We start from the raw sequence: 61,999 nt of genomic DNA, 5'->3' as shown, positions 1-61,999 counted from the left end.
AAACAGGGTAAACAAGCCTTGGATGGGATATACATATTTGTCAGGCAATTTCGTTTTTAGTAGAAAGACAAATTAAAATTACTATATATTTAACATTACCCATTGGAAGCGAGCAAATAAACTTGGGCAAACATTCGAGCCAGAACGCATATCCTTCGTCAAAAAAATTGGACATTTGTTCGAGCACAAAGATAAACACAACGAACGAGAGGATTAGGACCACCGATTGCGACTGCTGAGCACTTGTTATTCCATTTTAATTAAGTTAATTGCTCGGATTTCATATCATTTTAAGGGTGGATCTGCCTAACGATTTTTCAGCCCAAAAATCGGACAGCGAAATCGATGATGATGGCACCTCCTCTTCAATGCCAAACTGTTTTCATACATTTGTTTTTGTTCAACCCCCCCAGAACAATGGCCACGAAATGTGCACAGACTTGCGTGCGAATTTTTGGCAAATGTTCTGAAAAACAAAAAATTGCAGCTTCGGCCTGAGAAATACTTTTTCGCACATTTGTTTTGTAATTTCCGCATTTCAGCAGCGACTCGACGACCACTCTCCTTCTGGTTTCAGCATTCATTTGTCTTTTTGCAAATATTTGCCATTTGAATGGGAAATCTGTTCGGATTGCGGATTGAGGATTGTGGTTCTGTGATCGAATCGGAATCCCTTAAGTGGGCGCGACAGTTGTTCAATGGGCAGCGGCAGCTGCAACCGAGTGCATCCACTAATTGCACTATGCAAATGCCGGATTTTTCACTGTTTTTCACCAAGAAACAGATGGGTCTATTAGCAATTTTGATTTTTGAGGGGTATTAACAGCATTTAGCTTGAAAAGGCGATTAATTTTAGTCATTTTAGGAATCTTAAGTTATGATAATAAATAGATAATATACCAAAGAGTTCTATAAGGCTGACTATTTTAGGAATTTTTAATTCAAGTTTCTTATAGTTAATATAAATTTAACATCTTCTAATGAAGACATAGTATTGATACTATATAACCCTCTTTTCAGCTATATATTCCCAGAGATTCATTGCCCAATTAGGACCAAAAAATCTCAGGAAACAGCTCCCCTTAGTGCAAGTCCATTTTGGACTAAGTGCAAACTGAGATCCTGGGGAATCAGATTTTATAACTCAATCAAGGCAGCCGTTGCTAATGGCACATGTGGGCCTTAGTTCCATTTTTCCTGTGTGTCAGCAGACCGCCCCTTGTGGCTGCAACTTGCGGCACAAACATTTGACCAACAAAAGCACAAATGTTGCAATCACTTCGCCCTTCTTATGGGGGTGGCTTTATTTTCATCTTTTATTTTTTGGGGCGGCGTCGAAAGTCAGACATAAATGCGTTACGGACTATCAATCTTGATTAGTCGTGATTCCAAGCACGAGGACAAAGCATTAAAACTTAACAGCCTTTGAAGAGGGAGAGTATATCATTTCATTCTTTGGATGAGCCACGTGGCAGCTAGACATAGAAGGGAAATTTGCCTGAAACAGATTTTAATGACGTCTACTGTTACATGACTTTACATTTTGTGGAGCGGAAAAGCTCAGCAACGAGCGAACAAACAACTTTGGGGAAAATGAAAACATAAAAATGTCCGGCTGCGGCGATTTTCTCATTATTTTGCACCGTTTTGTGGCAATTTCAATAAACAATAAATCCCTACCGTGTGCGGCCGACCAAAAAAATATGAAAAAAAAAATAACAAGAAACCCGCAAACATTGTTTGACTATATATTTCTTCCATGTACAAAAGGCCGAGATCTGGCCACAATTTATAGTAATTTTCACATGAATTGAATGTACCGCGCCAGGCGCAGGCTCAGGCCCAGGCGCCTGCCAACAAGAGCGACAACAAGCCAGCTGTAGCTCTGGGATCGGATCGGATCGGATCGGATCGGTTAGGAATGGAATGGAGCGGATAGGAGGCTAATCTGGGGTTGGGTCGAAACACTGGAAAAATTAAAATATAAATTATAAACATTTTTGAGGGAAAAAGAAAGATTAAATTGAAGAAGTTTACTTTAAAATGTATTTTTATTATTAAAAAAATATGATTTCCCCGTTTTACAAGCAAAAATCTTAAAGAGAAACCTCCATTTAATTAATCTTATTTTAAAAAGAATTTGTATCAAATTTATTGCTTAAATATAAATATGTTTTTTGTGGATTTAGATATTACTTTTTTCCCCACACAATATACAAGGTTTTAAGGCTGTAATTTCAATGATTTGTTGTAATATTTTATCATATTTTAAATCATAAGAAATCGAGTGATTCTATAACCTAAGAAATAAGTCATTCTCTTGAGAATAACTTTTTATTAATTTCAAAAATATTTCACTACAACTTTTACTTGGAAAACATTACTTTGCTACTCTACTTTTTGTATAGTAAATGCCTTTTAAAATATTATTTAAATATTTCCATAACTTGCTCAAATTTCCAATATAAAAAAAATACAAAATACATATTATTTTCCGGGTGCAAACCCTCTCATCGAGCGAGAGAAGGGGCCACAAAGTCTGCCCGGCTTGGTGGCTGTCGTCGGGGCGTATGAGTGACGCGACTGCGCTGAATGGAGTTGGCCTCAACACCGGATGGCTGGCTAGTTGGCTTGATAGCTGACTGGATGGCTGACTGGATTGCCTGGCCATTGCCTGTTGGCCAGCGAACATAATCGTAAACAAATAAAATTATTGCTGCCGATCATGCACACAAATTTATGCACACCGCCACACACCACACACCAAACCACACCACATACTAGTCGGTGGAGCCATCATCTCCCTCGGCCGTCGCCTATTTTGCACTAATTTTCCAAGCGAAAAAGAAGGAAAAACTCTTTTGGCACGAGGTGTTGCCGCAAGCTGTGTGTGTGAAATATGCAACAAACAGCGTGAAAAAACATGAAGGCAGCTCGGGCCCAAGTCCAAGTTGCAGTCGAGGCTTTTCAGCTCGCACACACAGCGGGAAATGCATTTTCGCGTGCTGCGGCGCTTGGACAAAAAAAAAATATAAACAAAAATTAGAAAAAAACCTACAAAATGCCGCTGTCCAGCACATCTGGCTGAAAGCTGTGAGCTGAAAACTGAAAACTGGCAGCCAAATGTTGCGAGACCACATAATACAGGTAGTCAGTCAGTCAGCGCCAGACCAGCGATGAGGTGTTAGTTAATGCACCGTGGTCTTTGGGCCAATGGAAAGTGGGTGTAGTCTTTTTCTATTAGGTGGTTAATAGGATATTTTTGGGTAAATATAATTGGTAGTATAAGTCTTAAGACATTGTAGAGCTAAAAATAAAGCTTTGATCATGAAATAACTAAGTCTGTTAGGAGGATTTTTTTAATAAAATTATTTAATAACGTAAGAATGACCTGAGGAAAAGGTAACAATATGTAGTTTATAATACAATACTTTAAACCATTCCTATTTATATTACAATTAAATGTCTTAACAGCCAACACTCTTTTTCCCACTGCCTGATACCCTCCTAAAGGTAGTAAGTTCTATAAATTCCCTTGGAGTCTTCCACTTTCCTGGCCCAGACAAGTTAGCATTTTCCTTGGGTAATTTTCGCCTTGATTTGGCTGCATGCATGATGATCATTAATGCGATCTTGCCAAGGTGGCCCAGTCATGAGGCTCCACGTTTTGGGTGTTTATCTGCGTTCATTCAGGCGGCTCCAGCTCCATGCCGCGGCTAATGAAGACTTGAGCATGACGTGCTGATAGAGATCGCACATGAGGTTTGGTCTAGCTAAAGAGGATCTTCCTTCTTTTCCACTGTCATCACCAAGGCTTCATTATGGCTATTTAGGGTGGAGAGAGAGCTGCTTGCGTGAGTTTTTTGAGGGTCCAAATAGACTGATAAAAGCCAGGACCAACCCATAATTAGACCACAGTAGGACTTGGGTAAACATCTGTCACAAAAAAATATAAATAGTAAAGAAAAAGGTGCTTAAATATTTAATTTTAATTTCTTTTTTCAACAAATAATAACATGATTAAAATATATACTTTTCACTATTTTTTATTAATATTAAGATACAAGTCTTTTAAGATTAAAAATTAGAAATGTGAAGAGAATTTACTGTTTTAAATTTAATACAATAATTATTGTGTTTACTGTTTTTCAAAAAACTAAAGTAAACTCATACTGGGCCTTCGTGTGCTCTATTTCTATTCTCAAGGGTTGGCATTTTGCACCCTCTTCAGGATCATAATCAACGACCATATCGATGGCCTATTCAGACATTTGTTTGGCTTGTTTTTGTGTGTGGCTCTGTGCCTGGCTTTTGTTGTTGCTGCCAGCTTTTAGCATAATTAAACGACACATGCCACAAAATGCACTTCTATGGCACTCATACTACTCGTACTTCCAGCAACAACAACAGGAATATCGGCGTCATCATCATTCGACACGGCATCCATATGTTCTATTAGAGAGCTACCCATCCTGTCCTGTCCCATTTCCCAGTTTGCACCCCCAAGACCGGCCTTCGTCACTACTCACAAATTACCCCGTATGTCTGAAAATTTGTAACGCGAACATAAGGTTTCATTTTGGGCTCCCAAACACACTCTCCTTCAGTCATTCATTCATTCTTTCATTCATTTATTCATTTTTCCACTGGAGTTTTCCTTTTAATTTAATGCAAATGAGAGTCCAGCTGATGGATTAGTTTTCTTCACGCTTCAAATTGCGGCTTTACCTACATTTTCCTATATATTTTCCTCTATTTCCCAGTTGATGGATCGCAAGGGAAACCTAAGTTGCAGGTGCATTAGGGTAGTTAGATGGCGATAATGGTTACTGTGGCCGTAATTGATGATACCCCCTGCATGAATATAATTAAAACTAATATTAATATTATTTCAATAGCACCTGACACAGGCATCAAGATAAAGAAGCCAGATCGGTCGCCTCGTTGCCTAGAAAGATTAATTGCCCAAACAACCCCGACAATATTACTCAGACTCGGACTCTCTGTACTAGTATATTCGTACTAACTATAATTGTGGATGAGAAATTTAAATGTCGATGTGCTGGCCGAAAGCCAGAAAACTATCCGCCAAAACATTCCTAGCCGGTTTGTTGTTAATTATTTTATTACAAGTGCCAAAGACACAACGCTGTTTAATGAAGTGTATAGGAATTATTTTTGGGAATAAGTTGAGGCTTAAATAAATTCATTGATAATTTTTCCCTGATTATTAATTACCTTTATTAATTATAATTACTTCCCCGTTTAGCTAGAAATCATGTGTGGTCCTTGGTTATTTCGCAACACACATTTTACACATAATTATGTTTGCATGCGTGCAAAAATGTGCTGTGCATCCTTAACACCTCAACGGCTGCCGCAAAAAAATTAAAAAATTTCGCGCAATTTTTCGGTCATAGGCGTTAGTCGTAAAAAAACGCAAATTGTAGATGGCACTAAAATAAAAATTTACAAAAAATATATGTGCAGGAGAAAGAAAAACAATTAAAATATTTGCAAGGCGTGTTACAACGCCGTTGGTTTTTAATGATGTTTTATTGTCTGTTTCGACGGCGAGACGAAACGCTGTGAAGTGATCATGATCGCCATGATGATGATGAGTATTTTTTCAACTAAATAATTGAATGCAGCTGGTTGGCGGTTGTCGCATTAAATTTAGGTGTCTTGTCGCCTGGCGTCTGCATTGCATCGCATCGCATCGCAATTGGAGGCTGAGCCAACGACCGCGACAAGTGACAGACCGACAGACTGTCGAATAAACTCACTCAATGACTGAGTGAATGAATGACTGACTGGCGGAGTGACTGACTCACTGGCCGACTGTCTGCGGAGCCAAGACGCCGCGACGATAATAAATGAAGCGATTGCAAGTGTAACAGAACAATGACAGCAACAATTGCGGTGTTTGGCATTTGCCAACAGCAGCAGCAGCAGCAGCAGCGGCAGCACAAGCGCCAGACAAAGGTCTATTAATAATCAGTTTTTGGTACAATCCAGAGCACAGTGGTTAAGATTGATAGGAATTTAGTTTGACATTTCCAGTATAGTCAATACAATTACAGGGATTTTTAAAAGATTTTCTTTGGGTTAAATTAAGAGCTTATACTATTTCAAGAAGCTTTGGAAAAATGTATATTAAATTTTTTTGAATACTTTAAGCCTTTATACATATTTAAACAAGAAAGAAAGCTAACTTTGGCCAGCCAAAGTTTGTATACCCTTGCAGGTAACAATTAAAATATATAATAACTAAGCCAAAAATGCATTAATTTCGATTCGGAAAGCAGTTTTGTGTTAGTTTTTATTAGTTTAAAAAAACTGCATACCAAATTTAAAATTTTAAGAAATCAAAATTTTTTGCCATTTTTGCTAATTTTAATGATGTAACACCCCTTATAAAATTTTGCAAAAATGGCAAAAAAATCGATTTCTTCCGGACATGTCTAGAAAGATTCCCCTGTCGATGCTGATCAAGAATATATATGGTTTATGGGGTCGGAAATGATTCCTTGACTTAGAAAAATATTATTTTGTATTATAAAATCGGATTTTTTATATTAAAAAACTTCTTGATTTTTTTTAAATTAAAAATATCATAACTCGGCCAAAAGAGCATTAATTTTAAATCGGAAAAGTGTTCGGTGCAAGATTTTCTACAGTTAATAAATCTGCATACTTCATTTAAAAATTTTGAAAATTAAATTTTTTATCAAAATCAAAAATTTTAATGATGTAACCCCTTATAAAATTTTGCAAAAATGGCCAAAAAATCGATTTCTTCCTGACATATCTAGAAAGATTCCCCTGTTGATGCTGATCAAGAATATATATACTTTATGGGGTCGGAAACGTCTCCTTCACTGCGTTGCAAACTTCTGACTGAAATTCTAATACCCTGCAAGGGTATAAAAATGTTATATATAAATATCTAATCTAGGTTAAATTTCGTTTTGTTAATTATTATATTTCACTTTAAATATTTCTAGGTATTTTACATAATTTTAAATTGTTTAAACAGTGATTAAAAAAATACAATACAAATTAAACAATAAGGTATTTATTTTTTATGTATTTAGTTTTTAGTTTAAGGTATTTATTTTTAATTTATTTGTTAAATTTCTTTTAACTGTTTGTATAATTTTTCTCAAAATTCTGGTAAATTTAAATTTAAATTAAATTAAATTTTTATAAATTCCTATAAAGTCTGAATTTGTTTAGTAACTAAATAGTTTAAATCAATTAATACGCTTTTTAATACTTGTAAATTTATCAAAAACCCAGATCTTTTACCTAAAAACAAGAAAGGAAGCTAACTTCGGCACGCCGAAGTTTGTATACCCTTGCAGATTGGTTTTGATGTTTATATTATAGATTTAAATGCTGAAAACACACACAAAACAGAGTTTCATTACATTTTACCTATACTTATTATGTTTACAGTTTGACAGTTACAGTTTTACAATCCCAGCTTTACATTTTCTCTACATTTACCGATCGTTTATATGGCAGCTATATGATATAGTTGTCCGATTTTCATAAAATTTTTACCAAAATTCTGAAAAAATAAAAAAAGCTTATATTTAAAAGTAGATAAGAATATGTTGGAAAACAACGAAGTTATAATTTTTTTCCTATTCATTTGCCGATCGTTCCTATGGCAGCTATAAGATATAGTCGTCCGATTTTCATAAAATTTTTACCAAAATTCTGAAATAATATAAAATGGCTATATCTCAAAAATGATGCAAAAATATTGAAAAACAGCAAAGTTATAATTTTTTTTCTAAAAATTTATCGAACATTTGTATGGGAGCTATATAATATAGTCGTCCGATCCGGCCCGTTCCGACATATATAGCAGTGAGAGTATATAGAAGACTATATGCAAAGTTTCATTCAGATAGCTTTAAAACTGAGGGACTAGTTTGCGTAGAAACGGACAGACGGACGGACAGACGGACGGACAGACGGACAGACGGACAGACGGACATGGCTAGATCGACTCGGCTGTTGATGCTGATCAAGAATATATATACTTTATAGGGTCGGAAACGTCTCCTTCACTGCGTTGCAAACTTCTGACTGAAATTATAATACCCTGCAAAGGTATAAAAATCATGTTAAATACATTTAAAAACCCATAAAATGCAAATAAATTCCCTCAAAGACCGTCTTCACATGCCAACTAATTGAAATGTCAAAATTATATCGATTTCATCGCCTATTTTGGCCCACTGTGACCTGCTGCCAAACGGCAGACAACAACAGCGACGATGACGACGACGACAACGACAACAACTGGCAACTAACGATCGACAACTGCAGCAACGACGACGACGACGACTCTCCAACTTTGACTCCAAACTCCACCGAGAGGAGGAAAAATCAGAGGCTGGGGCAGACAGACGGGCCGGCAAATGCGTCGCGTTGGCTTTTCCAAAAATAAAAGCCAAACTAATGAGCCGGCAACATGCAATGCAATGCAGCAGCAGCAGCAACAACTGCAACGCACGTGCAGCAAATAGCAGATATTGGAATGAAGCTGAGAAAAAAGTTCAAAATCATATATAATTGATGGCTGCTCGCAATTGTTGCTATTTTTTTGTTGTTGTTGTAGTTGTTGTAGTCTTTCTTTTAGTGGTTTTTCTGGCTGCTGCTGATTGACAGCCAAATGGCGACAAAAATCAGCATCTGATTGACAACTCAATGCGTGTGCCGAAAACGAATCTTAATTGATTTTCCCGGAGCATTTCCCGATGCATTTTTTTCTCTGATGATTTATGGCCACAAATGTGGAGGAGGAAAACTTTCCGGTCCGAAATAGACTTAATTTTCTATTGGTATGTGCCGCTCACGTGGCTCTCGGCTTAAAAACGCTCATTTGTCATCGGAGCGATACCAAAAATATATGCCTATATAGCTCTATAGCTATAGATCGATTGAATATATATATATATATCTACAGTTGCAGGCGCGTGTCTATTTTGACTGTCAAAACTGTTTTGCGGCTGTTGTTCCCGCTGACATTTTATTATGTTTGACTTTCTGTCCCGATCCATTTTGGCTGCTCCGAAAAGAATTTTCCAAGGGGATTCTGGGGATCTTTGTTTTAATGTGTTCGTAAGGATTTTGATTTTATACTTGAGACTTAACACAGCAGAGACAAATCGCTTGATTTTGAAACGTTTGACCTCTGGAGGGGTAGGAGAATTTCGAGGGGCTGAAACTGAATATAAGAAAATATTTGTTTGGGGGAAATTTGAAGATTTAGGAAAGAATTTTATAGAATTTTAATATAATTAAGTTAAGATAATTTTAAGAAAATTTAAGAGATCTCCTCTTAAATTTAGGGACTAGGAATTATAAGTTATTTAGTTTTTACATGAAAAATTTAAAGACGAGAATAGTTTATATTGTTTTTACTGCTTTTTAGCTTTTAATAGGTATTTTTTATCACCCTTTTTATCTGCAACTTTGTTTCAAAACCCAAAACAACAACCTTATCTTACTCTAAAGACTTTTTGTCAACATCTCCCCCAAAGTACACATTTTTTCTCTAATCTCTGCTTGCCGTTAAGATCAGTTCTAGGCCTTGTTTACTCAACTCACTTTGTTTGTTTGACTTTCCCATTTTGTAGTCATTCCATGTACTACATTTTCCAGTACACTCACACTTAGAACTAAAGACCAAGAAAAGTCTGGAAGGAAAACAGCAATGGAAACAGCTTGCAACATCTTGCCAATAAATAAGCATAATTTCTGACAAAACACTCCCGGGGTAACAAGATCCGAGAAAACATGGATGGGATGGGGAAAAATGTTGCAAGACTTTCCACACAGAAGAAGAAGACAAGTCTTTTCCCCACTAAATGAAATATAAGTGCATTGGCAAACAATAATAGCAAGCAACAACAATCGCTTTACATACACCTGCAAAATGTTGCCGACATTTCCAATACTCCACCTGCTCCTCCTCCTGCTCCTCCTCAGTGAGCCCAGGTGGGGAGGCTAGAGCCGAGATCGGAGCAGGTGTTGCCTCCACTTGCCGACTGGCTGGCTGCATAATGAATTCATGGGTCTCCCAACGCCATCGCCATAGCGATCACCCTCCCCCTTTGGAAACCCATCCGATACCATTATGCACCCCACATCCCATAAAAGTTTCATTCATCTAGTGCGGAGTTACGGGGCTTACATATCTAAAACACTGCGGGGAAATCTGAATTAAGAAGTATTTTATATTTTTAAATATTTAAAAGATTTTACTAATTAAGGATCTCTCAGTGAAACAGCTTTAAAGGTTTTCTGTTAAATAAATATTTAATCATTAAATAAGTAACTCTATACTAAATTCTCTCAGTGCCTCCCCGCATCATTTCTGCTCCTTCTCGATTCGCAGTGGCATATTCAATCAGCGCGCCTGGCCAACATGTAAACAGGTGCAATTCTCTTCGGCGTTTTCTAATTATTTTTAGTCGGGGGGCTTTTTATATGCCTTTTCACTGTGGCACTAAGGCGAGCCATATATGCCATTCCGTTTACCGACGCTACCTCCGTTTGGCTCATAAATTTCATTACGCTTTTTTTATTGCACAATTTTGCATGTTGTTTATAAACAAATGCATTAATTGCATTTGCCGCTAATGTGATTGAGCGGGTTCTCCAGGCAGTCAGAGGCAACAACAATGGTTGGAAAAACAAATGAAATTAGCTGCAAATGCCATAAAATTCGCCATAGTGCACCTGCAATGCATCAAAATGCAATAATAATTATAATAACAAACGTATTTACTTATATCTGTCTGACTGAGTGTGCATTGAATGATATACTTAATGAAATGTTATTAAATTGGTCGCCATCTGGTGAACTTAAGTACAAGAAATATATATATTTTTAATGCTTTTTAGAAGCAATTAATTATTACAAATCTTGTTTAGGTTTTTAATGGAAAACCTTTATTAGAGTTTTTTTATGGATTTTTTAGAGATTTTTTAGATTACTGTCACTGTAAGTGATTTTTAAATGCAAATTTTAATAGCATTGAGTTAGGTTTATATCCTTTTTTTACAAAGCTTATTAATACTTGAATTTATGCTATCAATTAGCATTAATAATGCTAAGTAAACATAAATGTAAGAAACGTTTACAAAGGTAACAATAGTGTTTATTCCTAAGAGTTCAAGAAAATTTTATTAAATCTAAGATAAACAAAAGAGGAAGCTAGGTCTTGGAGGTTACAGAAATTATAGCACCATGCTAAGGTTTAAAAATGAAATTAAATTATTAATTTAATACTCAAATAATACAATTAAAACTCTCTAAGCTTAGCTTCAAAATAATCTCTGTTAAATTTACTAATTAAAGACTTTTTATAGACCTATTTCCATGTTTAATTTAAATCACATATCGATGAAAAGCTTTTACTTTCCTGAACCAATTTACTTTCCACTGCCGTTCAATTTCCGGGAAATTTTCCTTAACCAAAACCAAAACCAAGACCAGGCAGCGACAAGGAGAGCAAACATTTTGCCACTTTAACGTTCGTATTAAGCGACAACATTAATTAACTTGCAATTTAGCATAAATACATCATCGCTCAGGCGAGTGGCAAGTTGCAAGTTGCAGGTTGCAGGTTGCCGGTTGCTTGCATGTTGCATGCTGCCTGCTGCCTGCTGCTTGCTGCTGCTTTTCACCTGGAAAACTCGTATGAAAAGTGCTCCAGTTTAACTTGGTGCACGTTTTCGACAGGCAGTTGGGGGATCTGGATAGGAGTATATACATACATACAGCAGGCCTTGTATAGTTGTATAGTACGTGTACGTCTATGTTGGCCACCTGTTGCAGTTTGCCAAGTTGCAGTTAGTCAGCCGCTGGGAAATACCAGTTGGCTTTGGCTTTGGCTATGGCTCAGGCTTGACTTCGTTTGGCTTTGGATCAGAGACCTCTTGTGGGCATGGGGTACGAGTACGAGTACGAATACGAGGTGTTGCACAGACGCCGTGGGCCGTCGTTACAGTCTGTTACAGTTACCAAAGTGCAGATGGACGCAGATGCTGCACAGGAAGAAATAAGGTACTTGCTTTTAATTATTAAAAAAATATTTAAAAGAATATAATAAGAAAAATGTTTAACAAAGACTATTAAACCAAGTATCTTTTGTCTTTTGGAGTTCAAAAAAACTTTAGCTCGTTCATGGAAACTTTAGAAACTAATATTTATATAAACTATACATATAAAGAATATAATTTTCTATTAGTATTATGTTTTAATTTTAAATTAAACATTTTTTAAAATTACTTTCCTTAACCTTTAAGGTTTTCATTTATTTTTCCTGTGCTTTTGCTTACTGACTGATGAAGTCTGGATGCCGATGCAGATGCCGTGCCTGCATGCAGATTGGCTTCGATAAGGTGCAGCTCCCCGAAGGCCCCTCTTTTCCCAAGAACCCCTCTTTCCTCCCCTTGGCCCCCTACTTTGTAGCCTCTAATGGCCTTTCTTTTTGACGTTGTTGCTGTCTAATTGCGGGGCGTTGTTACTCCGCTGGAGCTCCTCTCAGCGCTTTTGTTTTTGTTTGTTTGCATTGTGGCTGGCTGGCTGGCTGGCTGGCTCTGTGTTTTGTTTTGGGCAATTTGTCTAAATGACACTAACTAATTGCAAGACTAACGCCCCAAAAATGGGTGAGAGCACCCAGGTGCGACAGGCTTAGAGAAAGAGACAATGGGCAGCGGCGACTTTCACCTGAGCAGAGTCCACGGTTTTGGATGGGTCAGTTGACCAGCTTTAACTCATCCATGACAAGCTATGGGATGATATGAGGGCCGGGAAAATGCCAATTGTGGTTGAGGAGAGGATTTTCCATAGGGATGGGTTTTAAGGTGAGTAATCGAGGGGGATCTTTCGATCCCCGATTGTGGCTTTAACTATCCGAACTATCTCATGTAAGATATTAAATATAAATATATTCGCGCATATCCTAAACAAAAAATATATAAAATAAAGCTAAATCCCTTGCCTTTCTCTGCAAAATTTCCCCCCCAAAAGTGAAAAGCCTATGGGCAAAACTATAAATTTAAATACACATTCATACGGGGATATTGTTTTCATTTTTCCCCCGCGGCTTGTTTATTGTTTTTAGCTTCGCTTATGTTTGCCATAAATTATCGCACGAAATATTTGTGCACACATTGTTATATTTTATTATTATGAGCATTTTTACTTTGTTCTCTCTCTTGGAAATTCTTGTGGCATTTTCGTGAATTTCAACGGTCGCCTAGCAGCAGCAGCTGCCGTCGATGTGTCTTTCATTGGATTGCAAGATCTTCGGCATCGCAGCGTAAGTATTTCAAAAAAAAGAAGAAAAAACTTTAAGTGTCAATTGTTGTGACAAGTCGAAAAAGCGTGAAAATATTGCAAATGAATGCGGACGAGGACGAGGGCCACAGGTGCGTATGAGTAACATTGAGAAGGCGGCCGAACGAAACTAGTTGAGCGGGCCAAATGGGATCCACAGTTGTCAGTGGTTAACTGGAAATCCACTAAAGTCAAGACACTTGACAGGCCAAACGGTAAAATTAATGTTGGAATTTAAAGAGCACTTAGAAAAAAATTAATGATCTAGATATTTTTTCAAGAGGTTTTAGATTGATTTAATAAGATTTAAGGAGATTTTAGGGGTAGCGATGACATACCTATGGATATTTTTATATTTTATACTTTTATTTATGGATTTTTACCTTTATATTTTAACAGAATTATATAGAGCTTGAAACACGATGTTTTTTTTAATATTTTAAACTAAAAATGTCTATCATTTATACTATTACTTTGTTAGTTTTTTGTTATAAAAGGACTAACCTACATTTCAAATAAATTTCATAACTTTCCGTGCTAGCTTAGGGTTCTTAAAATTATTAATAATATAATAGAAACAATTTAAAATAAATAAAAAATATTTTGACAAAGTAAAAACCCTTTTTTATAATTTTAAATATTTTTTTAGTCGCCTAATAAAAACCTTTAATAACAATTACCTCCATCACATTTTTCACAACAAATTTTGATGTCTGTTGATACCTTTTAATAGCCCCATTTAGGCAATATCCACTGTGACTTCTCTGAGGGAGGGAGTGCTCGCCATAAATCTGCCGGCCATTTAGTGTCCATCATTTCGTCCGGTTTAGTCATCGTCATCTCTCTCGGAGGCTGTGACTGTGGCAGGCAAATGAATTGCCACCGGCCATTTTGAGCCAACAGCAGCAGCAGCCACTCGCCGGTTGCTCGCTGTAAATTTGTCAACTTTCGGTTCGGTTTTTTCGGATCATAAAGTGGGCATCGGATCGAGCGAGGTGTGTGCACCTGCACCTGCTGTGCTCATTTCACGAAGCTGCCGCAGTGGCCATTAGCAGCGGCAGCAGTTGCTAATGGGCGCCCAGTACCGCCCCACCGGCGGAGCAGCGGCAACATCGGGCAGCAACATGTGGTGCACAGCTGCAACACATCAGTGGCAGAGTTGTCAGAGCTGGCAGAGTTGCCACCCACTGCTGCGGGCGATCTTGGGTCGAGTCTTAGTGTGTCATCAGGCGTTTCGTTTCCCTTCACCAAAAGAAGGAGAAGGAGAGGCAAAAAACTAAATCAAAACTTGCAGCCTGTCATTTTCCGTCTCTGCACCTGTTTCAATGCATTTCGCCTTTATTGATTGCAGCCCATGAATACGAATATTAGTCTCCTTTACCTTTGCATGTCTACACTGGGGAAAATAATATAAATTAAGTTTGAATTATCTACAAAACAAGTCTTGGAAGGATCGAACATGTGTTTCTTTTTTGTTTCGATATCCAAATATTTACTTTCTAAAACTCAAATTAATATTTTTTGTTAACTTAGATCTTTTAAATTTTTAGGAAAATTATACTGAAATTCCCCTAATTTATGAATAGTGTATCTTTTACATTTGTCTCTTTTTTTTTCTTCACTTTTCTTCACTGATTTCGCAGTTGCAGTTGCGGTCATTGAGCCGCTGATTTGTGGCGTTTCTAAATTGTTTTTCATGTTTCGACGGCAGCTGCATAATATGTGCACTTTATTGACAGCAACGCCAATTTGATTTAGATACCACTCAGCGAGTTTTTTCAGTGTCTGCGAGTTTCTGCGAGTGCGTAGATTGTTTGGCAATTAAATGAGTGGCAAAAGTTTGCCACACCAAAAGTGGGGAACACTTGAAGAAATCAAACAAATAGAAGAATAAAATATATAATTTTTAGCCTTTGAATATATACAAGATATCACTAAGGGATAGTATTCTAAGATAAATTATATATTTTAGTTTGATGCCTTGATTTTTATAAAAGTCTATGACAAATTTCAAGCCTTAAAGCTAATTTAACAATGTCACTGAATACATTTGCTAATATATTTATTTCTTTTTTATGATATTTATTAAATATTTTTTTGTAAATAATTGTTAAACATTTATCTTTTCTTTTAACCCCTTAAATTAATTTTAATTTATTTCTGTGCATAATAAAATAAGCCTGGAATCCACTGAAAGTGTTGGTTGTTTTATCTCTAATGTTATGTTCCACTTCGCAACTGATTGTATTCGGATTCCAGAAAAAAAGGGGTAGTGTCTGCGTCATCAAGTGTGACCACAACCAGCAGCAACATGAACAGCAGCAACTTAAAAAGCAGCAACATGAACAGCAGCAATATTAGCCACCTTTGTCTGTTTTTTTTGTGAGATAACACCAAGCCAAGCTAATTTTTTGAACCTTAGAAACTCCCACATTTATTTTCAATGAGCCATAAAATATTTAGGGTTATAAATCTACTTAGTTTTCACTTAAACTTGTTTATTTTATTTTATTAATTAGTTTATTTATTACTTTACAGTATAGACTTGATTAATTTGATTTGACTATGAAAGGTGAGCGTTTAAATTGAATATGTTCAGTGATTAATGTCACTACTTTTCAACGTATACGCCTCTTGAAGTATTTTTAATTAAGTGATTTGTTAATAAAACTTAACTTCTTGTTTTGCTTCCTATTTTGTTAAGTGAATTTGCTTTGTTTTATAAAAAAAGTGTGAAATAAATTAGAGCTGACCTTCAAAGTGACATGGATTTTCAAGTTTCTAGACTTTGGTACATTTTATTTGATGATAAAAGCTTTTCAAACCTTACTTAAAACATTTAAACATTCAAATTAAGTTCCTTGTATTTTACATATTATTATTATATAACATAAACTGCTCCAACTGAGACCTCTATATCCACATGACCCCCATTATTTAGCCTCTAGGAGTACAGTATCAGCTGCAATTACACGCCATTGCTTCAGTAAATTATCCGCGAGGACCTGTATTTGTGGCATTTATTTTTTTTGGGGGAATATATAGTATAGTATAGTATACTGGCGCACTCATTGCCATGACTACAAATACTATAAATACAATGTGCCGCAAATTCAAGTGCAAAGCAAATGGGGACTTTATCAGAGTGATGCGAAGTGTACCCGGCCGGCAGCGACGTTGACTGAGGCAGCGGAAGCGTCGCTGATAGCTGATAGTGTCCGGCGGGGGCTACGGTCCAAATAAAAAAAACACAAAAAATATATATATTTATATATATATTATAGGCCAAATGCCGAGTGCAAGAGAAGGCGGCTTTGAAAAGGGGGGGGCGTGTCCAGCTGCGGAACCACCTGTTCGTTCGATCGATGGTGCGATGTGTGTGCGATTTGCGATGCGAAAATCGTTGTATTTGCCAATGACGAACGATCGTTAGGCATTCTTTTTGTTTGTGTGTTTAATTTGCTCAGGTGTTATGCACCTGATTTGCGCGCTATCGAGCGGGCCAACGGCCAGATAGAGATAGCGTCGCATCTGGGATTGGAGAGAGAGAAGGTGAACTGGCGAACACGGAGAGAAATTTGAGAGGAAAATAGGTAAAGGGTTGTTGGAGGAAGGTTAAAGATTTTTCTAAAATTTATAAAACTATGAATATATCTTTAAAGACAAGTTTTAAGCCAGGATTAGGCACAGAAGTTCAAGAATAAATATTGCAAACAAAAAACCATCTCCTATTTTATATTATATATAAGCTTCAGTTACAGCTACTCTGAATGTCAGAAAAAGCTCATATTAAATAGGAAAAAAATCTGTAAATTAATAACTCAAATTTAAAGACTTTTCTCCCAGTGCCTTGAACCAGGTAATTGCTGTAAGTTGTTGTTTGCGCATCAATTTGCCATGTGAGGGGGAGTACAAGTGTGGGTTACTAGGTGGGGCTCTCACAAAATGGCGGATCACTTAGTTATTCATTCTCTACGGAGCAGGATTTATCTTTCCTGGAAGTGACTTAACAAGATATATATATTCATAATTTTTCTATACAACTCAGCTTTATATATATGGGGTTCTCCCCACCTAATGATAATTACTCAATTGTTCTTTAATCTCAGTTTGCGGTCGAGTAACTTTGTGGATTGATAAAATCTGGGTGAAAGTGCTCAAGTGCGGTCATATTTAATAAGTCACTTGTTTATATTTGTACATTGTTGTTAGTAAAATTCCCTTGAAGTCCAATTACTAGAATGGATAATAAAGATTAAGTGTTATGTTAGTGAAATTTGGTTTTGTAAGGAAGTAAACAGTTATAAGGCTAATAGAGATTAAGAATACAAAGTTTGAAATTAAGTCGAGCAGTTACAGGAGTAAAAGTGATAATATATACTGGGAAAATATACTGGGATTTTATAAAAAGAGTAAAGTTTCTAGTAAATTTTTCTTATATTTTTTAAAATTATTTTTCCAACCCAAAAAATGACAAATAAACTTTAAACTCCTCTTCATGACTGTCACATTTCGAGCTGGCTTAGTTCCAAAAGTCACAGAGTTATGAATCCGATGTAACAACCGACTGACTTACTGAATGACAGCCTTCAACAACAACAAATGACACACAACAACCAATGTTTAACAAGCCATTCAATGGGCTTGATAATGTTATTGCCGTTGCTGTAACATTGTTTGATTTCGGTTTAGACATTTTCATTTTCATTTTCGAGCTCGCAGAGCACACAATAAAAATTGTATAAATCTAAAACAAAAGTTTAAAGGCTCTCTGGCAAATGTTAATGCGTTGAACACGTCTTGGCCATTAAGCGGGCTAAAAAGCTGGCATTGCGATCGAGGGTCCACATGACGTATGCGTTATGACACAGCGGCGAGGCTGTTGTTTCGACGGTTTCTGGTTTTCTGGCTTTCTGGCTTTCGGTTTTCGGTTTCTTCTTGGCCAGTTTCTTAGCGCACCCATTCAAATGAGTCTCTCTGCGCACACCTGTTGTCTTGGCCATGGCAATAGGTGGTTTCTATTGCCACATGTGTGTGTCTCTTGCTAATGCCATTGTTTTATGCCATTTTTGCGCCCTTGCCGAGGGTATTTATGGTTTTAGTGAGATGCTAAACGAAAAAGTCGAATGAAAATATGATTTAAGAGGCTTACAAAGTAGGTTATTCCCTTGGGAATTATATCTTACTTTACATTAATAAATTTTAATAATATTATACATTTAAAGTATAATTACTGAAAGGGTATAAAAACTTCTACCAGCATTTCCCTTCCCTCATTTTTTTGCTACTAACAGCTGACAGCATTTTTGGCATTGCCCTCGATGATGACATAAAATGGAACAAATGGCCTATGAACGTCGCAAATTAAGGCAATGCAAACACAGAGATCCAATTGGAAAACAAAGCCCGAACTGTGCCTGTGTATAAAAACACAACATTTGTGAGGTCCCCCGGCACGGTTTATCATCCGATTCATACCCACCCCATTTATGGGCTGTCATCTGCCTTATAAGTCGTGTTAAATTTATTCAAAACCTCTTGACTCCTTGCTGACACGGGAATCCACCCCATGGACATGGAACTGGATGCGGTTGCTGCCTGTCCGCGCCAGTTGGCCAAGGGGTGCTCGGGTGCTAGTTCGATGTGTGTTCGAGTGTTTGAGTGAGTGCTGGTTGCCACCCTACCCTTTATAATATTTTTTTCAGATCCCCTTTGTGAAGTGTTTCTGGCCTGACTGATGTTATTATTACGTTTGTTTGCACATTTGTCGCCCCGAATTGGCGGACAAATTGCGGGGCGAGTTCATAAATTCTCGCGTTACGGCAATTAGATGACTGCCACGCCCCTTACGCACCTGCTACTCGGACACCTGTTCATGTATGGGACTCTATAGTGGATCTTAGAGGTATTGTACAAAACTTTTAGATAGGGAAAAGTGTTTATTTTTTTTTTAATATAAAATGAATTTTAAATATTTTTAAAAACAAGAATCTCTAAATCTATACAATTAAGTTCTACTAATTCTTATTTTAACGCTCCTTTATTACCAACATTAATACATAAATCACCTTTAAGTCTCATTATCATTAAAAAAATACTCTACTATTGTTCTCCTTTAGATTACGAATTTGTAGTTGACCAGGTTAGTTAACTGAACATCTGCTTATCAGTTTTGGCATCTATAGAAATTATTATTTAACAATGTTTATCAGCTGAAAAAAAAAACGAATCGCATGACAATACAATAAAATGCGTGCTAAAAATGTTTACGCTGCCAAAAATATAATTTTTATTGGTGAAATTATAACCTTAATGACTTTGGAAAGTTCCAGATAAATAAGAGCAATTAAATTATAAAGGGAAACCCCCTTAAATTTTATAAACAATTTTTAAAGCAGTTTTATAAAATAATCAAAGGGGTTTATGACTTTTCAAATATTATTAAATTATAGGATATGGGTCTTTTTAAATAAAACTTTAACGTCATCAGTCTTATCAAAAACCCCCAAAACCTAATTTTAATTCCAACCACTTCCCGTACCAAGTATTCCCCTACTTTTAACCATTATCCACCATAAAGTCCCCTTGATTATTAAATCATAAAACCACCCAAAAAAAAGCTGTACCAACTTCCGGCCAAACCTTACGCGTGTATTTTTGCACTCGCAACGCTCAAGAGGGAAATCTCAACCCGAAAAGTATTCCGGATTGGGAGGAGAGGCCATAAATTAATTAGAGCGACTATCGCAGAAATAGTTTCGATTAGTGCAAAACACCTGTAGGCCAAAATACGACACAAAACGAAGGAAAAAAAAACCCGATCCGATCACCGATCCCAAGCCAGTTTGGCCAGACGACGACATACGAAATAAATATACAAATATACATTCAGGGAGATAAAAAACAGATTAGAAATTCAAATGATGACATGTCTGGGGCCGAAACATTCGCGCCCATTCTGATAGCACTCGCTTACACACATCATAAGTATAAGTATACTATACATATACATATATATGTATGTATATATATATACGAAAGTGCGTGGTGAATGGATCCGCGCTAAGACACCTGTGGCCACTTAGGGGCTTTTATGGCCACAACCAGGCCAATCTGCTGCTGCCTTCTTTTCTCGGTGCAAAGCAATTCCAATTCCAATTCCCAAGCTCTTGCACTTGGAGTGTGTGTAAACAATATTTATCAGTTTGCACTCGGGGCTTGGCTACTTAAAATAGACCACGCCGACTCACCTGCCTCGGGTGCAGCCTGAGTGCCCAAGTACTCGTGGTAGTATTGTACCCAATGTACCCGTATGAGTACTCGTACTCGTACTCATACTCATCGCAACACCTTGGCACAGCCACCACCTTGTGGCTTATCACACACGCTACGCATTACGCCCGCGCAAAAGCAAAAACAACACCAACAGCAACAGCAGCGCCTTCTGATAAGCGAAGCACAACGGCTGCCAGATGGCCAAGTCAACCTGCTGGGCAGGTGGGTATGGGTACCTGGAGCTGGATCTGAGCATTGGGGCAAAGACAACAGCCAGCCTGTCCATGGCGTAGTACACTTGGGGGAAAAATAGAATAATAAATAATATAATTAACTCTAAAAATATGAATTAATAATAATAATGTTTTATAATTAAAATAAATAATTATTCCAAGAAAAAGAAGAATATTATTATTAAAATGCATTTCAGAAAATAAATAATGCTTTCTTTAAGGAACAAATTCAAACAGGCGAATATAAAATGTATGCAAATTAAAGAAATATAAAGGTTATAAGGATTATAATTAAATTTTAAGTATTTCCATGTTCCATACTTTAGTTGTATTATTGCAATAAATATTTAGTTGTGTCTATAAGAAAAATATATTATAAAAATAACAACAAAAAGGACCCATTTATATGTATACCTAATCCTAGATTTCTACTAGATTTCTCTCCGTTTTAACTACTTTATAAATCTAGTTTTCGCCTTCTGAAAAATGTCTAATATATATACTTTTTCTACTACAACCAAAACCCTTGCTTATTAATTATTTAAATAATTTTCCCAATTATTTTCCCCCAGTGCAGAGGCTTCCCAACGTTATCAGCTTTGATTCCGCGTATGTTGTGACTCTGAGAGTTAACCCCATTGCTCCAATGGCCATGCCCATGCCCACATCCACATGCCAACAGGTGGTTGCACCGAAGCTATAACTATACTATATATATATATATATACTACATGTATAACTGGGGATCCAAAGAGCTTCGCTTCGGAGCCGTGACTGTTTGGTTGGGAGCCCAAGGTTCATTACGTAGGTTCTTATCTGGCGCACGTTCTTTTCGTTCTTTCCGCTTTTTGCCTTTACTCTTGCTTTAAGTGCGTTCCCCGGTTGTAATTAGGCTGATGAATTTATGGAGGGTGCCCCCTCTTTCAACACTCTTTCCTCCAATATACTATATAGGAACATATTCTGTCCAGATATGGGTACATTTTTTGAGCAAAAAATAAGTAAGAACAGGCGAGTGGCAACCACAAAATGAAACTTAATTGAGTTTGCACTGATTTTTGTACTTACAATATAAATAAATTTTTTTGTGTTGTGTAAAACCTCAATGATGTCGCACGCCGCCTTCCCCAATTGATAAAGTGACAATTTATAGTCCCTTTTAATTGATATCGGCATGCGTGTTGTTGAGTGCCCAAAATCCTTGATTTCTGTTTACATGCACCGGCAGTTATCAGTGAGAAATGTGCACTTGAATTTCCGACAGCCAGCGGAGGCTTAACACGATCTGTATATCATGTGGCGTGTTTTTTCGTTTCGATTTCGGTTTCAATTTCGATTTCGATTGCCTTCTAAGGGAGCTTTGGGCGCTGACCGGATGTGCCAGAGATCAATCGATCGATTGTGCTCCATTTGAACTCAAAATTATCGCTTAATTGGTTGGAAATTGAGTTTAATTTGTGAAGGGAATGGTTAATAATAAGAAGGCGAGATTTTTAGGGTAACTATATTACTTATTATACTATGGATTTGTGGAAATTAAATATAGAAATTTAGAAAAATATCTATGGTAAGACTAGAGGGAATTATAAAGTCTAAAATTAAGATTATTTTCAAGTAGATTTTCTATGTAATATTTTTTAAGTAATAGAGCAATTTGGAAAATCTATCTAAATTCTAGGAAATAAATTAGTCAACAATTATATATAATATTTCTATAGATCATTTTTAAAATTATTTTTTTTACCTTGTTTTAGCTTGATTAAAAACCTTTTAGCAGATGTCAAAACTTTAAGAATTTAATAAATTATAAAAGCATCTTATTCCCCATTCACACCCCCCCAAAAAAACAAGTAATCTAAAAGTCTAATAGATTATTCTCCCAACCGGATATCCAAGATATACCAGCCAATCTTCTCAAAAACAATTCAATTTAAATATATCTCAATGGAGTGACCAAACTGCTAACAGCTGCGATAAGTCGCGTAACAAATTTCTTTCAATTAAAAACACTCGGAGACTCGGCATTTAAAAAGCCATTCCAGTCGCATTGGTTTCAGCAACACCTGTATTTATGTACACACACACACACACATACCTATAATATATATAAGTAATTACATGCGACTGCATAAAGATAAAAGCCAAATTAGACGCTAATTTTCAGGTTGCAGCACACAAAGCCGGCCATAAAATACAAGTGGAAGCCGAAAGCCGCCGCTGAGCTCACAAAAAAAAAAATTGAAATTGAGACCGAAAATTGTAGCAGAAAAGCGGAGGGGGAGCGTTTTTGGAAAACATTTACGAAATGCTTTGCGCCACCGTCGCGCAAATAACTCAATTGAAATGCCAACGGAACTGACACGCAGCGACAAGAAATTGAAAATTAAAATTGAAATTGCGCAAAAAGTCGGAGAAAAAATAAAAAAACAAAAAACGAAAAAACAATTGAAAAGGTTACGGGTCGGAGTTGGGGAGGAATTTCGAACCGAAGTCGAAGTCATGGACTAATTAGAAAATGCAAAGCCAGAGCGCGGCATCAGTGCACAGCGAGAAAAGTTGGGATTAGAGTCTTGAAAAATATTGCGAGTTTAGAGACTTTAATTAAGATTTAATAAGGAATTTATGAGTTACTTTACGAACATGCTAAAATCTAAAAAATGTTGTTTTATGAGCTAATGTATATTTTTTTGAGGTTATTTAATCATGTGTCAAGGCTGGTGAGCTCTTTTATAATAATTTTTATACCCTTGCAGGGTATTATAATTTCAGTCAGAAGTTTGCAACGCAGTGAAGGAGACCTTTCCGACCCTATAAAGTATATATATTCTTGATCAGCATCAACAGCCGAGTCGATCTAGCCATGTCCGTCTGTCCGTCTGTCCGTCTGTCCGTCTGTCCGTCTGTCCATCTGTCCGTCTGTCTGTTTCTACGCAAACTAGTCCCTCAGTTTTAAAGCTATCTGAATGAAACTTTGCATATAGTCTTCTATATGCTCTCACTGCTATATATGTCGGAACGGGCCGGATCGGACGACTATATCATATAGCTGCCATACAAATGTTCGATATATTTTTAGAAAAAAAATTATAACTTTGCTGTTTTTCAACATTTTTGCACCATTTTTTAGATATGGCCACTCTATATTATTTAAGAATTTTGGTAAAAATTTTATGAAAATCGGACGACTATATCTTATAGCTGCCATAGAAACGATCGGGAAATTAATCGAAAAAAAATTATAACTTCGTTGTTTTTCAACGTATTTTCATCTACTTTAAGTTATAAGCTTTTTTTTATTATTCTAGAATTTTGGTATAAATTTTATAAAAATCGGACAACTATATCATATAGCTGCCATAGAAGCGATCGGCAAATGTATAAAATATGTAAAGCTGGGAATGTAAAACTGTAACTGTCAAACTGTAAACATAATAAGTATAGGTAAAATGTAATGAAACTCTGTTTTGTGAGTGTTTTCAGCATTTAAATCTATAATATAAACATCGAAACCAATCTGCAAGGGTATAAAAACTTCGGCGTGCCGAAGTTAGCTTCCTTTCTTGTTAAAATTAGTTTATTTATTTATTAAATAATGATGTTTGAAAACACTGGAAACTACAAGAAAGCCGCCTTAATTATTCCTATTCTTTAAATCGATTTTTTTCATTAAACATTTTTTAGGGAATTTAAAGTTTAATGTAATAATAATGCATATTACTAAGCCATTCGGAAAGCTTTTCTTTCTTAGTTTTAATATTTAATAAAACTGTAATTAAAGTTTAAAATTTTTAAATGGAAACCCCTAGAAAATTAAAGCATAAATCTTTGATAAACCTTTAAATAAAATTAATTATAAATGTCTTAAAAATAAATACTTAATACTATATTTTTTTTACTGTGTAAACCTGGCTAATTGCTGGAAAAAAGTCCGATCTCGAACGGAAAGTGAGCGGCGCCACGAGAGTGGGCTGAAGTAGCATTCAACATCGAAGCAACGAGCATCGAGCAGCTGGCCAACCGGCGACTGGCGCAGGTGCAGCTGCCTGGCGCTTAGCTCAAAAACTGAAAACTCAAGCTCAAGCCCCGGCTGGAATCGAAGCTGAAGCTAAAAGCCGATGCTGAGGCCAAAGCCAAAGCTGAAACCGAAACTGACGTCGTCGCTGGGCGCACAGGTGGCTCGAGATTGAGCAGCCTGACGGGTGACTCACACCAAATGCGCAAGCGTAGCGCAAAACAAGTCAAAGTCATCTCTAGGATACTTTATGAAACTAATGATACCTTTGGATGGGTTATGGATGTGAAATTATAAGGATTTATGAGCTTAAATATAATGGAAAGTCTGGTAAGATCATGGAATGAAATCTAAATGAACAAAGAAAATATGGATTTCTAATAAAACTACTTTATATTTAATTTAAAATATTAAAAACTATACAAACTTGTAAAAATTAATCTTAAAAATATTTGAAAACTAATATTTTACAGGTATATTAATTAAAAACCAAAACTAAACCTTATCTTTTTAAGTAAAAGATGCTTAGATACATGTATCTTTTAGATAAAAATCCTTCAACTAACACTTTCAAGATTCCCCCACCTGCTTCCCTCTTTCACAACCCGATATACCCCATATCGAAATTAGTTGTACGGTATCTTAGACATATAGCAATTATCGCAGTTGTTGGCAGGCGGCTCCAGCTCAGTCTTGGCCCCCCTCTCATTGTTTGCTATTTGCTTTGCATTAGCCGACATTTAAGCACGGCTATCGATTTAATTTGAGCCCCGCCGATCCAACAAACTCCCCCGCCAACTGTAAAAAGGAAAAATAAAAAATAAAAGACCAGGCCCAGACTCCAGCTCAGACATTGGTAAAGAGTAAAATAAAAAAAGAGAAATATCTAAGCGAGGCTCAGACGGCGTCCGCGGCTTAGCAATTTGTTAACTGCACCTATAGTCGAGCGCGGAGTTCTCGTAAATCTTGGCCCAGTCGGCAGGTTGACAGATTCGTTAAATTTTATAAGCTGCTGCCTGCCCCCCTTCGTTCGCATTGCGCTAAATGTCGCCGAATTTCGGGGAATATTTCATGCCATCGGCAATCGGGCAATTTTTGAAGTTTTTATGAGCGCAACGGTCAAAGTTCAGAGTCGCAAATTAAGTGACGGCTCGCGCGATTTTAGGGGGGCGTTTTTTTTTTGTTTTTTCTTAGAAAAGTTTGAGATATTAGATCAAATGCAGTTGTAGTTTTAATCTCTGGATGGTACAGGAATTAAACAAAATGGAAAATATATTGTAATCTATGAATTTAAAAGGGAAATAATAAATAAACCCAAAAGAAAATGTATGGAATTTAAAATGGGAATAAGTATATTGATTTAAAAATATATTTAAGATTTTAAGACTTTACCTTAATTTATGAAAATAGAACTAGAAAGCCAAATTTAATATCAGCAATAAAAATACTAACGCAAAACCGTTATTCTTTAAAATTAAATTTTAATGTTTCCCTAGGGAAATCTCTTGGAAAATAATTTTGAAAAAATAATTATGAGGGAAAGGAACATTTAGTTTTATTAAATTTGTCCCCTGAGATTAATAGCCAGAAAACGTATTATAAATTGGTTCGCTTACTGAGATTCAATTTTCATAAAAAAAAAACAATGAAAATATTTAATAAAAATAATATTTAAAAATTTACTATATATATTACTTTTAAATGAATATAAAAAATTGTATTAATATTATTAAAGTTCAAATTTATAGTTTAAGAGCCTGCCAACCTTTTACACAAAATCCCCATTAATTTTTCGCGAACTTTTCGCGCCTCAAGAATGTTAATTGAATGAAAAATGAAAATGAAAAGCATGCCGAATTCGTTGACTCTGACAAATAAGCTAATTTCGAATTTAAGATAAGCACGGAGGCAATCAATAATAATGAATTTCGATCTCCCACGCTGGAGAATCGAATGGAATCGCCCAGGAATGCCCGGCCGCCCGTCAAGGTTTGGAGAGCGTTTCCGCTGCTGGCATTCGCAGCTGCCAAGACAAATTGGCTGCTCATCAGCACATAAATTTTAAAACAACAAGCGCAGTTGTTGTTTTTATATTTTATTGTATTTTTTTCGCATTTGTTTTTATTGCATTTGCCACGGCAACCTTCAAAAAGCCAACATGAACATGAACACGAACGTGCGATGCACTTTTCCGCAATGCAACGCCGTCGGTAAATCAAGCCCACAATGTGCAAAAGAGATGGGTAGCAAAAATGGAAAAGAGATGGAAAATATGTACATTTATCAATAGAAAGAGACAAGAGACAGAGCTGAAGATGCTGGGGATGAGCGAGGGGGCCTAGATCGACAGAGAACAGAAAAATATGGTTTCCATATTTGCATGTTCATTTTTCTTTATATCTAGTATTTAATATATTTTATTTTTAAAATGTAAATCTTGTTCATAAAACACAGAATGTTTATTAATAATTAAGTTTGATTTATTACAATATTTTAAAATATTTTATTTGATATTTTCTTTTTGTTTTTAAAATGTTTTTTGAGTTCTAAGATTTTACTTTATTTTTAAGCAATTTCCTAAAAGGTTTTTAGGTTTTAAAATATTATTGATAGTTCAAAAAACTAAAACTTTGGTTGTTATTTATTTTTCTATAATAAATTAATAAATTTTTAAATTTTGAAATATTTTTTGTTTCAATTTTAAGGATTTATACCAGAAGATCCATTTTCCCACATTTTTCCCCGGTGTTTATTTTAAACATGAGGCGTGGGTTGCCGGCAGGTGCGTCGTTCCACAAATGATTGACTGACTGAATGACTGACTGACTGACTGAATGGCAGACAGTCAGACAGACAATGACATTGCAATGCCGCTGCTGCTGCCGTCGAGACTTGCACAACAACACAATAAGCCCGAGAAATTGGCTTTTAATTTTTTTGTTTTGCTAAACTACTTAAAAAAAAATAATAATAATAAAAAACGAATACAAAAATAAAACAACTAATGTGAAATATGCAAATCTCTCGAGATAGATAAACAAAACAATTAAGGCACGTGCTATATCGGGTGGCCCTGTCCCGATGACCATAAACCCATCTGACAGCTGACAACTTTATCTTTATCAGTGATCAAACAGCCCAGATCCCAACCCCCTTATGTCCTCGTATGTTTCTCATACGACCCCTTCCTCACCCTTCAGTCCAACCTCCATCAATCCCTCAATCAACTTTTTGGAAACGGAACACGTTTCATCGTTTTGCTGTCCACTGGGAAATCTGTGAGTTCTTAGCGCATCTGAATAATTCATAATTTTGTTGCCAGGAAGCTTTTAGGGGTTGTGTTTTCGAAAGGAGAGAGTGGAGTTGTCGTGGCAACAAGATTGCCATATGTCGCATTGCTGCGACGTTCTAAAAGTGTTGCCACAACACAGACACGAGGCGTATGCGTAATTCAAGACTCATCTAATTGAGTTGCAGCAGCAGCAGCAGGAGTGGCAGCAGCAACATCTGCGGATCGCGGGGGAATTCCGGTGCGGGGAGTCGCCTCTTATTGGGTTACCATTTGGATGGATGCAGCCAACGATGAACCGATTATGACAGATGGCCGGGCCAAGTTGCCAAGTTGTCTCAAGTGCCTGCCGCTTGCTCCCCATGAGGCACTCATAAAAAATGGTTTAATGTTTAAGAAAATTATGGAATTGCTAAAAACAAATTCAAGAAAAATTCTAAAAAAATCTTAAGAGATTAAAAAGTGTAATATATAAAAGATACAATTTTTTCATAATTTGTAAAGTGTTTAGTTTAAGCAGTTTCTATGATAACTTGCCACAAAAGCCTTTTAAAAACCTGTAAAAATCAAATTCTTGATAGTAAGAACCTGCAACCTTCTTAAAATATTAAAATGATTTATTTTTTTTAGTGTACATTGCGCTTTTTGGCATGTGGCGGCCCTGGCATCAGCAGCAGCAGCAGCTTCGGGCAGCACTTTCAACTCGATCTCAGCCACATGTTATGATTGGTTCGTGGGTGTGTTGAGTGACTCACGGCGGTACGTGCTACTGTTCGACAGCGCAAAAAGTTATTAAATTTTTATGTATCCAAACCCATACATACATACATCCACATACTCCTATGGGACCGTTCACCGTAATGGCTGGAAGTTTAACCCTTCCGTTCGATCCCTAACACGTGTCGTACGTGGCCGCCATTAGCGTAAACATTTCCAATGCGTTCTTGAGTGTCTGCCAAATTGCAGCGAGCTATATATATTTATTGTTTACTTTTATAGCGGGTCAAAAACTTAATAACATTGCCAATTTTCCGCACAAAAAAAATGAAAACATGGAAAAGCCAGAGGGTGGAATCGAACGAGACGGCAAACAAATTGAATTTGTTTTAGATTTTTGCCAAAAGAGTCAAGGGGTCATTGAGGGTTTGTACCATAAACTATTTATAAAAGTTAAATATATGTTGGAATTATATATATTATAGATCCACCCTTCAATCGATTTTGAGATAATTTTTCATCGATTCGTTTGAGTAACCCCAAAATGTCTTGAAAATTTTGCACACTAATTGCTTGGTGAACGCCCATGGTGTGTGTTGGTGACCCAGTGAAGTCGGTGCCAACGAAAACATTTGGCAGAGATACGATCAAAGCGAACTGCGACCAGAAGTTCCATATGTTCGGTAGACAAACTGCAGTTAATAGCCGTTTTTCAGTTTTTCCCCTTCCAAATGAGGAGGTAAAAGGCAAGGGAGGCCAGACCGGACAGGGGTCGGTGGTAGTGGACGGACTCTGTGGCGCATCAACGTCAACAACATCATCATCGTCGTCATCGGAAGGGGCCAGCAGATGGGGCAACCTACTTCTGTTTTTTTGCAGAGAGAAGAAAAAAATTAATAAATAAAATAACAGAAAAAATTAGCTCTATAAACTAGGTTTTCAGAAATATTTATAGAAAGTTTAAGTACTTTAATTTATAAGGAACAATTTTGGATTGAAAATATAAAAAATATTAAGAAGAGACTACTAAAATTCAAATGATTACCATTTTTATTTTATTAAAATAAAATGTAGCTTTGAAATTTAAATACAAAACACCCAAAGGTCATATTTAATCAATTGATTGCTACTTTTCATTGGTAGATCATACTACAAATCATTTAATAAATTTTTAAAAATTGTCATTTGTAAACACATTATTAATGTTTTTGAAAAGCTGTAGATGCTCATATTTTAAAGCCTCTCTAATATTTTCTACAGTGCACTTGCCACCGCAGCTGCAACTGAAAAACATCAATCAAATAACTGAGCTTTTGCGCCTGTATAAGTGCGACATCACATCTGCGATCTGTTGTATTTTTTCCAAAGCGCCACCTACTGACCACCCCTGATCCCCTGATCCCCTGATCTTCAATGAAATATTCACACACACCGAAAACGTTTTCATCAAATTTACGTAAAAACGTAAAATTCGAATAATGAACATCTGTGCAAACAGCAGCAGCCCAGTGAGATCTGTGCCCCGAAATGTGCCTCCCAATTGGCTCGCGAGCAGATGCGGAATGCGCTTCGGACTTTACCCATTCCCATTTCCCATTTCCCATTCCCAGCTCACCATCCCTCATCCGTTCCCATTTCCAGCCCAGCTGCCCATCCATTCATCCGTCCATCGCTTCGGCGCGCTAATGAAATCGAGCGCGTTTATTTGTTTATATGGCATTTGTCAGCAAACTTAGCATATGGACAGTCCGACCCTGATATAAGGAATGATTCAAGGGGTTTCACTGGGGAGAAGATTAAATTACTTAAGCTCCTAGGAAGAGCTCACAGCTAAGCTGAGGAGTAAATAGAGATGCTTAATAGTCATGGTAAAGGAATTTAAAATTACTTTTTAAATACTTTTGAACTGGGATTATGAAAGTTAATAATTTTATAAAAATATACTAAAGGTATAGGAACTATAATTCTATTTACTATTAACTTTTCTTATACTTTCAGTTACTTTCGATTTTTAACTTATTTCAATCTTGATTTCTCTAACATTTCCTTATCCCAAGACCTTACCGTATAGCACTTCCAGTCTCGATGGTAATTGAAGCCCGTCGTGTGTCTAAATTGAGACAAAGTTGTCGAAACGCCGTCGTTTCCACCGCCTCTTACACTTTTGTTGGATTTTAGCCGCCGTTCTGACTCTGAGTCTCAGTCTGGGCCACCAGCGTCGATCGTCACCAGTTGATTGGCCAGTCCGTCACTCGAATTAGCTTTATGTCGCCGATCAAGATCGGTATCTGTATCTGTATCTGTTAGCTGTGGCTGTGGCTGTATCTATAGCCATATATCTGGATCTCAGGCAATGCAAATTCTCTAATTGTTTATTAACAATTGCCGCCGGCCAATAGTTAAGCAATTAAAAGGCACAGACACCGAGCAGAGTAATGGGTTTTTAGTTTTTTTTTCCCTTGTTTTAGTTTTATTTTTATTTGGAGTTGCGGCAATTTGTCTGCTTTGATTTTAAGTTTGCCACCATTGTTGTTGTTTTAACCGTTGTTTTGGCCATTTTCGATTGAGTTTTCGGTTTGGTATTAGCGCTGGGATTATGTCATGCAATTAACAATGGCATATTGTAGTGGTTGTTGCCTGTTGCCGTTGCTGCCTGCACATGTTGCTCGTGTGCCAGTTGCTTTTGCTTTTTAGCTTAGCTCTCGTGTGAGTTGCTACCGTTTTTGGTTAAAAAAAAGAAAAATAATAAATAAATTTGGAGCTTTTTGAATGCGGATTTGCTGGGTGCTCGTTGAATTGTCGTTGCGTGTTGCACTTTACTGAACTTTTGCGGTTGCTCGTCAGTAATTGTTGCACTGGGGAAAAATATAGTGTATGAGAGTCCGAAGTTTGTAAAACACCTTACCTTTCTATGCTCCCCTTTAAGCTTAACTCTTGGCTATTTAACCTGCTTTTATTTTAATGCTAAAATTTAACCATCACCTTTTTGTTTGGTGTACTCTATAGCACATTGCAGTTGCATATAATTAACCAACAAATGACATGTCTAGCTATGCGTTGCGACAACAAAAATTGACGTAAGCGCGTGCGTCAGCGTTTGCGATTCCACCAGGGGGCTTCGAGTTCAGTTCAACCTCACATCTGCGATCTGGGCGTGACTTATTGGCGTTTTTTTTTTTACTTGGCACCTCGGGAGCGAACAAGGCTGGGGCGGGCACGTTCATTAGATGAAAGTGCACCTGGGTTTCACCCGCACAGACACACATACCTCGAACTCTGGAAAATACCTATGTGCTGGAAAATTCTCAGCTGGAAAGCTGCAGCAGCTTCCGAAAAGAATTTATTTGATTGTTCTTTATAATTGCACTTAAACTCTCCAGTCTCTCCCCACTTTATTTATAGCCCCCCAGTAAACTCACAAAAATTAAAAATAAATGATCAAGGTAATTATGTTAATGCAGGCCAATAATTTAAGGCAAAAGCACTTGGGCGTAATTCAAGGCATTAAACCTTAATTAATGGCCGTAATTGAAATATTTCGATTGCAAAGCCAAATTGAATTTTCATTCCCATGACAAAAAAAATTCTTAATGTTTAAGCAAATCGTTTTGACTTTCGAATGGCATCCACCTCCCGGTTTTTCACACTTCCAGAAGAACGAACACCTTCGTTAGCACACACACACACACGAAAAGGTGTTGAGATGGAGGATGAGCATGGGTCTGATGGTGGCCACCACCACTTCCACTTGAGATGCAACGCACCGCGCGCTGCAATTAGTGTTAAAAGACACAAACATGCCGCCGTAGCCACAGACGCCGCAAGCTGATGTTAGCCAGATATACCAGATACGCCAGATACACCGATCTTAGCCATGTCCCAGAGCCAGGAAGAGCCACTAATTGGCCTAATTCTCACTTCTTTTTTCGGGCCCACGCAGAAAGTAAGGGAAAGTGCACAGAAAGAAATATTTGTGAATTTAAAAGGATACATCAAGGTAATACAAAATATTTATTACAGATAAAACGTTTTTAAAATGCTTCCTTTCTTGATCACTTTGCTTTCAATATATTTCAAAATATGTTTAACAAAATAATGAAATATTTCAATTAAGTATTTCACTTATAAACTTATATTTCTGTATCTTCTTGAGTTCCCATTTTTTATTAAAGTTCAAAAGTTCCCCGTAATTTTTCTCAGCTTATTTTTTGGGGCTGCCAAACACCTCATCCTCATCCTCATAAATAAACAACCTGGAGAACACGAAGCAGAACACGAGTGTCAGACGCGGCGACCGCCCAACCGCAAACTCCGCCCGATATGCAGATGAGGATACCCTTACCCTTCCTCCAAGCGATCATATTGCGGGCGGATCCGTGAATCCATTCCATTCCGATCCGATCCGAACCGATCCGTTCGTTCCGTTCCGGTACGTGTGAGCTGATGTGCTGGGTGGTCTGTTCCAAATCAATTGCTGCCCTCGGAAGGAGGAAAGGAAAGAGTCTGCCCTCGAGTGTGCATGTGTTGTTTATTTTGCATAAATGTTGCCCCAAATATGGCAGCTGTAAACACACACACATAACGAACACAGTTGGAGCCGATTTCAATACAAATCCCAATCCGATCCGTTTCGATCCGATCCCGAATCCAGATCCCGCGATACCATCATGATTATGCTGCCTCCGGATGGGCAGCTTGGCATCTGCATCTGCCCGAAAAAGTTTCGGCTGTGTAAATATTTGTTTAAAATTCCGCACGCCTACCCACTCTGAAAAAAAAACTATATAAAAAAACCGAGGCAAAGTGAGCCCCAAGGGCCAAGGCTCTCTCCTCATCCGCTGATCCCTTGGATACCCCTTACTGTTACCCATTCCAGCTGGTAGGACCACCAAAGTGTTTGCCGGACCGTTGGAACTTGGAGGGCAATCGACTGCAGCTGCTCGGAAAATATGCCAAGTACTGCGTGAAATATACACTGGATTGGGATCTATATATTTTTTAATTGGTTAATTGAAGCTTAACTAAATAAAATTGTACTGGAAAAATCAGATTTGACAAGTCTTCTGCTTGTAAAAATGCAATTTTAATTTAAATGTAACATTTATAATTGATGTATTTAAATATATTTTATATACTTTGATCCACTATGCAGACGAAGAGTCTTCGTCGTCATCATCGTCATCGATGCTGTGTAAACAAATCAGCCGCCGGACTGCAAACATTTTATTGGCATTGGCTGGCTGCGCTTTGCTCCGGCTTTCGGATATATAGCCACATCCATAGATCCCATAGCTATAGCTCTTGCTGCTTGGTTTTTATTGACTTCTTCACTCCAAACACTCGGCACTCCACAACGCCCACAACACCGCAACACCCCATCCCTAGCCCCATGCCCACTCCCACTCCCTGCCGATCCTCTGACAAACGAAGAGGAGATCTCTTTTTCAACACCTTCTTGTGGCCGCATCTGTTTGGCGTTTTGGGATTGTTGTTTAGATTTTTTTTCGGCCCCTGCTGCAAGATCTGTTCATAATTTCAATTGACTTAGGCGCGAGGAGATCGTAAAAATTATTTATGTGCCTAGACTCGCCGGAGTGGATACTGTTCGATTTCTCAGTGATTAATTGCTCCTTTTCCACAGCTCGAACGGTCCAAGATCTGCATATCCATATGGCCAGAGAGATATGATTATCATGTTTAGTCCGGGGCACTTTTGTTGAATTTTCAAACAAACTTTGGCCCGTCGTCGTCTGGCAATCGGGAAACTTGGCTTTTCCTCGAGAGGGAGTGTGAGAGGGAGTGTTTCTTGGCCCCAGATTTTTGGTAAACATATTTTTTGACAGATTTCTGAAATGTTTACAAGCAATGGCCAAGTGTTCGCTAAGCCATCTGCATTTCTGAACTCATAAATATTAAAGATTTTGAGTAAATCACTCATTCTGTGATGGTCGTATTAGCAATTTAATAGAAAATTGGATTTATAATTTTTAATAAGAAATTCTGCTCAGTGAGACTTTTATTTTACTCCTTTTTGTTTATAGAAACCCCCGTCAAACCTATTAATCACCAAAACGTGCTTAAACTAAATACCCCATTAAAAAATAGAGAGTGAAGCCAAAAACAAAAGTCCCAAAGCGACCTGCTCCAGGTGAGGCTCGAACTCACAACCCCGGCATAGCTCATACACTGAATACTGATTATAAGTACCGTGCGCTAACCAATTGCGCCACTGGAGCTGTTGCCCGGGCGCCGCCAAAAGCTCAAGGAGTGCGAAATAGGACAATCTGATATCCTTTAAGCTCTCTCCCCAACTTTCTCTTTCAAGCGCACTCCAACGCACTTTCTATGACCAAACACCTGCATCGCTGCAAGGGTTATATTTCTGCTTTAATTAAGTAACGCTTATCAGCAACTTGAAAGTGGCTTTTGCTATACTATTTTGAATTAAGTACAGCTTAAAATTTAAGTTTTGTTTACATATTTTATGCAAAGAAAATATTAAATATTTTTAAGATCAATACTTACATACTTAAAGTTTTATTTAACATTTAAAAAAATATTTAAACTGTTTGGCATTTATTTTTAGTTTGCAAATTTATGCAATAAGTTAATAATTTAAAGTTTCAGTGTAAAACAAAAGAAATAATTTGGGTAAACTTAAAATAAAAAATGTATTCAATTATTTTTAAGCACAATATTGTTTATCTTTCCAAAAATATTGCAAGAGTTTTTCATTATTATGCAACAATTATATAGAAAATATAATTTTTGGAAATTAAATTAATAATAATTAAATTAAGCTTCATAAGACTTGGATTCTCCCTTATGTACCTTAATATATTAATTAAACATTTAAGTAAATTAAAATGCAATATTAAAACTTTAAATACTTTAATGTACATATAATATTATTGTACATAAACTACAATTTTCGAAAAGATCTGAAAAAAATGTAAAAGAGCATTGAAAAAACTGTTAGCTTATCAATATGTTCAATATTAAATTTTTAAAGTACAATGCCACTTAAAACCTTAACAAAATAGAATTTTTCTCAACTTCACTTATATAAAAACATTTAAAAAATAAAGAAAATATAAAAAGAGTAAAAAAAAAAGAAAGTTTCACCAAAAAAGTATAGTCAACCAGCGACTTGCTCCAGGTGAGGCTCGAACTCACAACCCCGGCATAGCTCATACACACAGAATACTGATTATAAGTACCGTGCGCTAACCAATTGCGCCACTGGAGCTGTTGACGGAGCGCCGCCAAAAGACCAACAAAATGCTCGGCCATGAAAATAGAACTTTTCGCTCTTTCCGAGTCCTCTCGGCTCTCTCGGCAGCTCTCTCTCTCACCGCGCTTAGACGCTTTCACCAGTAGCTCATCTTCTCGCGCTCTCTCTCTCTCGCCCTGTCGGTGAATGTTTAGTGCGTACGAGTGTGTGTGTGTACGTATGAGCGATAAATTTGAAAACATTTTGATGATAAGAATCAAGCGAAATATTTCGAAAATCTCAGCATCCGAAAATCTAAATGAGTCAACGGGGTGCACACATTATTACTTGTACTTTAGTTGCCATTTAATTCGAATTATCTCAGAACGAAATCGAAAGCCAAGACCTTAGAATCATTATTAATAATGTATTAGGGCGACGGAAAGTGAGTTTTGTCGCAATTTTACTTTCAATTACACCCCGTGGTCGACTTAACCCATTAAATAATGCAAATTATTAGCAGCTTTTCACTTTCGTTGGCTCGTTTGTGTGTTGCCTTGAATTACCTTTAGAACAGGTGTGCTGATTACGAAGAAGCCCGTGAAAATTACATCCCCCGTAACGCTTGCCGCCCCTTCCCAATTACCATGTCAATAATACCAACAACAACAAAAGCTATAGCTATGGCAGTAAAGCCAACAATTACGACAGTTCAATTTCATATGAATTTCATTTGCAATTGCAAAATCCCAGCTACGAGGAAAAAAGCAAAAATAAATCGACAAAGGGGTCAGCAGGTCGAAGATTTTAATACCCTAAAGATGATTTTTTAGTGTTTAAGTGTGAATTGAAAGCTTTACTAGGAAATGGTTTAAAGTCATTAAGGTTATTTAGACAAATATAATAAAATTATAATAAAAAAAAATCCATAAGTCTTGTGTCATTTATGAATTTAAATATACAATATTGACTTTCTTTACTTAAAATTATTTAAAATGTTTTATTAAAAATATTGTATTTATGAAATTTTATATAAAATAATAGAGATGAGTTATAATTGATGACTAATTCAACTTTATACATAACATTAGCAGCTTTTATTTACAATTATATCAATAAAATTTCCCTACAAAATATGCATCATATAATTTTATGGCTTCTTTTCATAGAAATTTCTCCAATAGATGAGAAAAAATCCCGGGAAAAAAGTCCCAGAGTCAGGAAATGCAAATAGCGCTAATTACCGCTGACTTGGCTTTGGCTTTGGCTTTTGTTGCTAATGTTGATGTCGCCATAATCGTCGCTTCTAACTTGGCAAAAAGCATGCAATAACAATAAAGCACTAAAGGCGGCAATCCCCGTTAGCAAAAGCGGCAACACACCTGAAGCCATGACAAATGACCACCGTATGACATTAATAATCATAATTCAAAAGTTGAGACAAACAACAACAGCACAAAAAAGTGTTTACAGCGGAAAAACTCAGCGAAGCATGCAAAGTAAATCCCTTGTCATGTCATGTTGTAATTAAAAATTATTTAAAAAAAACTAAACAAATTTCCATAAGACAGCGTCTGTGTCTAGCCGGGCAGTTAATAATCCTATATGCGCCACTACAGAATGACCCGACAATTATGTCGCAGACGCCACAGAGTGATGAGAACAAGTGACAAAAACAAATTCATAAAATAAAGGAAATAAATAAATGGAAAATCAGAGCATTGTGCCCCATATACCTACATAAATTGTGTAATTGTAGCTCTGAGAATTGAACAAAATCGAATTAGAGGCGAACAATCAAATCAAGACGGAATATATCAGTCGCTCGAAGGAGCTAACTAGAGCAGAGATTGGGATTCAGGCATGGAGGAGGAGGCTTGGTGCTCCAGGGTTACCATTGACGACGACGACGACTGCTGGCGCCAATGGAAAACAGAAATCAGAAAAATATATACAACACAATGAGTGACAACAACAGAATAGGCACAAATTGCAGGCGCTATAATACCCATTAAGTCGGAACAATAGACGCCTTGCCCAGCATCGATTGATCGGAGCCAATCAAAGCTAGTTTATTTTTGAAACAAAGGTCCAAGAACCTATTTAAATTAATTGACTTTATAGTCGGGCAAAGCTATCATTAAGTAATAAATATATTTTCTTAATAATATTAAATGTCCATAAAGATTTCACTTGAATTAATAACAATAAAAAGATTATTTTTTATATTTTTTCTTTCTCCATTTTTCGAGCTTAGCTCTGACTCATTATTTGTGAATTTTTCATTGTTCTAAAAAACAGAACCAAAAAAAAAAAAAAACTGCTTGAACACCACGAAAATGTTTTAATCAGCAAAATTCAAGCTCTGCCGCACATGCCAAATCTTGGAAGTACTTTCTCTTGCCGATAAGCACTGGAGAAACAAAGAAGAAATGGGAAATACTTGTGGGGTTAATAGCATATAGCAGCGGTATATCTTAAGCATTAACAGTACCCTTCCCCCGCTGGTAATTAAGATAAAGTTGAACGGGCCAGACGACGGACCCACAACACGCTTGCAAAAACATTGATAAGTTGAGCTTTAGTCATGCCTTCAGCATTAAGGCCGCGCGCACACTACGAGCTGAAAGCGGAGCTGACGGCTGACGGCTTATCAGCTCTCTGAAACAAACACACTACTTGTATGAGAGCGCGCACACTGAAAGCGGAGCTGAGCTTAGAAATTTGCACTGAAATTATCAGCTCGCTTATCTCAGCTCCGCTTTCAGCTCGTAGTGTGCGCGCGGCCTAAGAAAAGATTCAAGAAAATATGGATATAATATTTATACAATTGTATAGAAATGTTTATAAATATTAAAATAAAGAAACTGGAATTTTAAGTGGTTCTTCAAGACAAATACCTTACATTTCTTAGGCTTTAAAAACTGAAATCTTTCATAGGTACTTTACATTTTGTTTAATTCACAAAATATATTATAATGTTCTATTTATGGAATATTTATCCTACAAATTATTGTATTTATAAAATGTATAATCTATATTCTTATTATATATTTATTTATATAATTTTAGAACTGGTATTTTTATTATTTTTACCCAATCTTAAGCTCAGATACTCCCACTACCCCCTGACTCGACCTTCTTACACCCCTGCTGCAATCTCAGAGACTTCGCTGTAAGTTGGCACACAAAAAAGTGCATTAAGATTACAGCTGGCGACTGTCTGGCAGTTGTTGTTGGTTTTCAAGTCGTGGTGGGTAGGCCTTATCAGCTGTCGATGCACTTGTAGCGCCACTTTCCGTTTCATTCGAAGCCGCAGATGCAGATGCTGGGACAGAGATGCAGATGCTGTTCGAGTTGCAGTTACAGTTGGAGCTGCAAGGAAAGACTGAAAGAGCTAATGGGGGGTTAAGGGGGCGTGGGTCCACTGGTCGGACAATACGATTGATTATTGACTCAGCTGCCAAAGCTTAAAGCAAACCAAAGACACAGAAAAAAATTATGGAAAGGAAAAGAACATCATTAAACAATATTACAATTATTTTAAATTCTTCAAAGAAAATAGCCAGGAACAGGAGATAATAGTTTTGCACAGAGGAGAGTTAGAAATTTGCTTGGAAAATTAGTATTTTATTTAAAAAAAGCCTCAGGTCAAGTTGGTTTTATTAAAGATACTTACTAACTAATGAAAGATACTTTGATTAAAGAGGTTCTTTTATGTCCTCACCTTAAGGGGGTTTTTACTGCTCATTAAATACTTTAAGATTCTAGATTTCCCCATCAGTCTCTGTGACATTTCTCTCAGTGAACTGTTGGCTTTTACCCGGGCAGCCACTTGAGGGCAGCCTCGCTTAATCACGGATCAGATCAGCCGGCGGCGTAGCATCGCCGTATTTGTTGTTTACCTTCTCACGCGTCAGCGGTTGGAACGCAAAATGCTTTACAGCCAGCCGCAACCACTGAGCGCCGCAAGGTATGAAAAAAAAAAAATAAAATAAAAATTTGCAGCAAATATAAAAAACGCCTGCGCAACTGGCTTCAACTGTAAGCTTCATCTCATCATCATCCTCCGGCCTCCATCACCTTGTCTTTTGAGGGGGAAACAGAGGAGACTCTCACTCGCACAGCACTTTGCATGTTATTTGTTTCGTTTATTTGACTTTCTCATTAACTTTTGCTTACTTTGCCAGCGTTTTTAAGTTTATTAATACCCTTTCTTAAAAGCGAGATGTAAGTGAGAGGTTTAATTTTAGGAGAATTTATTTATATGAAAATGGATAGATATATTAATGAAATCTTTAGAACCAAAAATATATTTAAATTTATCACAAGAAAAGAACGTCGACATTATTCAAAAAATTAAAAAAATTCACATTTTTAAAAGGCTATATTAATTTTTCCGATATTTTTTTAATATGAATCTTATCATTGTGAAGTTTTAATAGAACTTTAATTACGTTATTTATTATTTTAATACAAGATATTAAATTTATTAGCCATACTTTCTTAACTTTGAAATTCTACATCATCATAGATCTGATATTGGTTTAGGCTTAAATAAAACTCTAAAGATAATTCTCCTGATATTTTAAGCTTAAAATATATATTGAAATATTACTGAAACTCTACTTTAAATATCCATAAATTCTACATTATTTTTGTCTGCAACTTTTATCATATTTACAACATACATATTTAGCTTAGAATATTCTTTATTTTAAAGGCTTTTTTTCAGTCATAGAGTATTTCCCATTCGTATTATCTTGCTCCCTCTGAAACATTTACCTGAACCTCATTGCTGTGCGCCAGAGTGTGTGTGTATTTTGTTTAACTTTAACTGAAAGTTGGCGTCGTAAGATTTGTATGCGCACCTGATCAAACTTCACGTTCACGTCATTTGCTAGCGTTGCGTTGTGCCGGTCAAGCGGAGTCAAGTTTGTGGGAATTATTTTTTGCGATCGTTTTTTAAGGTTTCTTTTCTCTGCTTTTATTTTTGGTCAGAGTCAAAAGTCCGACTGGCATAATTCCCTGGGAGAATACGAGAATTTGGCAATTAAACTCGATAAGCTAGAATTTATAGCCGTTAGCAGGGGTAGTAAATTTTCAAAATTTAGCCAAATTAATGAAGCCCGAAAGCTGCGTGCAGTGCATGCAAAAACAAAAAAGGTGGCCAAGAAATAATATGCAAACGAAAGCTACACACATCGAGTGCATTGCAGGTGTTTGAACTCGATCGTCGTCGCCAAAAATTGATGCCAAAAAAAAAATATATATATTTAAAAAAAAAGAGTTGGAATAATTGGGCGACAGACGCTGACGCCGCAGTCGATTTCTGAAGCGGCGAACATTAAACGCCAAGTAACTCGACTCGACTTTGACTTCGACTTCGACTTCGACTTGGAATCGAATTGGATCGACGCGTGCAAACGCGAAATGCAAAACAAACAGTTTTCGATATTGAAATTGTCTCGATAATTAAATGCGTTTGGAGCGGTAAAAGTATGTCACCAATACCAAGTCCGGTGGGGCAGGTAGAAAGGCAGGAGGGGCTTACGATATATAATATTATACATATTATATTATACATATTTATCAGGTGTGTGTGCCCTCATATGACACTGGTCCATATTGCGAAAAGGTGTGAAAATATTTAAGTATGTATTTTGTTGAGGAAAGCACAAATGAACCTTTAACAAGAAAGAAAGCTAACTTTGGCCAGCCAAAGTTTGTATACCCTTGCAGGTAACAATTAAAATATATATAATAACTAAGCCAAAAATGCATTAATTTCGATTCGGAAAGCAGTTTTGTGTTCGTTTTTATTACTTTAAAAAAACTGCATACCAAATTTAAAATTTTAAGAAATCAAAATTTTTGGCAATTTTTGCTAATTTTAATGATGCAACCCCTTATCAAATTTCGCAAAAATGGCCAAAAAATCAATTTCTTCCGGACATGTCTAGAAAGATTTGCATGTTAATGCTGATCAAGAATATATATGGTTTATGGGGTCGGAAATGATTCCTTGACTTGGAAAAATATTATTTTGTATTGTAAAATCGGATTTTTTATATTAAAAAACTTATTGATTTTTTCTAAAATTAAAAATATCATAACTCGGCCAAAAGAACATTAATTTTAAATCGGAAAACTGTTCTGTGTAAGATTTTCTACAGTTAATAAATCTGCATACTTCATTTAAAAATTTTGAAAATTCAATTTTTTATCAAAATCAAAAATTTTAATGATGTAACCCCTTATAAAATGTTGCAAAAATTGCCAAAAAATCGATTTCTTCCTGATATATCTAGAATATATTCACTGCGTTGCAAACTTCTGACTGAAATTAAAATACCCTGCAAGGGTATAAAAACAAAGGAAAAGGGTTTTCGGGAAACCGAAGCTTATATACTCTCGGTATATGTAGATCTGTAAAATCCTTCATAACTTCGGAAAGCGTATCTGTACATGAATATATAATATATATAATATATTAATATATTAACTATAAACATCATCATCTAAGCTTAAATAACAATACAAAATAAATAAGTTTCTATTGAATAAAAGGTTTAGGTAAATTATTGTCAAGTAATACCTTTTCATATGATATTTTTTTAACAAGTTAAGAATTATTTAAGTACATAATCTCTCTAGTACAATTTACTTTCTCTATTTTAGTTTTTAAGGCATTTGCTGACCAGTGTCTCTGCATACTCGCTCGATATTCGCTTGGCAGGGGGCCTTCCTTCCCCACAGCTGGGGCACCCGATCCAGGTTCGATTCTAGGGCGTTGACATTTCGAGGGCGCAGCAATTGTCCAATGTTTGTCCAATTCGTCACCCAGCCGCGGACCAGATCATGTCGCTATATAGCCCCACAAAGGCCTCAACCAAAGGCAAAGCCCCCTCTCTCTCTCTCTTATTCCGTGCAATTTGAATTTGAGTTTCGTCAACTTAATCAGAGACGGCGGCGGCAGTTGGCGCATGTGCACTAGACTTCTGCATGAATGCATCCAAAACGACAAATGAATCATTTATTCTAAAAACGGGAACACACTTTTTACTGCACAGTATACTTGGGTGTGAGTGAGTAGGGTAGTATTGTCTGTTTTGACAGACAGTGTTCTCACTCATTCCATAGTTGTACAGCTATTTATGAGTACAGCAAAAATGGTGTGCAGTAGTCAAGGCACTGTACAGTGTTTTGGTGTGCAGTTGACTTATTGTACAGTGAGTAAACTTCATGACTGGTACATGCACACATATAGAGTTCTCGTGTGTACTATGTATTTCATATAAAGAATTTTATTTTATTAAAGTATTTACATTTAAATTATTAATATTAGAATGGAGAAACATTATTTTATGTACCATTTTTATGCACTTATTAAAGAATACTGAACTCATCTACACAGTTGTACACAAGCAACTAACAAGCTGTACAACTAACAAGCTGTACAGCAAATATAGTACTCACTACCGAAGGGTACAACCATATACTGCACTCACGCAAAGTGGGCACACTAAAAATGTTGTGCTATCTACTTCTGGCCTATAGAGTATACTGTACAGAAAGGATTGGGTGCAGTATTTTTAAGAACTCTACACTACTGTACAGATCTGTTATGCTACAAATGAGTACACTCATGCAGAAGTCTAATGTGCACAAGGCCCAACAACGAGCTGGTGACAAATCTGAGCTCTCGGGGAGTTCAAAAAGCACTTGGAAAAATTAGAGGAAATTTGGGAATATGTATTTAAAATAGATTAATTTATTAAGAATTTTTTAAAGCATTTATAAAGCCATAAGATGGTTTTGTAATTCAAGGATAGTTTTTAAAAAAGAACATATAATTCCAAAAAATTCACTTTAATCAGTTTTTTTGTGGAAATAATTATCTAAAATTTTAGTTAAAGAAACAAGGCTTCCAAAATTCTTTAAATTATAAATAAAGCAAATAAAAACTTCTCCCTATATATTTTTTCCCAGTGCCAAGACCTGGCGCTGTGGCCGTGCCCATTGTCTTGAAGCGAATGCATCTGCATGTGGGCGTCGCTGGCTCCAAGCTGGGCTCCAAGCTTGGAGCTCCAAGCTGGAGCCGGGATCCAACTTCGACGATCGGGTACGGGTCAGAATGGAATGGCCAGAAGGGTGTGACAACGTTTGTGGTGACTGCCTGTCGCCTGCTGGCTTCGAACTCTTTTCTATTTTATTTCGGCTCTCTGCTGCTGCCGCCGTGTTGTTTTCGTGTGTGTCGCATGTGGGCTTAATTTATTTTGACTTTTGGCCATTTAACTTGAGATTTATCTGGCCTAAACTATGCGCAAACATTTTCCCGGTGCCCCGGTGCTCGCTGACGCGTGGATTAAATGTGCCAAATGACTGAGCCGCACCGGCAGATTTCTGTTAGCGGATTACTCAATGGGTGTGGTCCAAAGCGTCCATTTTGCGGGGGTTTTTTTGAGTCCGTTCCGGATCTGCAGATCTCCCAGTCTGCCTGCAGCCTGCAGATGTCCAATTGAGTTGTCAGAGGCTAATTTGCTGCTCCCCTGAAATCAACCGAATGAGTAATCATCATCGCTTTGGGTGTGTGAGAGTCTGGAAGGCAAAGAATGATGAAAGGAACTGGATTTGTTTCGTCAAGGAGGGAGTATTACCTGCTGATATATTTTGACCTTTTATTTGCTTTTTCTGGCTTAAAGAAAACAATAATTAGGGATTGGAGTAGTCATTATTTCATCTTCTTTCTGGCAGTTTCCCATATGATTTCATCTGATGAAGGAAAGTTGTAACAAATGTAGTTCAAAACTGATTCCTTAATCGGATTATAGACTTCCGCTTCCGATGGAAGGCTTTAGGGAATAGATTTTCCATAAATATTACAGGAAGGAAGGAAATATTCAAGTAAATACAAAGGAACAAGTGTATTAAATGAAATTAGAGTTCTTATCATTAATAAACCCAAAATAAATAGCTGTCTTCTTTAAAGGTTTTAAATTGTTTAAAGATTTTTAAGCAGGAAGAAATAAATAGCTTATAAAATATTAAAGGAAATGCTGCCAATTTAAGAAAATTTGAATAAGCCTCATAAAAACTAGGCTTGTTCCTTCGGAAAAACTTCTTTAAAATTGTTATATTTATTATAAGCTGTCTCCAGCTGTCTGAGCATATAAAAATATATTAAATATTTTATTTAAAGTGCTATCCCATTTCCTAATTTCCTTTCAAATACCCTGACTATTTCAATTGCTTTCTCCCTCCTAAATCCACTAAAAGATCGATTCTCCAACAATTAAAGAAGCTTTCTACTCAAGTCGGGGCAATTGAGGAGATCATTCACATCTCAGATCGTCTGCATCTCTTCTCCAGAGTTCAATCTTCCCCCACTTGAGCTGCATTTCACTGCTCGTCACATCTGCAAATCCCAGCGAGTTCTGTCTCTCAAGAGCGTTCTTCAAACTCCGCTGACAGTTTCGACATATGTACATATAGCGCATGGCCCCTGGATGTACCATATAGTATGCTATGTCTCAATCAGCGGTAAAGGGATTTATACCAACATTTTTCCCACATTAATTATGAAACAATTAAAAGATGCGGGGAATTCCACTTGAATGGCTGTCAATGGGGCAAGACAATGGCCCGTCGTTCTCGAGCCTCTCTTTCAAGAGGGTTATATTATTTATAACCGTATACACCACCCGCACATATTGTATGCGATGTGTGAGCTGATGACCTCCAGCGTGGTGGACAGAATCTCAGTAATAACAAAGTGTTTTCCTCGGGGCCACTAATTCCGTGGAAATTACCCCGCTGCAGCTGTGTGCTGTGAGTGTTTGTTACGCATTTCCTCTCAGGTGTGCGCGGCAGGCAAACAAAAGCGCTGAAAAGTAGGTGCAGCTGAGTGCGGGATATATGGTACGGCATCTGAATCTGAATCTGAATCGGAATCGGAGCTACTTGGAGTCAGAGTTACGGAGCTGTTGAGCTGCAGAGCTACAGAGCTACGGTCTCGGGATTAATGAGCGGCGAGCAACAGTTGCATACAGCCAAAGTGAGTGGGAAAATGGAAAGGCTGCCGCCAAACGGCAACAAATAAGTTCGAACACAGGGAGAAAAAATAGGGAAATATGGTGAATTACCTAGAAATAATAAAATTATACATTATAATAGAATTTCTTAAATATATGTAAGTCTTTTTGGGGGATTGACAGTCTATAATAAAACTGAAATCGAATAAAGATACTTTTGAAAAGGTTTGTAGATACATTCTGATACTATTTTAGTTATATAATTACTTAACAACTTTTAACTTATCTAAAATAAATTTAATAAATATTTTTCTTACCTCCAAAAATCCTAGAAATATTTTCCTTTGTGCAATCACTTTTCAAGCCGCTGAGTTTTGTGACTCTGTCTCCATCTGGGATTGGGATTGAGACTGAGTCTGAGACCTGGCGGTTTGGCTAATGATGCCGCCGCTACGTGACGTTCGTTGCCAAGTGGCTGCCAAAGAATGGTTCACCTCTCTCGCCTTTTTTTTCGGTTTATTTCTTCTGCTTTGTGGCCTCATGGTTTTATGAATTGTCTGGCATTCTTTCGGCTCAAAGGCAGGCTGAGGTAGACAGAGGTCTTGGGCTGCGGCTACGGGTTTCTTTATCAGCAGACGCACCTCATTTTCCGGCTTTCGTAAAATAAAAAAAAAACAACGTTGAACAAAATGAAAAATTCACAACAAAAAAACAGAGGGAAAAAAATTGAAAGAGCGATAAGTACGAGTAGCTGCCGCCGCTGTCATCTGGGCACGGCTGCCGGTTGACGATCTGCATGGCTACCGTTCCACTGCCTACGCAGCGGCACCAGACCGATCATTACTACACTTGGAAAATCTCAGAAAATTAATTGAGAAATATATAAATTTTAGGTAATTATTTTTACAAGAAATAAGAGATCTTAAGCTATCTTTAATCATATCTTTCAGAGTAATTTATATACTTTAATTGAGTTTCAATTTCAAAAGTTTAATTTTCTTAATTAATTACAGATATTTCTTTCAAATTATTTTCCATAATTCTTATATTAAATCAAAGCTTCTGTTTTATCTAAATTTTTCCCCAAGTGCACTATTTCCGTATATTATTCATCTTCAAAATCATCAGCAGCAGCATCCCAACGATCGATCTCTGCGGTTTTTCGGCATTCTTTTTAATTGAGGCAAGCGACTTTCCTCTATAAATCAAAGGTTTGCGATGATTTGTTTGCAATTTAAATGCAAATAACGACCACCCAGCAGCGGCATATCCAAAATTATAACTTAATTTTGGGCAGAAGTCTGCTGAACCGAGAGCAACCTACCCACCAATGAGATGAAAATGCCTTCAGGCCACCTTCGCGGATGAATTGCGGCCCCAAAATAAAAAAAAAACCGAAAGGTGGATGCAAAGGAGAGCCGTGGAACCATGGAGTTGCAAGTTGGCTAACCGCAAGACAAAGCCACACAAAGCGTTTCAATGCGACCAAGGGGCATGATTTGTCTTCAAAATACTCAAAGGCTAGCCCCCCTTGATACCTTTTTGCCTTTGCCAAAATAAGCCCCAAAATCTGGAGCTCAAGAAATGAGATCGAATATAGAATTCACCTGGATGTGTAAAAATATTTTAAAAATTTTAAATAAAGTAAAAATGTATACTATTCCCTCTTTAAAAAAGCACAACTAAAAACATTCTTTACCAAAAACAAAAACCATTTCAGCTTCCTCTGATATTATTCTATAAATACCACAAAAAAATCTATATTCTCAAGAAATAAATCTTTTCCTGATATAATTCTCCTAAAAACCCCTAATCACTCACATTTTCTTAAACGCTTTTATGGGGAATACACAGGGCATCCTTTGAGAGAGCGTTAAAGCTTATCACAAAAAACCGATTCCAAGAAACGCATTGCTTTGTTCGATACTCTTTTTTCGCAGTTCCCAGTCCCTAAAAAAAGGCCCCAAGCCCAAAACCAATCCCCAAAATATTAATAAAAGTCGTCATCGTCAAAACCAAAAAAACCAACACTCTGGGCAAACCAAAACCAACAAAAAAGATGAAAAGTACAACAAATAAGAGAGAAGTTATGCCACGCCGGTGTTCAACAAATTTCAATCTCGGCTCAAAGGCAGAGGCAGGCAGGCAGGGCCTCTCAAGGGGAACCGAAAATAAAAACAACCAGAGAAGAAGGTTCGCTTTGGGCCTGCACACGTGCAGCATTGAAATGCGCCGCGCGTTGGACCCAAAGGATCTTTGCCAAAAAAAATACAAAAAATATATATATCCAGGTATATATATCCAGAGGAAGGAGAGCAAGAAACCCGGCAGAAAGCAAATGAATTGAAAGAATTCCTTGCGGGGCAAACTGCGACTCATATTCAGTCTCAAGACTGAAGACTCAGGGCTCAGATCAGCTGCAGAAACCAGAGTGCACTTGGAAGAAATTGGGGGTTTTTAAGGGAATCTTTTAATATTAACCATGATTTTAAGGCCTTAAATATTTTGGTAAATATTTCATAATATATATTTAAATTTAAGTACAATTTTAAAGCCATAAAAATATGAAAAACAAACCTAAGAGTTAACCCAATTATTTCAAGACAGCTTCTATATTTAGTTACCTTTCCTCTTGTTAAAAAATATTTATAAATTATTATCTTCTCTTAATTTTTTACAGGTGTAAAACTGAATTTGCAGACAGCATCCAGAGCCCAAAAACCTTCGACGAATCGCCGCAGATCAAATGCTAAGATAGCCCTGGACGGATGACCAACCATTCTCGGATTCGTTTTTGGCCAAAATGCGCCAGAAGAAATTCTTTGGCTTCGCTCTGACTCTGCCTCTGCCCTTTTGATTTTTTTTTGTGTTTTGCAGGTCTCTTCTGAGGATTCTCTTTTCTGTGTGAATAGTTTTTTGGGTTTTTTTCTTCACTTTGTAGCTGGCCTTTTGTTTTTGCAGACTTTGAGAGAGGTGGCCTTATATTACGATTTGAATTTCAGATTGAGTTTTAATAGCCGCTGCCCAGGCCCAGCCACACCTGCATTTATAGAACCTTTTCCCTTATTTTCGAAATGTGTGTATTGTGTGTGTTACTTTTGGCAGTTTTTGTTGTTGCAGCCGCCGCAGGAAAAGATTTTAGATTTTGCCAGCATATCTTTTGGGTGTGAAGTTTGGGCAAAGAAATTCAATTTCACGCTTCTTTATTAATTGGCCAAGCTCTCTGGGCCAGGCTTTTCCCCCCCTCTTTACATTTTCGGCTTTTGCGTTAATGAGATTTTTGCTTTGCGATTATGAGCCAAGATTTGAATTGGGCTTCGGAGCTTCGAAAGGTGTTCGTTCGGCTCGGATTTCTTTTTGAGATGTGCCGCCGCCTCTGGGATGGCGATGAAGCGTTAATTAGACAAGGGAGAGATGGCTGATAGACAGGCAGTGGCAGCAGGAAATTGAAGGAAATTGCTGGAAAGTCAAAGACAGGGAAAAAAAGGTATACAAAAAAGGTAAGTTTTTCTCTCTTTTTATAAGAAAATTGCGTCAATAGAGTTTCTCTTTAAAGAAAAAGATAGTTTTAGTTTTAAAGAAATAACAGGAGGAAAGCCATTAATTGCTGAATAATTTTATAATCATTTCATTTTAAAATAAAGCCCCTTTTTAAGAAAGAATCAGGGGAAATTATGTAGATTTTTAATTTTTGTTTAATAATAATTTAAGGTAATGAGTATTTTAATTTCCAAAACAGAAACCTCTTTTCTACTCACTTCTTATATAGTAATTAAAATTTCACTCAACTATAAAATTCAAATAAAAATTTCCACTACCAATCAAAAGTTGAAAAACGTTCAAATAAAATGTCTAAAAATCAATAAGCGAATGCAAATATTTATGCAGAAACTGACGCAGGCGTTGCGGTGTTGACAACAAAGTTGCCAAAATGCAAAAAGATGCCACCGCCAAGTTGGCGTTGGCTGAAAGCCGATGCTGAGGCACTAAACCCAAACCCAGCCCCCACCTCGATGGCGTTGGCGGCATCTCCAAGCACACACACACACACACACACACACACACACACATATTTTGGCAGCTACTGCGGCAAACGCGTGAAAAATAATATTTATGGCAAACAAATTTCCATCTATCGACAGCAAACGGCGCCGCAACGCCAACGTGAATGCAGTTTTTCCAAGGAGTGCTTATCTTGTGTGTTTGTGTTTTGTGTGTGTATTTGAGTGTGTAACTGCAACTGCCATATAAAATAATTAGGCAGTCAGGGGTTAATGGCGGAGGTAGGGGGGAGCTGGGGCTACTTCACTGAATGTCAACGTAAATTTTAAAGTCTTTGCCGACTAAGTGCGTCCATCAATGGCTCCATAAGTTTTGGCTTGGCGGCAACCTAAATCAAGTCTCAGACTCAGTGCGATGCACTTGGAAAAATTCAAGGAAAAGGTAGCAGAAAATATAAGAAAATATGGTTTTATATGTATATGAAACAGTGTATATATTGCTATATTTTTTATAAGATTTATAAGATATTAAAGGGTTAATAAAAAAAATAATAGGAGAATTTTTTACTAAATTAGCAATTTTTCAATGAAACTTTGGGGGAAATAAAAGCTTATAGATTGTAAATAATTTAGTAAGCAATTTAAAGGATGCGTTAAAGAATTTTTAGAATTTTTAACATAACTTAAGTATAGAAATTTAAAAGAATTTATTTATGCAAGCGAGAGTAAAACTTCTCCTTTCGATAAATTATTATAAACTTCTTTTTTCCAGGGGTAATATTCTTATATAAAAGTTAAGATTTTAAAACAGTAAATTATTTTATGAAAATATATATATTATCCTCCTGAATCCCTATATTCTTCTTCATAAAAAACATAAAAATTTTGATAATATTATTTAAGAGTATATTAACCCTAACATCTTGAACAATAATATCCTTCTGTAAATTAAGACTTCAAATTCACTAAACTTTAAAAAGAGATTCTTGAAAAACTAGTATTAATTGTACAAATTATTAAAATCTAAAGTACTAATTAAATTTCAAATTTAATTTAAATTTCCTTAACCCAAGAACACCCTCCATTAACCCCTAAGAACCCACATTTCTTGTAGTGCATCCTCGCCAAAGCATAATCGTAAATTATATGCGAGGTCTGTTCCTTCGTCGCCATTTTTGGGCATCTTTGGACCGCAGCTCCGATCCGCTGACATGGAATGACAAATGGCAAATGTGCGACGGAAGTTGGCCCAGAGTTTTCAAGTCGAATTTCAAAGTCCCGGCTCGAACTTAAGCTTTGTTGACTCTTTGGAGCTTCGGCGGCAACCTTTGGTGTTTCGTGCCAATAGAGGAAGAGGCCCGGACTTGTGGCATTTTGACAAGCTGGCTGAGTTTCATTGATTGCAAATTTAATTCGACAGATAAGGATCGCATCGGGGCTCTTTCAGAATATATATATAGTAGGTATATCTTGATGGCCACGCCCCTGACTGGCAATTAACCTGTGGATCGATATATATTTTGTTGGTTGTATCTTAAACAGAATTTGTATTTGCTGATCTCGCGCTGAGATTAGAGAGATAAATAAAACCAGCCCGCGGAGCCAGAGCAAAATTTATTGAATTTAATAACGCGCCAAAGTTTATCGCAAAAAGTTTTTGTCAATTTAACAAATTGCAGCTACAAAACACCAAAAGAAATCCGACCAAAAAAAAGGCCAGAAACACCCGGCCAAGCCCCCTGTTGGAAAAGCCTCGTCGAAAAGCCAGTTGGCCAGGCCGACAATGGAAATGGAATTGAATTCCTAGACGGCTAATAATGTCTTTGTGCACAATTGACGGCCAAGTGGACAGGCGTGCAAATGAATGCGACTGCGGCGGACCGCGGTCTCCGAGAGAATTATGTTACGATCTCTGCAGCAGGATCGGAACGGGAGGCTAAGCTCTGGTCACCGGGGAGGCGATATCGCCAAGATCAATGAATCAATTAGCAAAACGAAATGGAAATGAATGAAATAACCAACGGCAGCGGCAGGAGTTGAGCTTGGCCAGTGTTTATTTTTTATATATTTATCTCATTTTATTATTTTTATTTTTAAAGTTTTTGTTGCTGGCCAAAACACAGGCAAGGCGTGGGATGGCATTTATCAATGTCGGCTTTGGGAGTCTTGTTATGAGCTTTTAAAAGGGTATTACCAACACTTTAAATATTAAAATAATATTTATATTTAAATATTTAACTTATTTGATAAGAAGTAAAGCTGAAACAAATGGGTTTGGAAATTATAAATATTTTAAAACAGCTCTAGATGTAAAGTTCTTACAGTTTGTCTAATGAGTTGTAAAATATAATTAAATGTAATTGATAATGGATAAGTTTTTATAATTAATTTAACAAACAAATATGTGTAATTTTTAAATACCAATCAATATTAAAGGGTATTTCTCAATTCGTATTAAAAACCAATAACATTTTCTAGTAGCTTGCAGCTGCTGGCCTGGTGGTCTCTAGTATGGCTGCAGTTCGTGTTCCCTCCATCGCCTTTATATCAATCTCAGCAACTCGGGTGGCGCATTAGTCAGAGCCTCGAGGCAAAATAACAACAATTCAATTGGCGATAAGGAATTGTGTGCATAATTCTATTTAATTTACAGCTTGACACTCGCCGCCGTTCGTCATCGATGGCGGGGCCTGTGACCCGATGGCTTCTGCGGCAGCGCCAGTCTTTCGATCAAATGTCAGCAGATATTGCAACTGCAACTGCTGTTGCAGCCGCACCTCGACGGCAACTTTTGGCCATTGTCATCGCCATTGTTGGCCAAAAAGCTGCCGCAAACTGAGGCTGAGTCTTGGCAGTCAGAGCCTGTCATTAGGCCAACATGTGGCGGCCACTGAACTGCAGTCACACCAGCAACACCACCACCACCCCAAGAGTCACAATGGATGGTGACGCAGCTGAAATCAATGCCGGGCCTGGTCGGGCTCTAGCTCCAACGCCGAACTCCTACTTGAAACTCCACTCCCGTTGGCCAGCTGCTATTACCATTGCTGCTTTCTGGCCAACTTCCGCCAGCTGATGGCAAGCGGTGGTTCCCAGTTAAGCTTCCGACTCGACTGCACCTGACCCGATCCCCTCCAGCTCTGGTACATCACAAAGCCGGCTATCATATTAGGTGTATAAAAACAAGCAAAGTCTTTGGATATCCTGGCTAAAGTAATCATAATTTTAATGTAAAGTTTGTTAAGCAAAAGAGGAAACTATAAACTAATTGTGATCATAATAGATATGATTTACTTCCTCAGTTTCAAAGACATTTTCCTTCATAAAAACTGTATTATTAATTCCTGAATAGACCTCCTTAATGACATAAATATCGTTAATTATTTAATTTAAAAAAAAACTCTAAATGAATGCCCTTGTCTGTGCTTTTACATATGTAAGTTAAGTTTCCTCGCCGTCTTCAATTGCAACTTCGACTTGGTTTCGATTTCCTAATTCGCATTGGGAACTCTCACCCAGTTTTTCCCCCCCACCATCCCCCCCAAAAAGACACATGGCTGCTTCAATTACACAAAAGTCAAGCCTTAACCCCTTTTCCCCCCCAGTGGCTTAACCCCCCTGCTCTACCTGTGTGTGCCACGAAAGTTGCTGAGCCGTGTCCGCGTTGCTTTTATTTCACTGCGGCGTTGGTGTCTGTAGGTGTTTCTCTGACTTTGTTTTAGTTTTTGTTAGCGAAACAGGTGCGTTTTGCGTTTGGCGTTTTGCAGGTGTTTCCCAAAAGCCACCACCACTAGCACTGAGCACCTGAGCATATACCTCGCCTGCTTAGTAGTTACGCTTTACCGCTAGTTACACAAATTGCCATCAAGTATTAACCCTCTCCCCCTTCCGTTTTTTATGGAAACCGCACCCCTGCCCTCCCCCCTGGAGCTTAACCAGCGGCGCCAGTTGCTCATGCGCATTGTATTTCGTGTGAAAATCACAATTAAATGCGATTTTTATGCGCACCTCGCCAAAGTCGTCGTCGACGGCAGCGTCGCTGCTTGATTGTGGTTTAGCTTTCATTTCGGTGACTTTTTACTCAGCCAGCGGAGTTAAGCCAAGACAGCTTAACCCTATAAAACCAGGGATTTGTTTAAAGGAAAATTAAATTAATGTGTAATAACTATTAATTGATTGTGTTAGAGGCAGTTAAAGTTAAGTGGACATTTACCTTTTTCTTTGTATTTTAAATAAGCTTAAAGAAAATTATATACCTTTGATTAAGTTTATTTTGATTTATATTTATTAAATTTATTTACTGGACATATATAATTTGATAACCAGTAAGGCATTTCTTCGTAATTTAAAAAATTATTAAATTAAAACTTTTTAATATATTTTTAACTTCTTTTATATTAGTTCAAGTCATAAATATGGTAATTAAATCCATAAAAATTATCTGAAAAATAAAAAAATATATTTTCCTTCAAGTTCTTTACTATTTGTAGGGATATTTACCTAAACTCTTTACCTTTTGAAGCCTCTCAATCACTGACAAAGCTCACAAATTGGTCAATATTGACGGAACGTGCTTGGAAATTCAAAAACAATGTTAGTGTAAGCAACACAAATCATTAAGAAAAAACAAAAAACAAAACTTAAGTACTTTTACTAATGAACTAACCCTGACCTGAAAGAAAATAATGTTTAAACATAAAAAACAAAATTATAAACCTAAAACAAGAAACCCAGATAATTGTAAGATACGATATACATATGTATAAGAGTTCCCCTTATATCATTATTATTTTTCCCAGCTCCTAAATACACTCAATATCCAGTAACCATGTTAATCCTTGGCCTAATCCACCCACTAATCCCCTTGGGGAGTTAAAGCCGGGAGAGGAGCGCACTCGATACCGGCTCCGTTTAACACTCGGGCGAACGGCAATCGACGACCGGCGACCGGGAGATCGGGAGCTCCGGCTGGCTCAGCTGTCAGCTGCGTGGTTGGAAATGTCAGCTTGACAATTATTATGTCAAAATTTTCCGGCACGGCCATTGGGAAGGCTGAGCCGAGGCGACGGCATTCGCAATCGCGCAGTTTGCCGCAGCTGTTGACTGCTACACGAGTTTTTATGGTAATTCAAGTTTCACTGATTTCTCGTTGTCGCACCCAAAAAAACAAAAGTAACAACAACAACAAATACCCGTAAAATCATTACATGAGAGAAAACCCCCCAAGACCGAGACTAAGGTGAGCGCGCTAATTGTACCTGGCCAAAGGCTCTACGCGAACCCAAAAAAAAACCTCAAACAATTAGCGCATACCAAGAGAGCTGCTCGGAATCAGAGATCATTGGCCCCCAGAACCCAGAGGGGGCTAAGTTACATATATGAAACGCACTGTCCCCCGACAATGCATGTGAACACTAGGGGGGTTTTTTATTTTTTGTTTTTGTTTTTCCCCCTCATTTGCTGGTGATTTTATTTCTTTTTTTTAGCTGCAGTTTATACCCTAACGAGAAAATAGTAATTCAGTTTGATGCTAAATGGAATGGGGAGTTTTTTTGTGATTAAATAATTGCTTAATTAATGGTGGAGTCTGGGTCATAAGAGTTACTCTGACTGTGGTTTAATAATTAAAAAATTTTTAAGCATTTTTGAGATATGAAAATTATAGAAATATGATTAGTTTGCAGGTGAGGATATATTGGGAGTTTCTAAGAACAGTTTCATGAGTTTTTAACAAGTTAAAGGTATTTAAGCTTAAGTAATACAAATTTTAATATTTTTCTGTATGATTTTTAAGTATTTCGAAGCTGTTTCCATAATTTTTATTTAAGAAACTGTTATAGTTTATACTTAAGATTTTTTCCAAGCATAACCCAGATGTAACTTTAAGTACACTAATCCCTTTAAATGATTTTTCCCTTTTTAATTTAATCTTTAAAATATTTAAAATAATTTCGTAAGCCTTACACTTTCCTTTAAACTATATAGGGCATTTCAGATTTGTGGGGAAAAGCTTTCTGTGACTATGTAAAATGTATATATATTTTCCTGTGTGTGTTTTTTTTCGCTGGGGTCTCCGATCCGAATTGACATTTGAATGGGGCGGCCTGGCACCGGGTTGCTCCGAGATCCGAGCCGAGAGACTATAGTCGCAATTGCCAATTGGTCATTGCATTGTAGTTGCAATCATTAACGCTAATAGGCAGCCTGCTCAGATAGCTGGAAAGCGTGGAAAACTACAGGCGAGGAGGAGAGGCGAAGCGGTGTGGGAGGAGTTGGAACGGGAAGCAGCTGCGGGCAAAACCAAAACTAAATCCACACCCAAGAAGCGGTCAACTGTCGTCCGAGAAAAACAAAAAAAAAAAGAAATAAAAGGAAAAATAGCTGGAAATTTTTCTCAACGGAAAAGTCTATGTACTGTTTGTAATTCGCACACGTGCAGTAGTTAAGAGAGCGGCCCTTTGGGCGATTTTACCTGAACTGTTTTGTTTGTTTGGCTGGGAAAACCCCTAATGACAAAAGGCTGCTGGCTGCGGCGGCGGCGGCTGCGCGTGAGAAAACTCGCTCGCCCATGGAAAACGAGCATTTTCATCCACCGCATTGTTCTGGTAATTCGTTGCACTTGTTTGCATGGGAAATATGGTTTCCCAAAGCCGAGTTTTCTCTCCTTCATTTGCTACTCGTCTTCAGGTAGTTGCTAGGAGTTTCTGGAACGTTTTCTAATCGCTTTGGTTTGGTTTTAAGTAATTTAATTAAAGGTAACACAGGTATGTTATGTTTTGCTTTAGTTGTACTTGTGCTTGTTACTCTTGAGTTTTCCGAGAGTTTCCTTCCCCCTTTGACTCCCTTTTACCATCTCCCAGTAAAAATCGAGTTGTATTTGATTTTTTAATATTTTTTAATTTTTGCAATTTATTAAGAGCTAATTTTTTGTTTTGTATGTTGTTTTTTTCTTCCATTTTTTTTTAGATATATATTTTTTCGCATCATCATCAAATGTTTTCTTTTTCTTTTTTACATCATGATAGAGTTTTCTTCCATCGAAATGAGAACAAAAATTATATAATTTTAATCAGAATTGTTTGCTTTCGATTTCTTTAGCGGATCTTCATCAAATCATAATTTAAAAAATCGCATAATTATGCTCTAAAAAACACTTTGTACAAAGTATGCTACAGATCACAGAACATATATTTATATATATATTTATAGGTTTTTTTTAGTGTATATCTGGTAATTATTATTATGCATTATTCGTTAAAAAAAGAGAGGAAAACGATCCGGAAAAACTACAAAATGAGGTTTGCATTTGTGGTTGTGTTTGTGTGTGTGAAAATTAGTGCCTGGAAATTAACTTTCTCAACTTAAACACTAAAACGTACTCGATATAAATTAATGAATTTGAATGTGTGTGCTGAGTTGGTTGTTCTTGTTTTGTTTGTTTTTTATTTTTTGTTATTTATTGGCTGCTGGCTAATCGATAATAGGAAAAATCTTGATTGTTTAAAATTAATAGGAAAATCGTTGGGAGAGAGAGAAATCATAATACAAAATTCGAATTAAATATATATAATTCCCATTTTGCTTGCTTTTATTTTTTGTATTTTATTTTTGCTTTATTGCTGATCTCTGTGTTTTTGCTTTGCATTAGTAACATATATATTTTTTTTTGCGTTGTTTAAACCAAAACAAAACTAAAATTAGGAAAACAAAATTATATATGCTTCGATTAATTTCAAGCGTTAAAAGGAAAAATTAAATTGTTTAAAGCTTTGCCAAGTTTTCTCCTTCTTTCCGTTCTTTCATTCATTCTTAAGCGCCATCCTAGTTAATGTTTAATATTATTAATTAAATGTTTACTTGCTTACGATGCTCTAATGCTAGGTGTGTGTGTGTTTGTGTGTTATTAAATGTTTAAACTAAACTCTTTCAATGTGTGTTGGTGTGTGTGTGTGTTTGTGTGAAATGCTTGAGCCGAGCTCTCTTTTTCCTTATTTAAATCTCGAATTGAGAAAGAGAGTTGAAGAGAGTTGCTGGGCGCCGGCTTTGTAGTTGTGGTTCTTCTTGAGAGTTTTTTTATATTTTATGCGGAGATCTTCACACGAAGGTTGCGAGTGGAGTTGACTGTACTTTAATTATGCATTTAGTTAATAAGTTTATATAGGTTTCATAGGTTTTCCGCAGCCCCTTACGACTGCCTGCTATCCTTCTCCGCTGCGTTCAGTGGCTAAAATGAGAGAGAAGAGGGAAAATCCAAATTAGTATTTATTGTGCGATTATTATTGGCATACAACAGTAATTTGTTTATTTGCTATATTTATGTGTATATTTATTTCGCCATTCTATGTTATCAATTAATTTGCTGTTTTTTATTTTTGTTTTTGGGACAGTGGCGGAGAGCGGAGAAATGGGGAAGGAGGCTATAAAGAGGCGCCAAGAAAATCAAATGATCTGTCACTGGGATTTTTTTGTACGTATTTTGAATTCTTGAACACTCGAAAAAAATATTGAGTGTATTTAGGAATTAAAAACATATTTAAAACCTTTTTTAAACTATTATCTTCTTAATTTAACTATACATATTTACTGATTTTGTATATAAATAATAAAATAATAGAATTGATGCCTCAAATTGTGATAAAATCTCGTATAATCCAATCTATTGACCTCTCCCTGATTTTTTCTTCAAGTGTTCATTCTGTGCTCTCATCTTCTCCTCTTTCTGCTCTCTCTCTCTCTTACTGCGAGGGGGTGCTGGGTTGGAGCCTTAGGGGAGAGGGCAAGATCCGTGCAGGGGGGAATACAATGTAGAAAGCGACGACCGACTGGCGACTGGCGCACAGCTGCGCGAAAATACAAAAAAAAATGTAAAGAAAAAAAAAGAGGAAAAGAAACAGCAAAAACAACAGAAACAGCCCACAGAGAGAACATTTTGAACACGTGCATTTCTTTTTACAGTTTTCTGAGTGCCCCCATGTTTGCCTCTGTGTGAGTGTGTGTGTGCGTGTTTTCGAAAGAATTCTGAGATTGTTGTTGGTGTTGCTCCCAGCGGTGACACATCAAACACACAAACATACAACAACAAAAATGGGGCGTGTAGGTTGCAGATGTTTTGCAACAAAAACAACGCCAGGGAACACCACTACGCACAGCTGGAGAAAGAGAGCCGAAAACTCTCCAAAGGTTGAAAGAGAACACAATAGATATAAAGAGATCACAAAGGATTTTTAAGGACAGGTTCACAAGCCAAATATTTCGTTAGCTAAATAAATTCTAAAATTTCAATACTTTGTACATAAGAAAAACAATTTTTAAAATTCCAAGTTATGATTTAACTTTTAAGGACTTGCAAATTACCTATACATTCACCAAACTCAAACCCCTGCAATTAATCAAAATTAACAATAAAAGAAGACCGTAAAAAAATATATTAATAACACTTGCCGGCGGGGCCACCCAGTTGAGCATTTGTTGAGAGAAAAAAAAGCATTGAAAAAGCCTTTTTCGACCGACACTCAACCTGTTTTCGTGGCTTTTAAACAGATTTTTTTTCGCCACCATCATTAATAACAACAAAAATCAAAAAAGAAGAAAAGAAGCTGCGCTAATGAAGTAAGCCAAAACCCAAAAACCAAAAAAGGCGAAAATAATAATAATAAAAATACGTAAAAATATCAAGATGTAGAGGAGAGAGACTGATGATTCCCCAATTTCAAATTCCGCTTTTCAAGCTCGAATGTGCGTATGTGTGTGCACGTATGTATGTATATGTATGTGAAATAAATTTAAGTATCTGCAGGTGTTCATTTAAAACACATCACAACAACAACAACAACAACAGAAAAAGGCCGCGAGAGAAGAAAAAATTAACAGCTACGTATAGGCAACACAGAAAACACAAAAGAAAGAAACCAACCGATGGCGACAACAACCGCAAATACATACAAACGGACAGACAAACGGACAGACAGGCGGACGGACGGACAGAGACACCCAATTCACAGACATATAGACTTATAGACGGGGACGTACTGAAAAGTCTGTGAAATGCCTCTATAAAAGCGAAATGTCACAGATTTATTGTCGCAGAAAGTAAAGAAAATTTTTCAGCGGTAACAAATTCGTCCTTTAAATCGTCACACACACTTACTCACACTCACTAAGCATTTTGTCAATTGCCTTATGAATGAGGTCACTTCGGGAACAACAATAAAAGTAAAGCCGAAAAAAACTTTGACACTCAATTGTTGTCTCCTTCAAGACAATTTGCATTGCAAATAAATGCCAAAATAAAAACAACTGCGGTCAAAATAATGGCATACGATAAGGGGGGGAAAAAAACTAAACTATGGTCAGCAGGCAGAAAAAAAAGGGAAGCCCTTTTATAACTCTGAAATATTTTCTTATCTTTATTTTCTCTATAAATTTTACCAAAAACTATGTTCTTTTTAGTTGTGGAAATCTATCTTTAAGTTTGTAGAGAAAAGTAAATGATATTTAAATGACTTTGAAATTGCCATGAAATTTAAGAAAATATTTACAATAAAAGTAAAAACTCCAATAGACCAATTAACTTTTTAAAAAGGTTTTATTTTGTTTAATATCTCTCATTTTTATCTATGATTAAATATTTAAAACGATTTTTAGCTTTTCTCTTTTGTTTTTTCGTCTCTAATATTCTAAATACTTTTAATATTTAACACTTATTTTCTCTCTCATTTATTATATTTTTTAAAACTTTATATTTTTTTCCTAATATTTTCGTTTATATTTTGCTTTGTTAACTCACCGTTGCTAAACTGTTGGACAGTTGCTGCTGTGATTGCTGCTGCTGCTGCTGCAGTTGTTGCTGATGAGCGGGCGCCACGACGAGCGTGTTGGGCGTTTGGCGATCGCTGAGTGGGAGACGGGCGGCGGGACTAGATACTTTGGCCTGCTGTTCGGCGCTTAGACGCTGCGCTAGCACATCCGCATCGGAGGTGGGCATGGGCTCTGCATCCGCATCCGCATCCTCCATGTCGCTGTCCTCGTCGTCATGCAGACCGTTGACCGCCGTCAGAGCGGCCGCCGCATCAAAGTTGCCCATTTCGGGATGTGTCTCCAGTTCCGTCTGCAGATCGCAGATGTAGTCGATGACATGCTGGATGATCTCCAGCTTGGAGAGCTTGCGGTTCTTGGGCATGAACGGCACGAGATCCTTCAGCTTGGACAGATACATCTTCATCTCGGCGTTCTCGCCGTCGCCGCGGTGCGGTGGGTGGCGCGTGATGCGCCCGCTGTTGGCGCTCAAGGCCGGCATGCCGGAGGCACCTGTCGTCGTCTGGCAAACGGCCGTCAACGACTTCATTCTCGAGATGATTGCTTTACGCTCCTTGAGTAGAATCTTGGCGGTTATTACACGGTCGTACCGGTTACTTGCGAGGTTTTTAGTTTTTAGTTAAAGAAATTAAATCTTTTTTATATTTGGTATCTCTGCGAGTTGCTTTTGTTTTAGGTTTTTTGATCACTTTTCACTGTGAGCACTTTTGGGTTTTGAAGAAGTTAGAACACTTTAATCCAGCGTGTTTTTCGATTCTTGCGATATTATATATATTACTGCTTTTCCGCTTTTCTTTTAGTTGCTTTTGAATTTTCAGCGCACGAATGAGTGCTCTTCACGAAGAGCGCCTGCTTTTATAGTCGCCCGAAGAGTGCCCGAGAGGCGGAGTCTCCGAGAGAGCAAGAAAACCCGAAGTGTGCGAGAGAGATATGGTAAGCAAGCCAGGGAGAGAGAGAGAGAGAGCGGCTCAGCTGTGGAGAAATACTATGGAGAGTATCTGAAGCCGGGAGAGATAGAGATAGCATTGAGAGGATTCA

General features: G+C 37.0%; 1 protein-coding gene and 2 non-coding genes across 3 annotated transcripts; all 3 read right to left on the bottom strand.

Moving 5' to 3' along the window:
* Positions 1 to 35,038: 35,038 nt before the first annotated feature.
* Positions 35,039 to 35,134, bottom strand: TRNAI-UAU (transfer RNA isoleucine (anticodon UAU)). Its single transcript has 2 exons — positions 35,097 to 35,134; positions 35,039 to 35,074 (listed from the first exon to the last, which is right to left on the bottom strand). It is a non-coding gene; the product is annotated as a tRNA-Ile (tRNA).
* A 915-nt stretch (positions 35,135 to 36,049) lies between these two features.
* TRNAI-UAU (transfer RNA isoleucine (anticodon UAU)) lies at positions 36,050 to 36,147 on the bottom strand. Its single transcript has 2 exons — positions 36,110 to 36,147; positions 36,050 to 36,085 (listed from the first exon to the last, which is right to left on the bottom strand). It is a non-coding gene; the product is annotated as a tRNA-Ile (tRNA).
* Positions 36,148 to 57,017: 20,870 nt separating this feature from the next.
* On the bottom strand, positions 57,018 to 61,778 carry emc (Basic helix-loop-helix domain-containing extra-macrochaetae). The gene is made up of 2 exons (XM_017164045.3): positions 60,933 to 61,778; positions 57,018 to 58,370 (listed from the first exon to the last, which is right to left on the bottom strand). Exons 1-2 carry the CDS (start codon positions 61,488 to 61,490, stop codon positions 58,332 to 58,334), a joined length of 597 nt encoding a protein of 198 aa, XP_017019534.1. The 5' UTR covers positions 61,491 to 61,778; the 3' UTR covers positions 57,018 to 58,331.
* Positions 61,779 to 61,999: the final 221 nt, after the last annotated feature.

Source organism: Drosophila kikkawai, chromosome 3L, assembly GCF_030179895.1.
Source record: "Drosophila kikkawai strain 14028-0561.14 chromosome 3L, DkikHiC1v2, whole genome shotgun sequence".
Lineage (NCBI taxonomy): Eukaryota > Metazoa > Arthropoda > Insecta > Diptera > Drosophilidae > Drosophila > Drosophila kikkawai.
This window is presented reverse-complemented; position numbering and strand designations above follow the sequence as displayed.

Bases quoted from the DNA above. Each gene is read 5' to 3' on its own strand.
- emc (XM_017164045.3), bottom strand. From the start codon at position 61,490: ATGAAGTCGTTGACGGCCGTTTGCCAGACGACGACAGGTGCCTCCGGC. The intron at 58,371-60,932 runs GTGAGTTAACAA...CTCTCATTTTAG, and splicing joins TGTCCAACAGTTTAGCAACG to CCACTGAACGCAGCGGAGAA.